Source organism: Humulus lupulus, chromosome 9 (genome assembly GCF_963169125.1).
Source record: "Humulus lupulus chromosome 9, drHumLupu1.1, whole genome shotgun sequence".
NCBI classification, from domain to species: Eukaryota; Viridiplantae; Streptophyta; class Magnoliopsida; order Rosales; family Cannabaceae; genus Humulus; species Humulus lupulus.
The window spans coordinates 36769357-36841445 of NC_084801.1; the positions used below are offsets into that span (position 1 = coordinate 36769357).

The following is a 72089-nucleotide window of genomic DNA, read 5'->3' on the forward strand; positions in this document are numbered from 1 at the left end:
AATCCAGAGGAGCTTTAGGCTGAGATTGTGTACTTGGGGTCTTGATCAGGTTGGGGAAACTAGCTGAGGTTGCTCATCAATTGAGGTAAAATTTTGAGGTTAACATTCAGTTCTTGGTATTGGTGTTGAATTGGTTTTCTAAGCAAAATTCTGTGGGAATTCTAGGGAAATTGAGGCTGAAGCTTTGACGGGTGAAAGCTAAGGAAGAGTGAAGGATAGCCTAAGGTGGAACTTCTCTATTTAAGGTAAGAAGCTCTGATCTTGGTCACTTGAATTATGTGTTTTCAGTTGTTGTTCTTATTGAGTTTCTGAGCTTTAGGTTAAGCTATGGTGATTTCCTTGATTTAGGGTGAATGCGATTGAGTTTTGTGTGGTTGGGACTTATGGGATGAGTTGAGGATGTTGGGAAGCTTGTTTTGAAGTTTAGTTGAGTTTTGAGAAGGTTTGGCTCGGGAAAGTTCAAAGGAGAAAAAGCTGTGTTGGGCTGTGCTGTGACTAGCGCTAGTCACTGGGCTACAGCGCTTGGTCCAAAAGTTCCAGAGCCTTTTGGCTCTGTTTGTAGCGCTAGAGCGCTCTCTTTAGAGCGTTGTAGTGCTACCCTATTTCCAGAAAGGGGTTTTTGGGTTATTTCTTAGGGTTTTTGCCCGGGGGCTCGGGGTTTGATTCCACCACCCCATTTGGTGGAATTAGGGCTTCCCGAGGGCTCGGGATGGGTCCCGAGGCTAGGTTTTGGATTTGAGGTTTAGTGATGATTATGATCTATGGCTATGACTAGGTGTACGCTAGGGCTCAGACGAGATCATGCTTGAGGATCAAATTGAACAAAGCTAGCGAAATCTAAAGGTAAGAAAACTACACCCGGTTATGTGTTTGTGATGGGACTAAGAGCTCCCTATATCTGTATAATGTTATAGATGGTATTATGCCATGGGACATGTGATAAACGACCTAAGGGTGTCGTAAACAATACTTGTGCACAGGGCGCGGCTCAGCCACTGGTAGCTGAGGACAGCTTAATATTCACTTAGCTTGGTTTAAGCGGGCCGGAGTCAGTGGGATAAATAGAGGGTGCGGCCTAAGGGCGCTAACCCTAGTTTTCATATGTGAATTGATTGATAATATGAGATAATGTACTTGGTATGCTGAATACTTGAACAACATGAATGTCTGGACTGTTGAGTAAATGTTTATACTGTGTGGGTTATCTGGTTGTTTGCTTAATGATTATGCTCTGCTATTGTGTTTTCTTGCTGGGCCTTAGCTCACGGGTGCTATGTTGTGCAGGTAAAGGCAAGTTGGACCAATCCTTAGATGGAGGGCTGCGGGGCTGAATGTACATAACCAGCTGTTCGGCCGCCATGGCCGAGGAGTGATATAGGACGAGAAAGGCTCATTTGTCTGTTTTGCCTTAGAGTGGCTAATAACTGTATTTTAATCTCTAAATTTTGTAGACTGATTTTTAACTTTACTACTTTGGGATCCCATGTAAGGAAAAATGTTGTTTATAAGTAACGAAGCTTTTGAGACCAAAATCTTTTAACCCTAGCTCAACTGTAGTTTCAGTGACACTTTTCAAATTAAATGACTTGATTAGCAAGTCTTGCACCTTTATAAACACACAGAATAACGGTCTTGGCTATCCAGGGCGTTACAATTTTTGTTTAAATTTTAAGCATTGTGTTTAAATTTTAAAGAGTCGTAGTTTAAATTTTAAAGAGTCATGGTTTAAATTTTAAGTCTTGTAGTTTAAATTTTAAATATTAGTGATTTAAATTTTAAAGAGTCATGGTTTAGATTTTTAAGGATCATGGTTTATATTTTATACGATCGTGGTTTAGATTTTAAGCCTAGTGGTTTAACTTTTAAGCATTGTGGTTTAAATTTTAAAAAGTCGTAGTTTAAATTTTAAAGAGTCGTGATTTAAATTTTAAAGACTAGTTATTTATATTTTAAAGAGTCGTGATTTAGATTTTAAATGATCATGATTTGTATTTTATATGGTCGTGGTTTAGATTTTAAGCCAAGTAGTTTAACTTTTAAGCATCGTGAATTTAAACTCTTGTATTTTAAATTTTAAAGATAGGTTGAGGTTAAAGTAGTTTAAATTTTATGAGATCAAATATTGGTAATTTGGGATGTCTAATGATATATCATGTCTTATTTTAGTTTACTATTTTTGCACTCACTCTGATCTGTTCTCTTCACCGCTTCATCCTCACTCTCCACCCTCTTTATCCCTCTTTATCCGCACCCACAAATTCAGTTCCTCGTCTTACCCACCATTCTTTACCTTCGCTTTTCGCTTATACTTATCAATGAATAGCACAACTGAGCTCCAATTGAAACTTCCGCGGTCGAGTGGTGGCCTGTAATGGCAGTGAGCTTTGTTACACTTCCAGTGACTTTGAGTCTTGTTTTGTCGTTTAAAGCGCCTTTCAGGTCTGTCGTTTGAACTTATATTGCATTTGTTTCACTTAGTTTTGTATTTGCTGGTTCGCTGCTACTTCAACTAGAAGCTCTTTTGAGCGAGTTTGTGGGAATGTTCTTTGGAACTTAGGTGGTGAATTGTGAAAATGGTGGGAATGATTGTGACATATGGACAACTGGGTATCTCTAGTTTTGAAGGAATCGGGGCTTTTGGTTTTAATTCTCGGCGGAATTCGTTTTCTCCATCTGGGTTCCCTCTTCGCTGGAGACCCAGTTTGGGAATTTATTTGAACGTGAATAATCGGAGGCTTAACTTTGGAACAATTTGTAAAGCTTTGTCTAAAGGAGAGTCTAATGGCAAATTAATTGGTGTGTCGCTTCTTGAAAAGGATGCTGAGTTTAGGCCGTCATTTAATGACTACTTGAAGGTTATGGAGTCTGTTAAAACTGTTAGAGATAAGAGACAATCTAATGGTTTCCAAAAACAAAAATTGATTGATAAGTCGAGGGAAACAGGTTCATCTGATGGGAATGAAGAAGGTGTGAAACTGGAGGATTTGGAAGAGCATTCGAACCAAGAAAAGGACTTGAAAGGTTTTAAAAGAGACGAGTCACTCAACAGTAGAGATTCTTTTACAGACAAAAATGGAAAAAGGAGAAATATAACAGATCCCAAGAGCAGGATTGGCAGAAAAGAAGGCAATGTGATTGGAAAGGAAACAAGGAAGTCAGATGGCAGGGATTCAATGGATAGAAATTGGCCAAAATATCAGACTGGTAGGGAAGAGGCGGAGTTAGATGAGAACCGCTTAGGGAGAAATGTTACTTATCGGGAGGGATATAAGAGTACTGGGAATCGAATCCCATCTCAAGTTAATGACAATAATATGGACATGAGAAGGGGATATGAAGACAAAGCAAATTCATCACAGATGTGGGATAAGAAGAGGACCAGTGATCACAGATTGAATTATAAATCAAAGGGTAATGTCAGAGAGAGAGAGAAGAATGGCATTGGGTTTAACAAGTTACATGAGAAAGTTGGGGGGAATTATGTTCAAGATGACAGTAAGGGGATTGTGCCAAGGCATGATAGACAAACTAAGAGAACTATGGATTTCGGTGAAAATTTTGATGACAATAATTTGAATATGGAAAGAGCTGCCTTCAGGAATCTTGATGAATTTGGTGACATCATGGAAATTCCACGACTTCCACGAAATGTAATGGAGGAGAGGATTCAGAAGCTGGCAAATTCGTAAGAAAGTTCAAACCTTCTTTACCCTTTTAATGTAAATATTTGAACTGTTTTTTGATAGCTGATGTATCTTTGCATGTCTTTCTAGTAACAGCTTAAAATAAAATAATAATAATAATAATTAAAAAAAAAGATGCATCCAAAAGCATATTGTATGCTAACAAAGTGAAGTTCTGATACGAAAATGGTCTAAAGGTAATTTTAGAATTTGGAGACAGATTTCAAGAACTTGGTTTTAAATGGTATAAGGAGGAAGTTATTAAGATATTTTATTCATTTATAGTTGTTTGGACGGGTTCTTTCTATATTCTTATGATATTACTTTGGATTTTGTTGTTTTTGTTTCCTTTTTTCCCTTGTTTTCCATTGCCTGCTATTTGTTTTTTCCTACAATAAGAGGGAGGATTGCTGATTCTCTATTCAAATTTTATGTTTTATAATGTAGCTATTAATTTCTTTAAAAGAAAAGGTTTGGTCTTACTCTTCTCTTTCAGGGAAAAAAAAAAGCCCAAAGAGCAACCTTTTTGGTCGAATGAGAGCTATATTTTTTGTAAGTTATGGAAATGAAAATCATGTACTAAATGCAACAATGGCTAATGTTGAAATTATTGTGTGTATTCTATGCATTGATTGGGAGTCCTAGACATATGTACATGTAAAGTATCTAGGACTTAGGAATCGCCTCAACATTGAATAATGCATCACCATAATCTTTAGAAATCTCTACACAAAAAATGAGAGACATTGAGATTGCAAAATTACAATATCCTGATAAACCTCCTATACGGTACACCTATGCGAGGAGGCAGCACAATTAATGATTAGATTTGGGGATTGGATTCTTTAGGAAAGTTTAGTGATTTGGTTTAATCTAGTTTGCTGGCTGTTCTTGTTTGGGGTCAAACGTGTTTGAGTAAGTCAGGGCAATAAAAAGGGATGAGAATGAAGAGTTAGGCATGTTTGATTTTGTGTAATTGAGCGCTAGCTCTTGGAGAGAAACTAGGTCTCGAATAGCCTGGATTGTTCTTTGTTATTTCAATAAAATGTTCTCCCTTATTCCTTATTGTTGTTCTATGTTTTCATGATATACTTAGTGTATCAAGTGGCGCCGTCTGTGATTCAAATTCATGGTGCTTACTAAGATCGAAACTCGTATGTAAACGGTGGAGGAGTTGATAGCCACAGTATAAGGGGAAATGGCAGCGGTAACATAAAAGCTGAAGGTGTTACCTAGGTTGGAACAAGGGATGGCTACAATGGTCAGTCGCCTGGACTAGCTGATGCGACACCAAGAAGCCCATCAACCAGAGACACTTGTGGACGGACGCGAGCAGTCTTTGACTCCAAGGAAGGTGTCGGGGGTTGCCGAAACGACACGAATGCTACCTGGGGATAAGTTCGTCGAGATTGAAGGTAGCAATTGGGATTCCAGTGGACAGCGAACGACTCCGACAACCCCGAGATGGGATATTCGACCACGATGGATTGAGCTTTCATCCTTTGACGGTGATAATCCTGACAGATGGCTTCTCAAGGCAGAGAGATATTTTTCTCTCCATCGTATGACAGATGTCGAGAGGCTAAAGACAGCCGTGATTATATGCTTAAATGTTTAAATGAAATATAAATGCTTTATCTGCATGATTAATAGAGAGCGTGAGATATACTAATAGGGCTTGGCCCTTGACTGCTATGTGAATATGTTAGGGCGTGCTTATTAACATTGCTACTGTATGTAAATAATTGTTTAAATGCTTGTTTGCATCATGATTGTGCTTTGTGGCCTGGATATTGGCGTTGAACCATGGAACGAATATGAGCCTATTATCATTTCCTGACCAGCCAAGTCGTTGATTGCAGATAAACTTGGATAGTTATGCGTCCAAGGCGATCAATACGACTAGCCGGCATCAGGGTCGAGGCTAGAGATGATGAGCAGGGCCAGAATCCTCCACCAGTCCCTGAGAACTGGCAATAGTGGCTTGCTGATATGCAAGCCAGACTTCCAAGTCAAGAAAAGCAGATTCACCTTCTGAGTTCAGCATGCAGGCGCTAATCTGGTTTCAATGGGAGAATCGACGTAGACCATTCACGTCTTGGAACGAATTGAAGACCCAGATGATACGACGATTCTGACTTCTTCCCGCCGGTTCAATGTATTGTGAGTTTCTTGCTCTTAAACAAAGTGGCTCCATTCGTGAATATCGTAAACAATTTGAATTGCTCGCATCATCGCTTGAGGGAGTTTCATAATAGATTTTGGAATCCACCTTTATTAATGGACTGCAATCTGACATAGGGTATGAAGTTACTCTTTTAGGGCCCAATGGGCTTGAGCAAGCTATGAATTAGCCCAAAAAGTGGAAACAAAATTGCTGGCCCAACGTCCCAAGTATTCATGCAATCTAGGTCAGCCGTTTGGGATTTCTTTATCGCAATCGTACAAGTCATTTTCTCCACGTACGACCTCGGCTAAGGAGGATTTTGGTTTTCGTCGACTTTCAGAGGCAGAATTACAAAACAAACAAGTCAAGGGCTTATGCTACAAGTGCGACAAGAAGTATTCTCTTGGTCATCGTTGCAAGAAAAGGGAGTTGCAAGTGATTTTGCTGCAAGATGATGTTCCTGGTGAGATTGAAGAAAACAGAGGTGAACCTGTTCTGGACGATGAGAATTCAGTGCCAGATGGGCTTGAGAATCAAGAGGTGGAGGTCTCTATTAATTCTGTGGTGGGTCTTACGACACCAAAATCTTTCAAATTGGTTGGGCAGGTGGGCACTCAGCCGATAGTAGTCCTCATAGACAGTGGAGTTACCCACAATTTCATCTCAACTGTCCTCATTCGTACCTTTCAGCTACCGGTTACGGAGACAACACCATACGGGGTTGTGTTGGGCATTGGACAAGCTACTACAACCTAAGGAATTTGCAAAGGAGTGGCTGTGACTTTACAGGGAGTAGAAATAATTGAGGATTTTCTTCCTTTAGCATTGGGCAGTATTGATATGATATTGGGTATTCAGTGGTTAGAAACTTTAGGAGTCACCCATGTTAATTGGAAGTCTCATTCTATAAAGTTTACAGTTGGGAATACATTAGTAAGTTTGCAAGGTGACCCAACGCTGCACAAGACGCTAGTTTCACTCAAGACCATGGTGCGCACAATCCAACATGAAGATCAGGGGTTGATTATTGAACTTGGGGCTGCTTCAATTTCTGAGGCTAAGGATGTAGACATACCTGCTGGCATCGCTATGGTTTTGCAAGTTGCTTAGGCTGTTTTTGAGATGTTATTGGAACTACCACCATTGAGGGGTTGAGAACACTCTATTACCCTGCGAGAGGGCTCATCACCGATTAGCGTACGACCTTATCTTTACCCTCAAGTGCAGAAGGATGCAATTGAACAATTAGTGAATGAAATGTTGGCAGTTGGTATTATACAACCCAGTATCAGTCCTTTCTCGAGCCCTGTGTTGTTGGTTCGTAAAAAGGACGGGAGTTGGCAATTTTGTGTCGACTACAGGGCTTTGAATCGTGCAACAGTCCCTGATAAATTCCCTATCCCTGTCATTGATGAGCTGTTGGATGAACTTCACAGAGCTACAATCTTTTCGAAACTTGATTTGAAATTTGGCTATCATCAAATCCGCGTTCAATCTTCTGACGTGCATAAAATAACTTTTCGCACTCATGACAAACATTATGAATTTCTTGCGATGCCATTTGGCCTCACCAATACTCCAGCGACTTTTCAGTCTTTGATGAACGAGGTATTTCGCCCTTATCTTCGTCAATTTGTCTTAGTTTTTTTCAAGATATTTTGGTGTATAGTCGCAGTCTCGACGACCATGTTCGCCATTTATCCACAGTCCTACAACTACTTTCTCGACACAAACTCTATGCCAATCATAAGAAGTGTTCTTTTGCCCGTGAACAGTTGGATTACTTGGGCCATATTATTTCAAGGGAAGGGGTCGCGGTGGACCAGTCTAAGGTGCAAGCCATGTTAGATTGGCCTAAACCTAAGAATATCAAGGCCTTGTGAGGCTTTTTGGGTCTCACAGGATATTACCGCAAGTTCGTTAAAGAGTACAGTGAGATTGCGTGGGCGTTGACGGAATAGTTAAAGAAAGATAAGTTTGGGTGGAATGAGGCAACGGCATGAGCATTTGAGGCTCTTAAAAGGTCAATGACCCACGTTCCGGTACTTGCACTTCCAGATTTTAACCAACCTTTTGTGGTAGAAACCGATGCTTTTGGGTATGGGTTGGGGGCTGTTTTGATGCAAGGTCAGTGTCCAATAGCTTTTTACAGTCAAGTTTTGGGTCAACAAGCGCGGCTAAAGCCTATTTATGAGGAGTTGATGGAAATTGTCTTTGCTGTCCAGAAATGGCGCCCTTATTTATTGGGACGATGCTTTGAGGTGCGTACGGATCAACAAAGTTTGAAGTTTTTGTTAGAACAACGAATTGTCGCTTCAGAGTACCAACGTTGGATGGCGAAGCTCATGGGCTACAATTTTGATATTCAGTACAAACTAAGGGCTGGTAATAGGGCTGCAGATGCACTTTCGCGGGTCAGCTCACCAACGAAATGTAACAATCTGCTTCTTTTTCAAGGCATTGATTGGGATGCTTTGCAACAAGAGCTTCAACAAGACTCGTTTTTGGCTACAATTACTTCTAATTTGCAGCAAGGACGATAGCGAGCTACTGGATTTTCTTTGGACCACGGCAGATTGTTGTATATAGGGCGGTTGATGTTGTTGAAGGAATGTTCTCTTATTTCCACCATTTTACGAGTGTACCACAATTCTCCGGTTGGCGGCCACTTAGGAGAGGACAAGACTTTCAAAAGAATCTTTGCTGAATTTTATTGTGTGGGGATGCAGAAATCAGTGGCAGACTGGGTTCGTGAGTGTGATATCTGTCAAAAGAATAAGACTTTGAATCTGTCCCCTGTTGGGTTGCTACAGCCTATAGCTTTGCCTTCGCTGGTTTGGGACGCTTTGACTATGGATTTTATAGAGGGGCTGCCGTGATCACATGGTATGGATACAATTTTGGTAGTGGTGGATAGGTTCAGCAAGTACGCTCATTTTCTCTCGCTAAAACATCCTTTCATTGCTCGTACAATGGCTGAACTGTTCTTGAAGGAAGTAGTACGCTTTCATGGGATCCCTTTGTCTATCATCTCAGATCGAGACAAGGTATTTATGAGTCACTTTTGTCAAAAGTTATTCAAGTTACAAGGTACGGAACTCTACCATAGCACTGCCTATCATCCCCAAACAGATGGGCAATCAGAAGTTGTGAATCGTTGCTTGGAAACGTACTTACAATGTTATGCTTTTGAACAGGTGCGTTCTTGGTGGCGCTGGCTGCTGTGGGCAGAGTACTGGTATAATACTTCCTTTCATACGGCATCCCAACACACTCCATTTAAAATTTTGTATGGTCGTGATCCTCCCACCCTTATCCGCTATAAACATGGAACCACTTCAGTCTCTTCAGTGGATGAGTTGTTGGAAGAAAGAAAGGGATGCGTAGCTAGACGATCTTGCTATGCATTTGCTTCGTGCTCAGCAGAAAATGAAGGACTCGGCGGATAAGAAGCGAAGAGATGAGCAGTTTGTGGTTGGGGAAAGGGTATTTGTTAAGCTCAAACGTTACCGTCAGAAATCCCTTTCCGCTAGGTGCAATGAGAAACATTCTCCTTGTTTTTATGGACCATTTGAAGTGTTGGCTCGTGTTGGGTAGGTGGCCTACAAGTTGAAATTGCCTGCTACTTCCGCAGTTCACCCCGTCTTCCACATTTCACAACTTCGTCGGGCTCATGGGGTCACTCACTCTTCACCATTGCTTCCTCCACAACTCAGTCCAGATCTAGAATTACTGGTGGAACCAGCTGAAGTGTTGGGTGTTCGCCAGAACAAAGAACTGGAGGTGTGAATCCGGTGGAAGGACTTGCCATTATTTGAGGCAACCTGGGAGAACTACAACAACTTGCTGCAACAATTTCCTCAGTTTCACCTTGAGGACAAGGTGAAAGTTTGGGCGGCGAGTAAATGATAAACCTCCTATACAGTACACCTACGCTAGGAGGCAGCGCAAGTAATGATTAGATTTGGGGATTAGATTCTTTAGGATAGTTTAGTGATTTGGTTTAATCTGGTTTGCTGGCTGTTTCTATTTTTGTTGTTTCTGTTTTGGTTTGTTACTTGTTTGGGGTCAAACGTGTTTGGGTAAGTCAGGGGAATAAAAAGGGATGAGAATGAAGAGTTAGGCGTGTCTGATTTTGTGTAATTGAGCACTAGCTCTTGGAGAGAATCCAGGTCTCTCGAATATCCTGGATTGTTCTTTGTTATTTCAATAAATTTTTCTTCCTTATTCCTTATTCTTGTTCTATATTTTCATGATATACTATCTTAGTGTATCATATCCTTTCAGCCATTTTTAGATTTTTCTAATTTATTTTTTAATATTACTTTATTTGTTAAAGTGTTCTATAGAGAACATTAGTTCTTATTATGTTCATTCAAAGCCACACTACTATTCCTAGGAAAAGCATCAATGATAATCCATTCAATAGGCACTCAGAAGGAAAGACATGGTTTGTTAATTTTTGTGAATAGCTTTTGCATCTAAAAAGATGGTTTCAGAAGGATGTGATGAAATTTATATGGTATTTCTTCACTTAGAACTACTTGAAAATGTTTTTGTCCATAAAATGATTGTCTTACACCTCTGTTGGCAAGCTTCTTGTCTTGATTTAATTCCTTAATCTTCGTGATCTCTTCATTTTTAGTACTTTATTTTATCAGGCTGAATGGTGCAGACGTTGACATGCCCGAATGGATGTTTTCGAAGATGATGCGTAGTGCAAGAATTAGATTCACAGATCATTCTATCTTAAGGGTTATTCAGATCCTGGGAAAATTTGGAAATTGGAGACGAGTGCTACAAGTCATTGAGTGGCTTCAAATCCGTGAACGCTTCAAATCTCATAAAACAAGGTATTTCCTTATTCTCTGATTTAATGAACTTGAAACCAAATTAGAAATGTAGCACATAGGAAATTTCACAAATGCTAAACAAATTGGAGATTCAGTTAGATTATTTGGCAAGCCATCTTCTTTAGAAGTTGATTCTTTGGTTCTTAGTATGTTCTGTCCTCATAAAAGTCCCATTTTTCTTAAACCAGAAGAATTTTTATATGGATAAGGGATTACCTTCAAAACGGATCTCCTACCCTCAAAGGATAAAACCATATACGAGTCTGCCACCTCTAAGATATGTATGCTACACTTGACCTGTACTGAACACTGATATTGTCCCTAGTTCTAAGCAGCAAAACGCTGGGGGGTCAACTATTTCAAATTCCTCCTGTTAACCTCCTAATGTGCCTATAACATTCTTTTCAGCCCATCATTTGTATCATAAACATTATGATTTTTTTCATGAGGGTTACACTTCTCCACTATGCCACTCAAGTAGAAACAGAGCAGCCAAAGCCTTTTCTCACAACATATGCAAACCAGAGGCACAATAAATTTTGCTGACCACAAACCAAAGCATATTTCATGCTAGGCTGCTTGACACAGTATTAAAAGCACTTTCTGATCAGAGTGGGAGAGTAAAATGGTCTTTCCATAGATGACTTACCTACCTTTTACTATTCTGTTGTAAGGATTATGCCAAATAAAATACCTTACTGGCCTTTTTTTTAAAAATAAATTATTAAACTAACTATGTTAAGATTGGCTGGACGATGTAACATCTACTGAGGGTGGTAGTTTAGATTGTATGGCCTCTGAATGATGGAAGATGATCATGGTTATCATATTTTATATACACATTTTTTTTATAAACTGTTTTCTATATTTATTATTTGACAAGTATCATTTTACAATCTAGATTTATATACACGACTGCACTTAATGTTCTTGGAAAGGTAAGGAGACCTGTGGAGGCGCTCAATGTGTTTAACGCAATGCAGGTAATATGTTCTTGCTTGTTTTTGGCACTAAGAATGGAGAAGAAAAAGCTGACAGATCTGTAACTCTTTTTCTTCTTTGTTTTCTTGCTACAGCAACAAATTTCCTCTTATCCTGATTTAGTTGCTTATCATTCTATTGCTGTTACTCTTGGACAAGCGGGACACATGAAAGAACTTTTTGATGTCATTGATGCCATGCGTTCTCCTCCCAAGAAGAAGTTCAAAACAGGGGCTCTTGGTGAGTGGGATCCACGGGTGGAACCAGATATCGTTGTCTACAATGCGGTGTGTAAAAATTAATGTTAATTCTTCTAAGACTCAGTACATATCTTACATTCATTTTCAATCTATGTGCCTTGAATAGGTATCTAAATCAGTTTAGAAATATTTTAATGGCTCCTGTTTGGATAACGTTAGAGCCTCATAAACTATTTATTAAAAGAAGAGTAAATACCAATTTGGACCCGGTGTTTTGCAAAAGTTACCGACCGGATCTTGTATTTTGTAAATGACAATTTAAACCCTGCGTTTTGCAAAATGAAACAAAAGAGTACCATCGACAAGATTTTGGTTATTTTTTTTTAAATATAACCAAAATACCCCAAGTTTTATTAATTAATAAATTAAATAAATGATGAAAATTATATTTTAAAATAAAAAATAAGTTAAAAAAATATTTTAAATAATAAAAAATTAACATCTCTAATTAAAATCATTGAAACCCTAAATCTAAACTAAACTAAATTAAACAATTTTTTCCTTCTTCCTTCTTATTCTACTTCTCGATTAAATAAAAAAAATAAAGATTTAAGCAACATTTATGTAAAAAAAATTAAAACTTGAACAAAATCAAATTTAAAATCAATATCTACCCTAAATAAAAATACAAAATCAATTAAACTTTTTTTTGTTTATCTTAATCTCTTGTTCTTCATCACCATCAAAACCAGAAATCATCCATACAAAATGACACAGTTTCTCCTTTATTTGTTCATCATCATCACAAATTACAATAAACAAACCCACAATTATTAATCTGAAGAAATAGATTTGAAAATACCAAAAGAAAATCTCAAAAATACCCAAATGACAGTGGCTTTTGGCTTCCATGGTCGACAATCCGTCCCTGTCTGTTCCCATCAAATTGGAAGTCCCAGCCACCTTGAGAATTGAAGCTCTATCGCACGGATCTAGGCCCTTTTTTTTTTTTTTTTTTTTTTTCTGTTCTAAGTTTTGTTCCTTCTCCGGCCATGGTGGGGTTTCCTCCCTCCATCTCAGATGTAGTATTCAAACGATGATGGGGCTGGGTCGCAGTGGGGCTTCCTCTTCCTCGGATGTGGGTCATGGTGGGGCTTAGAACAGAGGTCACGGTGTCGCGAGGCTCAGATCTGGGGAGAAAAGCTCTTCGCACGGTTAGATCGGCGAACGACAGGATCAGCGAGGTTGGGTTGATGAGTCCATCCCCGTCAGATATGGAGCCCGGGCACGAGAGCTTCCATGGCCAACGAGATTCATCTCCGACGACCTAGATGAAGATGATGAAGATCCCTCGCCTCCAACGAGATCTGCTCTGCTCCGTGCAAATTGTCGGCAATGTTGGGAGAAAGAAAGAGGGGGGAGAGAGATAAACACGGGAGGGAGAGAGAGAGATGAAGATCTATGAAAATTATTGGGAGAAAGAAAGAGGGGAGAGAGAGAGATGAACATGAGAGAAGATATGATAATTTTATTTGATTTAAATTTTAACTTTTTTATTTTGTTTTTCTGAAATTATTTATTAAATTGCTTTTATTTATTACTGTAAGAATGTCTGAATAATTCTTATTGATTGTATTTTATAGTAATTACAAACCTATTGTTATATATAGAAGGAAAGAAGCTCGTTTCCTTATTCTGTTGTGAACAGAATATCCTATAATCTAGGACAATAAAGTTGAGAATACCTATACAAGGAAAGAATAAATAAAAAAATAAACTTTACAATAATATCGGATCCTAACAAATAAATGAATAAAAAATAATTCTAATATTTCTACACTTTCCCTCAAGCTAAGTTGTATATGTTATACAATCTTAGCTTGGAATTGAATTCTTCAAAGGTTGTTCTAGGTAGAGCCTTTGTTAGGATATCGACAATCTGCTTCCTTGTAGAAATGTAGTTGAGTTTAATGATTTTTTAATTTAGCTTCTCAAAAATGAAGTGCCTATCTATTTCAATGTGCTTTGTTCTGTCATGATGAACTAGATTCTTAGCAATCTTGATAGCAGCTTGACTATCACTGAACATTTTGAAAGAAGCAGGAGTCTCAATTTTTAACTCATTCAACATTCTTTTAATCCACATTCCTACACATATTCCTAAGGCTAATGCACGATATTCTGATTCTGCACCACTCCAAGAAACCACTGATTGTTTTTTGTTGCGCCAAGTGACTCGATTTCCCCATACATAGGTACAATAACCACTTGTTGATCGTCTATCAGTCAATTCTCCTGCCCAACTAGAATCTGTGTAAACTTCCAAGTCTCGGTTTTCATGTTTTCTGAAGTACAACCCAAGACTTGGTGTCATTTTGAGGTACCTTAGAATGCAAAGAACAACTTCCAAATACTCCTCAGTCGGACTATGCATATGTTGACTCACAACATGACAGGAAAAGCAATATCAGGTCTGGTACGAGAGAGATAGATTAGTTTTCCAACTAATCTTTGATAACTCCCCCTCTCTACTGGATTTGATTCACCAATTCGGCTTGTTTTCAAGTTGGGGTCCATTGGAGTATTTGCTGGCTTACTCCCTAGCATTCCAGTTTCGTTAAGAAGATCTAGGATATACTTTCATTGAGATATGATGATCCCTTCTTTAGATCGGGCTACCTCCATCCCAAAAAAGTATTTGAGTGATCGTAGATCTTTGATCTCAAATTCAGATGCTAGAAATTTCTTGAGGTTTGAAATTTCACTCAAAATCATCTCCAGTTAGGGTTATGTCATCTACGTATACAATTAGAATCGCGAGCTTCCTTGTTGAAGAGATCTTCACTAACAAGGTGTGATCAGCCTGGCATTGAGTGTGCCCAATTCTGACAACTGACTTTGCAAACCTATCAAATCATGTTCGCGGTGACTGTTTCAAGGCATAGAGAGATTTTTGTAGTTTGCATACCAATTGACCATTGGAGTTTTTCTTCAGACCTGGGGGAGTTTCCATATAGACTTCTTCTAATTCTCCATTCAAGAATGCATTTTTGACATCCAACTGATGTAAAGGCCAATTGCAATTCACAGCAATTGATAACAAAACTCTTACTGTATTGAGTTTGGCAACAGGAGAAAAGGTCTCATGATAGTCAACACCATATGATTGAGTGAATCCCTTGGCAACCAACCGTGCTTTGAATCTGTTGATGCTCCCATCTGAGTTGTTCTTAATAGGGAAAATCCACTTACATCTAACTACCTGCTTTCCGTGAGGCAACTCAGCAAGAACCCATGTTTCATTTTCTCAAGAGCATTGATTTCCTCATCGACAGCAATCGTGCCTCGTGAATGTTTGTGGGAATTTGAACAAGATCAAGAGAGAGACAAAGGCTCGATACATAGGAGTTAGTTTCCCATGGGGCGACTAGTGCATTTTCTAACACCCTTCTGATGAGCAATAGGCAAATTCAAATCATCATTAGCAGTAGGTGTCAGCTTATGGTGTCAGCTTATGAGTAATTGAATCCTTTCCTTCATGATTTTCAAGGTTGAGGGAGCTCGGATGTGTGTTTGAACAATCCTTGCTTTGTATGTCAGCCTCTATATTTCCAAGTTTTCCCCTTTTGTAACACGAAGTTCTTTGTTTTCTTTTTCAAGTTGTGTATGAGGAGGTACTTGAGAAGGGGAGTTTGGAGGTGAATTTTTTAGAGTGTTTGCTGAGGATGGGTGGCTGGCTATTGGAGGTGAGGAGGACGGAAGGTTGGCTGTTGGAGGTGAGGAAGACAGAAGGTTGGCTGTTGGAGGTGAGGAAGACGGAAGGTTGGTTGTTGGAGTTGTGGAGGACGGAAGGTTGGCTGTGTTTTCTTGATACACATCTGGTTGAGAGGGTAATAGAGAACCAGATGATGTAGATGAGGAAACATTGGGCGAAATGGAAGCAATCTGAGTGTCTTGAAGTGTTACCCAAAGTTGGTATTCCCTGGAAGTCTCCCCCTGAATACTAGATTTGGGAAAGAATTATTCATGTTAAAAAAATGTAACATCTAGAGTATGATACTCTTTTAAATATTGGAGAGTAACATTTGTACCCCTTTTGAGTACTAGAATACCCAAGAAAGATGCATTTATGCAATTTGGGGTCAAGTTTTGTTCATTTGTGATCATAGATATGGGCAAAAGCAACACATCCGAATATTTTGAGTGTCAAATCTGAGGAGAAAGTTGAGAGTTGAGGGAATGCTTGAAGTAGCAGATTTTGTGGGTTTTTGAACCTTAAAACAGGACTAGGCATACGGTTTATAGGATAAGTGGCAGTCAATAAGGCTTCCCCCCCCAAAAGTGTTTAGGCTCATGATTTGAAAACATGAGAGATCGAGAGACTTCAAGAAGGTGCCTGTTCGTTCTCTCAGCCACTCCATTTTGTTGAGGGGTGTCAACACAGGAGCTAATATGGGCAGTTCATTGATCTAACAAGTATGGGCCAAGGATGGAGTTGAAATAATCCTTCCCATTATCTGTTTTTAAAACCTGAATTTTTTGTTTGAATTGATTTTGAATTATGGAATGAAATTTCTTAAAAATAGATGCAGTTTCAGATTTTTTTTCATGAGGAAGGTCCATGTGGTGTTCTAGAATGATCATCAATAAAAGAGACAAACCATTTGGAACCATTAACATTTTTTACCCTTGAAGGTCCCCAAATGTCACTATGTATCAATGAAAAAGGTTGGGAAGGTTTTTAAGAGCGGCTAGAGTAAATACTTCGAGTATGTTTGTAGGAAAATCTATTCTATTTTAAGTTTCATTCTGTGTAAAGCTGTCTAGCTATTATTTAGGAAAGTAGTTATTAGGGAATATTTCCGTAATTTTATTCTTTGATTTATTTCCCTAAATAGGGATCCTTGTAATATCTTTGTAATCCTTTATATACACGGTTTGTGGACAGTGAATATATCAAAAAACCTAAAACCATTTCATTTAACTTGGTATCACAGCTAGCCAATTCCTAGCCCTAATTGTTCTTTTCTGCATTGTGTTTCCCTTCTCCTTCTTCACCATGTCTGATGCCTCAAATGAATCCACAAACCTTCCAGCTATATCCACCACTGTTCCGCAAACTATTCCAGCCAAAACCATTTCATCTGACTCCCACTCTGTCCAAATAACCACTATCTAACTGAATGGGGATAACTTTTTGAGATGGTCCCAATCTGTTCGGATATCCATGAGAGGTCGTGGGAAGATGGGATATCTAACAGGTGAGAAAAAGGCTCCTGCAAAGGAGGACTCGACCTATGAAGCCTGGGATGCTGAAAACTCTATGATCATGGCGTGGCTGGTGAATTCTATGGAGGAGGAAATCAGCTCAAACTACATGTGCTACCCCACGACAAAGGAGCTTTGGGAGAATGTTGTTCAGATGTATTCTGATCTTGAAAATCAGTCCCAGATATTTTAGTTGAATCTCAAACTAGGTGAGATACGACGAGGAGAGGACACTGTTACAAAGAATTTTAATTCGCTGAAACGAATATGGCAAGACCTGGATCTCTGACGCATATAAATGGACATCTGCAGAGGATGGCAAACATCACAAGAAAACTATTGAGAACACTCAAATCTACAAGTTCTTGGCTGGACTTAATGTTGAGTTTGATGAGGTAAGGGGGAGAATCATTGGAAGACAGTCTTTACCTCCTCTTGGTGAGGTGTTCTCGGAAGTCAGAAGAGAGGAGAGTCGAAGGAGTGTTATGTTGGGAAAGAAAGGACTTGGATCTGCTATTGAGGGTTCAGCCTTGGCCACCATGGGAGCAGGATATACTAGGAACATCCCATACTCACAAAAGACTGAAGAAAAACCACGAGTTTGGTGTGATTTCTGTAATAAACCTCGCCATACTCGAGAGACCTGTTGGAAAATACACTGCAAGCCAGCAAACTGGAAGAGCAAAGCAGAGAGAGAAAGGTTTGGTCGCATTCCTACTGCACATGAAGCCGAGTCCAGCCCCTTCACTAAAGCGCAGATGGATCACCTTCATGCACTGCTGAACACTACCTCGTCCTCATTTGGTATTCCTACTGCTTCTATTGCACATACAGGTAACGAAATATTAGACATAAATGCTCTAAATTGTTTTCAGAACTCTTCTACTCCATGGATAATAGATTCCGGAGCATCTGACCATATGACAAACTCTTCTAAATTTTTTGAATCTTATATACCTTGTCCAGGAAATCAAAAAGTTAGAATAGCTGATGGTAATTTCTCACCTATTACAGGAAAAGGTTTAATTAAAATCTCTGAGGGGATAGATCTTAAATTTGTCCTCCATGTTCCTAAACTTACCTGCAGTCTCTTATTTGTCAGCAAATTATCTAGAGATTCTAATTGTTGTGTGATTTTCTATGAATCTCATTGTCTCTTTCAAGATCAGAGTTCGGGGAAGGCGATTGGCAATGCTAGGATGATTAATGACCTTTATTATTTCGAAGATAAGACATCTAATAATAAAATTGCTCAAGGGTTAAGTAGCTTTAGTTCTCTTTCTGTTCATGATCAAATAATGGTTTGGCATTATAGATTGGGCTATCCTAGTTTTTCTTATTTAAAACATTTGTTTCCAGCACTATTTAAAAGGTTAAATCCTTTATCTTTTTAGTGTGAAAGTTGTTTAATGAGAGAGCCAACGAAAATCTTATGTTAAAACTCTATCATTCTTCAAAACAATTTTATCTATTTCATAGTGATGTTTGGGGACCTTCAAAGGTTACCACCAATTCTGGAAAAAAATGGTTTGTTACTTTTATAGATGACCATACTCATCTTTGTTGGGTTTATTTAATGAGGGAAAAATCTGAAGTTGAACAGATATTTACAAATTTTTACAAAATGAATGAAAATCAATTTCAAACAAATATCAGTATTTTAAGAACTAATAATAGAACAGAGTATTTCAATAACACCTTGAGAAATTTTTAAAAGACAAAGGTATTTTGCATCAATCTACATGTCCAGATACTCCTGAACAAAATGGAATAGTTGAAAGAAAAAATAAACACTTAGAGGTAGCTCGTGCCACGATGTTTTATATGAACATTCCAAAATATTTATGGGGGGTGCTGTTCTTACTGCTCCTTCTTTAATAATAGAATGCCCACTAAAGTCTTACAATACACTACTCCATTGGCATGTTTGAAAAAGTTTTTTCCAGCATCTAGAATTCATTCATAATTATCATTAAAGATTCTTGGTTGTATTGTTTATATTCATCTTCCAAAAAGGTCTAAGTCTAAGTTAGATCCTAGAGCTGAAAAATGTATTTTCTTGGGCTATCCCCCTAATAAAAAAGGATACAAGTGTTTTTATCCTATCACTAAGCGTATCTATACTACTATGGATGTCTCCTTTCTAGAAAATACTCCTTATTTCTCCAAAAATTTAATTCAGGGGGAGAATTCAACAAAAGAACGAAATTTTTTGGAAATTGTTGAACCTTTACCTAGGATTATTCTTGATGTTTCTCTTAAAAAAACTCAGTCCACATCTATTGAAACCAAACCTAACCTTGGTTTGTCAGAAACAGAATTGCTACGATTGATTAAAAATCGTAACAACCTTGAGCCTGTGGTTTATTCCAGGAAGAACATCTCTGAAAGAGGTAAAGACCATTTATTCATCCCTGCACAAGACCAAACGGAAGCCCTGAATCATGGTCCTTCAAGTACTCCAGGTAATCCTTCTTCTCCTTCATCTCCAAATAATATTGTGCCTTCACAACCTGATTTGAGTCATAAACCTATACCCAAAACACTAGATCTTCCCATTGCCCTTAGAAAAGGAACTCGTGCACATCCAATTGCCAAATACATTTCTTACAATCACCTATTTGATACCTATAAAGCATTTATTACTAATATTTCAGAACTTGTTGTGCCTAGAAGTATACAGGAAGCATTGGGTGAAACGAGTTGGAAGTTGGCAGTATTTGAAGAGATGGATGCTTTAAAAAAAATGGGACATGGGAGATTGTAGAGTTACCAAGGGAGAAGAAAATTGTAGGTTGTAAATGGGTGTTCACAATTAAGAGCAAAGCTAATGGAAGTATTGAGAGGTATAAAGCTAGGCTTGTGGCTAAAGGTTTCACCCAAACCTACGGAATAGATTATCAAGAGACATTTGCTCCTGTTGCAAAAATTAACTCTATTCGGGTTCTACTGTCTCTAGCAATATATTTTAATTGGCCTTTGCACCAGTTAGATGTGAAAAGTGCCTTTCTTAATGGAGATCTGGAGGAGGAAGTGTATATGAGTCTCCCACCTGGTGTCGAAGAAAGCTTTGGAGTTGGGAAAGTTTGTAAACTGAAGAAATCCTTGTATGGACTTACGCAATCTCCTAGAGCTTGGTTTGAACGATTTGGTAAGGTATTTAAGCTTTTTGGCTACACTCAAAGTCAAGCTGATCACACTATGTTCTACAAACATTCAGAGGAAGGAAAGATGGCGGTCCTGATTGTGTATGTGGATGACATTGTGCTAACTGGGGATGATTCTAGATGATTCTTGTGAAATAGAGAAGCTGAAAAGAAAAATTGGTGAAGAATTTGAAATCAAAGACTTGGGAGCATTAAAATACTTCCTTGGAATGGAATTTGCAAGATCCAAGGCAGGTATTTTTGTAAGCCAACGTAAGTATGTGCTTGATTTACTGAATGAGACAGGAATGATGGGATGCAAACCTGCTGAAACACCTACTGAACCTAATGTCAAATTGCGACCTACAGGAGTAGAAAATGTGAAAGGTCGTGAACGTTATTAGAGGTTAGTTGGGAGACTGATTTATCTTTCACATACACGACTTGACAATGCATTCTCGGTAAGTATGGTAAGTCAGTTTATGCATTCACCTAGTCCAAAACACTTTGAAGCCGTCTATAGAATTCTACAGTATTTGAAAGGAACACCAAGGAAAGGACTTGTTTAAATCACAAGGACATCTAAAAGTTGAAGCCTACACTGATGTTGATTGGGCTGGGTGCATAGAAGACCGAAGGTCTACTTCTGGCTATTGTACTTTTGTAGGTGGTAACTTAGTTACATGGCGAAGCAAGAAGCAAAATGTAGTGGCCAGAAGTAGTGTTGAAGCTGAGTTCACGGCTGAGGCTCACGACATATGTGAAATCTTATGGATAAGAAGATTAGTTGAAGAACTAAAATCCTTACAACCGTCTCCTATGAATTTATATTGTGACAGCAAGGCTGCAATTGCTATTACTCACAATCCGGTGTTACATGACCGTACTAAGCATATTGAAGTGGATAAGCACTTCATTAAGGAGAAAATAGAAACTGGACTAGTGTGCATGATTTACATTCCTACTGGAGAGCAAGTGGCAGACATCTTCACAAAAGGACGGCTCAAAAAGCAGTTTGAATTTCTTAACTGCAAGCTGGCCATGGAGAATATCTTTCGACCAACTTGAGGGGAGTGTAGGAAAATCTATTCTATTTTAAGTTTTATTCTGTGTAAAGCTGTCTAGTTATTATTTAGGAAAGTAGTTATTAGGGAATATTTCCCTAACTTTATTCTTTGAATTATTTCCCTAAATAAGGATCCTTGTAATATCTTTGTAATCCTTTATATACACGGTTTGTGTACAGTGAATATATCAAAAAAACTAAATCCATTTCATTTAACTATGTTTGGCAAGTTGTCACACTTTACAATGAAAAAACTTGGACATTTTATTAATAAATAAATGAGGGAACATGCGTTCAAGATAATTAAAATTTGGGTGTCCAAGGTGAAAATGCCATAACATAACTAAACTTTCATTGGACATAGAAACATAATTGAAACTAGTATCGAAAACAGAATTGAAAACACAACTTGACTTGTGAACTTGTTTATTTGTGGGAGTGTTCTTGAGAATATAGAGACCACCACGCATTTCAGCATTGTCTATCACCTTCCCCGAGCCCACAACCTGAAATTCACAAAGATTACGATTTTAGTCACATAATTCAAATCTCTAGTGAGTTTGTTGATGGAAAGCAGGTTACAGTTTAGTTTGGGAACAAAAAGAACAGATGAAAGATGAAGTTCATCTGTGAGGTGAATAGATCCTGTTCCCATCACGTTGGAGAGTGATCCATCAACAATTTTGATTGTAGTGAGTTTAATGCACGGTGTGAAAGTATGAAAAGCCTTTAAATCACCTGACATATGGTCGGATGCCCCAGAATCCACTATCCAAGGACTAGTGTTGTTGTAATTTGTAGCACAAGCGTGGGAGGTGGTACCTTGAGTACTCATCGTACTAGCATGTGCTTTGGAGGAAGATGGTTTTGATTGTTGTGCCACTAAGTTCTGCCCAAAAAACTTCTGCAGGGCCGCAAGCTGATCTTGTGAAAAGGGACTGACTTTGTTGGATGAATCTTTAGAGGTGGCAGCCACATTAGCCCGTCCTTGATCACCACGGGGTTTTGGTTTCCAGTCAACGGGCTTGCGTGAATCTTCCAGCAAGTTTCACGGAAATGTCCAGGCTTTTTACCGTGGTCACACCATGGTCTGCCCCCCTTCTGAGGCCTGTTATCCTGAGAGGAAGCATGAGTGAGCATCGCAGATCTGTTTGAGTGTGAATTTGCATCAGGCATCATCAATTTTTGTCTGCTTTCCTCCCTTATACCTCACGAATAGGAGGAAATGGTTTGACACTCATGATTCTTCCCGTGACATGATTGAGATCCTTGTTCAGACCCAATAAGAATCTAAAAGTTCTCTTTTGCTCGACAATGTGCTTGTACAATTTAGAGTCGATGGGACACTTTCAAGAATACACTTCAAATAGATCAAGTTGTTGCCAGTACCTTGTGATGGTGTTGTAATAGTGTGACTGTGGAGTCCCCTTGCTTTAACTCGAAGAGTTTTGCTTCTGTTTCAAAAAGTTCTAAAGTATTTTCAGAACTGGAATATGTGTCACGGGCTGCATCCCATATTTCTTGGGCTGTACGATAGAGGAGAAAATTTTCCTTAATTTCAGGAAGCATGGAGTTGATTAACCAGGACATTACCGTATGATTCTCAGAATTCCATTGGCGATAAGAAGCATCCGTTTCTTTAGGTTCCACAATTGCACCAGTCAGATATTCGTCTTTCCCTCTGCCTGAGATGTATATGAGGACTGACTGCGACCATTGAAGATAATTATGGCCACTGAGTTTATGGCAGGTGATTGGGAGAGGAGAGCCATCAAGGACTTGAGGAGAATTGGTGGGAGGAAGGTTAGTCAACTGAGAAGGAGGATTTGAATTGGACAAATCATTGGTGGGAAATTGACTAGGAGATTTTCTTTGAGGTCAGACATGGCGACTGGATTATTTTTTGTGAGGGAAGGCAGAGAAAATTTAGGTTTAGAATCTTGCTCTGATACCATGTAAGAATTTCTAAATAATTCTTATTAATTGTATTTTAAAATAATTACAAACATTTTGTTATATACAGAAGGAAAGAAGCTCGTTTCCTTATTCTGTTGTGAACAGAATGTTCTAGGACAAAAACTGAGAATAACTATACAAGGAAAGAATAAATAAAAAATAAATTTTACAATAATATCGGATCCAAACAAATAAATGAATAAAAAATAATTCTAATATTTCTACAATTACAAATAAAGAATACACATTTATGATTTAGAAAATTCAATTAAAATTAAAATTTGAGGGTATTTTGGTCATATTTAAAAAAAGTTTGACTAAAATCTAGTCTAGGGTACTCTTTTGTTCCATTTTGCAAAAAACAGGGTCTAAATTGTCATTTAAAAGAATTATTGAATTTTTGTCATAATTCGTATGCATGCATGTGTCTGCAGACTTTGGTAACATGCTATTTCTATAGGATTAGTTTGTCTTTTAAGTTTCTTTTCTCTGTCTACATCAATTGATATTATAATTTATTGTTGCAAATACTGACATATACGCGAATTGTTAACCATATCCGCCTAGAATTAAACATTATTTATTCTGATAAAATCTTTAATCTTTACATTTTCAAGGCCGTGTTACTGGGTAATTATTAGGTCGTGTAATTATTAGGGTAGTAATTACATATCTTAGTAATTACAATATATTTTAAAATACAAGGTGTGTTTGGATGTCAAGTATCAATTTCTTCTGAAAACCTATTGCCAAGTTTGGTAAAACATTACATAGAAAAATAATATTATGTAATAAATACTATTTAAAACGGATAGTATTTGATAATTACACTCAATTCTCATGGGACTATGAGAATTAGAGAGTGTAATTAGGACCCATCAGTTATCTCCAATTACATGGTAACTTTGTAATTACATAGTCGGACAGGAAAGCAACACATTATATTGATGATTCATGTTTCCTTACATGTTCCTAGAATACTGTGTTGATTGACCTAGATTCTTTGTAAGAGTGAGCTTGTCAATTTTTGACTCCATAGATATTTTTTATATCCAATGCAAGCTTATTTATATCTATATGTAAACAAAAGTTATTGTCTTTTCAGGTTTTAAATGCTTGTGCTCAGAGGAAACAATGGGAAGGAGCATTTTGGGTTTTGCAGCAATTAAAGGAAAAAAGTGTACAACCTACAGCCACAACTTACGGACTAATTATGGAGGTTATAGATGCTTTGAGATTCTTTCTTCCTGGCTGTTGTTTTTGTTTGTTAATAATCAGTTCCAATAATTAGTAGTTTTTTTTAAGTAACTTATCTGAACATATTTCTTATTCAGTTTTGTTACAGTGCTTTTATCTGCTTTGTTGGTGCTTATGATACAAATTTTTGTCTTGGTTTCATTGACATGATTACCGTATAACCAAGCTTTACTTGCTTTTTCATGTTAATTTTGACATTAATTCATAATTTGCTGTCATTTCCTTTAAAAGGGAAAAGTTTATTCGGTCTTACTAGTTAGAAAAATAAACAGCTCTCTTGAAGTTAGATTGTTTCTAGGTCTCAGGGAATCCTCAAATATTGTCATCCAGGGAAATGTCTGATCTTTAAGAAATAGCAAATGGAAAGGATCTTTTTGGTCCAAGAAGATGATAGGTATAGAAATGGAATATCTGTATTGGAATAATCAGGAATTCGAGAGCCTGAATTATCTCCAAAAGGTTTACAACCACATTCTCCCTACCCGAAATATCTACTACTCTCCTACCTATTCTATTACTCAGAGGTACATCTCAGTTCCATGCACCTTACTGATACACAAGTCACTCTCCTCTAACTAATTCTTTGTTGTGTCCCCTTCAGCTATTGACTTGACATTCTTCTCACTCTTACCTTTTCTTGTGTACACATACGTGAGAGGAGGTCTATCAATACCTCTTGCCCAAAGTCTCACCTTGTCCTCAAGGTTAAAGTGAGGATATTGCTCCAGAATGGTGTTGAAGTCCTCCCAAGTGGCTTCAAAAGCAGGTAAGTTCGTCCATTGGATTAAAGCTTGTGGTGGCGTTTTCTAAGTCCCTGGTTGTATATATGGCACACACTCTGGCTCTAAAGTCTATTCAAGCTCAGTGATCAGACCTGCTGGTGCAGTAGCCTGTTGATGTGGCCCCAATGTAGTACGCAAAACGGAGACAGAGAATACGGGATGCAACATCGAACTTGGTGGCAATTGGAGTCTATTGGCAGCAGCCCCAATCCGCTTGATGACTGAAAAAGGTCCAAAAAACCTGGGAGACAACTTCTAATTGCGACGTTTAGCCAAAAACCGTTGATGGTAAGGCCTCATCTTGACTTGCACTAAGTCACCAACCTCAAATTGGTCATTTCTACGTTTCTTATTAGCTTGCAACTTCATCTTTTGTTGAGCTCGATGCAAATTCATTTTGAGTGTGTCCAATATTTCATCCCGAGCCTTGAGTTGCTCTTCCACCGTTGAAACGGATAAAGGGCGGTGGTTCTCTGTGATATACAACCAAGAAAGATTTCTAAATTTGTGAGAAGAAAAAAATATTTCTGTGTGTTTTTACAAAATAGAAACATGGTTTATGTACAGTATTTCATCTCAGACCCTCTTTAATACAAAATAAATACAATAAAGAGGAATTCCTATATACTAGGAAACTGAAACCATTATGGGAAACGTTTGATATTTGGTAATGTTTATTTCCTGGCATTCAACACTCCCCCTCAAGTTGGACTGTAGATATTTATGAGTCCAAGCTTGTTTACTAGGAAATTGAATACTTGATCGAATAACCCCTCTGTGAGAATGTCAGCCAACTGTTGATCTGTATGAATATATCTCATGCTGATAATTCCTCCAACGTTCTTCTCTTTAATAAAGTGACGATCCACTTCCACGTGTTTAGTTCCGTCATGATGTATAGGGTTATGTGCAATACTGATGGTAAACTGATTTTCACAGTAAAACTAAATGGAAGTTTCATATTCAATCTTCAACTCCCCTACGAGGCGTTTGATCCATATTGCTTCGCACACTCCATGGGCCATGGCTCTATACTCTGCTTTCGCATTGCTTCTAGCAACCATTGTTTGCTTTTTACTTCAACATGTTACCACATTGCCCCATACAATTGTACAATACCCAGATGTAGACTTTCTATCATCAACTGACCCAACCCAGTCTGCATCTGTGAATACTTCAACCTTCCTCTCAGTCGTCTTTTTGGAGAAAAGACACTTTCTTGGTGTTTGCTTTAGATATCTCAGAATTCTACATACTGCATTAAGATGTCTTTGACATGGGTCATGCATATATTGACTGACCAGACTTATTGCAAATGCAATATCTGGTTTGGTATGTGAGAGGTAGATAAGCTTCCCTACTAGTTGCTAGTACCTCCCTTTGTCAACTAGGCTTCCTTCAAATATTTTTCTCGTCTCCGAGCTCGATTGGAGTTTGCTAGGTTTACTGCCTAGCATTCCTATCTCATTTAAGAGATCAAGAGTGTATTTTCTTTGGGAAACAGAAATCCCCTTTTTGCTCCTAGCAAATTCCATTCCCAGAAAATACCTAAGACCACCGAGATCCTTGACTTCGAACTCCTTTGCCAACATTTCTTTAATTCGAATCATCTCTTCAGTATGGTTGCCAGTGACAATGATATCATCAACATACACAATTAGAATCTTTCTAAGTGTTTGATGAAGAGAGTATGGTCAGTTTGACCTTGTATGTATCTGAGTCCCTTAATTACTTTTAGGAACTGGTTGAACCATGCTCGAGGAGATTGTTTTAGGCTGTAGAGTGATTTTTTTAGCTTGCAAACTTTGGTTGTATAGGGAGATTCTTCAAAACCCGGAGGCTAACTCATGTACACTTCTTCTTTCAAATCACCATTTAAGAATGCATTTTTTACATCAAGTTGATGCAATTCCCAATTCAAGTTGACTGCAAGCGAGAGCAATACTCTGATGATATTGAGTTTGGTAACTGGAGCGAAGGTTTCAATGTAGTCAATTCCGTAGGTTTGAGTAAAACCCTTGGCAACTAACCGTGCTTTGTACCTCTCAGTAGATCCATTTGCATCCTATTACTTTCTTGTTTGGTGGTAACTCCACTAATCTTCAATTTACATTCTGCTCAAATGTTTTCATCTCTTCGAGAACTGCTGCTTCCATCGAGTACCAAGTGCTTCATTGATGTTCCTGGGAATCACAACATCTGATAGATTAGTGGTTAAAACTTTAAATGAAGATGATAATTTTGCATTAGAGATAAATTTTGAAATAGGGTGTTGGGTATCTAGTTCCCTTTCTTAATGTAGTAGGAACTTCTAGATCTGATTGAGTGTTTGAGGGTAAAGTACCTGAATCTTTTGGGAGAGGTGGTTCTATCACTGGAACAACCTCTTGACTGTGATGAGAATTCGATACTTGTTTATTTCTTTCTCGTTTGGTATACACTCGAATTTCTTTCAGCATGTTTTGATCTTGAGGATGAGAAGATGAATCTGGTTTAGGAATGTGCTCTGGAGGAAAGGACATGTCTAGGGATGATTCTAAACCCCACGACTACTAAGCTTCTTGCTCGTGATGGATGTGCTCCCCTTGAAGCAAGGTGAGAGTGAAATATGAAGAATTTTCGAAAAAGGTGACATCACTGGAGATGTAGAATTTCTTGGTGAGGGGATAGTAACAACAATAGCCTTTTTGTGCTGGAGAATATCCTAGGAAAATTGTTTTTATGGCTCTAGGATCAAGTTTACTTCGGTGTTGGGAGGGCACGTGGACAAAGGTGGTAAAGACAATGTTATGGTGCAGGCAAATCACCAACGATGTACCCAAGTTTCCCACACCCACAAATGACAAGTTTGACCGATTGAGCCCATTGAAGATAATTTTTTCCATAAAGTTTGTGGGTTGTGATAGGAAGAGAGCTATTATCATGGCTATACAGAGAGCCTATGGAACCACCGGATTGGATTTGAGCTGAAGGGGTAGCTCCACTATTATGAGAAGAAACATCTTCATTGGTCAACATTGTAGGAGACAATTGGCTGAACAATATCAGGGAAAAAAATGGGCCAAAGATGGATAAAAAAAATGAACGGTGGAACACAAAAAAAATTGAATCAACTGAACAAAGATTCAAAGTTGGGCCTAGGACAGCAGTTTGGGCTACTAGGCTTTGACTTGGGACAGAGACAAAGATTGAGGAAAAAACTTGGGCCTGGAACAGCAGTGGGCTTTAGTCTGACAGAGACAAAAGGAGACCTGGGAAAGGTGGCGAACGACAGAGACAAAAGGAAACCTAGCTGCTTGGGAAAAACGAAGGGGCAGGTGCCTGGAAGTGTGCCGGACTGTTGACAGGAACTGGTTCGAGAACTTGGGACGTCGCTTGAGAAGATGGGATGTCGTTGGATTGAGAGGAGAACCTTGGGACGTCGCCTGAGAAGATGGGATACCACCAGAAAGAGAGGATTCGTCACCTCTGATACCATCTAAATTTGTGAGAAAAAAAAGTATTTCTTATTTCTTTGTATTTTTACAATATAGAAACAAGGTTTATATACATTATTTCATCTCAGACCCTCTTAATACAAAATAAATACAATGAAGAGGAATTCCTATAGACTAGGAAACTGAAATCATTATGGGAAACGTTTATTTCCTAGCTGTCAAAGGATGTCATCCCCACAGATGAATTATATGAAGTATTGTACCAATATTCCGCCCAAGGTAACCACTCAGCCCACTTGCTTGGTTTGGAACTCACGAAGCAACGAAGATAGGTCTCTAAGCAGCGATTTACGACCTCCGCTTGACCATCAGATTGAGGATGGTATGTCGTGTTGTGTTTGAGTACCGTGCTTTGAAGACGGAACAACTCCTTCCAAAAACAACTCAGAAAGATTTTGTCACGATCCAACACTATTGAACACAGAATGTCGTGGAATTTGACGACCTCCCTAACAAAAATTGTTGCCACCATAAGAGCGGAGAAGGGATGTCGGAGTGGGATGAAGTGACTTTACTTGCTTAAACGGTCCACCACCATAAAAATAGAATCGAACCCATTAGAGATAGGCAACCCCCTATAAAATCCATAGATACATCCTCCCAAACCTGCTCGGAAATCGAAAGAGGTTGTAATCTTGCTGGTGATTGTGCCAAATACTTGTTTTGTTGGCACGTAACACATTCAGCCACATATCTTTGAGCGTCCTTACGCATTCCCTGCCAATATAAATCAGCTGCCAGCCACTAAAATGTCTTGATGACTCTGGAATGACCCCCCACATGGCTGCTATGACACTCTTGCAGCAATATCGGAATGGAAGGAGAAGAATAAGGCAGCACCAAACGTCCATGAAATTTCAAACAGCCCTGATGCATAGAGTAATCTCCACCATCTTGACCCAAACTCAAGTCATGAATAATCTTGGACAAATGATGAAATGAGGGTTAGTCGCTACATGAGCTTGCAAATCTGGTATAGACATCAGACTAGAAACTGAAATCGCAGCCAAAGATGCCTCCTAGTGCATATGAGATAAAGCATCAACAACTTTGTTTTCGAGTCCCGGTCTATACTGAATATCGAAGTCATATCCAAGTATCTTTGTAAGCCACTGCTGATGTTTGGTAGCGACGAGCCGCTGTTCCAAGAGGTACTTCAAACTACGTTGGTCTGTCCTCACTAAAAACTTTCGGCCTAACAAGTATGGTCTTCATTTTTGAATAGCCAACACAATGGCCATTAGTTCAAGCTCATAGACTGACTTGGTACGCGCTATGAGTGATAAAACCTTACTGAAAAAATCTATGGGGCGTTGATTTTGCATAAGTTTAGCCCCCAAACTAGACACTGACGCATCAGCCTCAACAACAAATGGACTAGAAAAATCTGGTAGAGCCAAAACCAAAACAGAACACATTGCCTTCTTGAGATGGATAAAAGATTCTTGAGCCTCTGGAGACCATTTAAAAGTGTCTTTTCGCTGCTGATCAGTGAGTGGGCATGCGATACTCCCATATCCTTTAACAAACTTTCTATAATAACGTGTAAGTCCAAGAAATCCCTTTCGCTTTGTCTTCGGAACATGCCATTCTGCCATTGCAGACAACTTAGTAGGGTCAGCCGCCACCCTTCTGCTAATATAAGATGGCCCAAGTATTCCACTCTGCTAGGCAAATAAGCACTTCTTTCTATTGGCATATAGCTGATGTTGGTGTAACCTTGCTAACACCAATTCTAAGTGGTCTACGTGAGCTTCCTAAGATGGGCTATACACCAAAATGTCATCAAAAAATACCAACACAAATGTGAAAATCGGTGAAGAAAAAAATTGTATTTCACTCCTGTATATATAATTTACAACCATTACAACCTATGAACGGTATTATATAGGGTTATATCGAATAATACCCTTTATGACAGAATAAAAATAAGAAAAAAAAAATCCTTACAAGTAAGCCTACAAATTAGGAAACTAACAAATAACCAAATCAATAGGAATTGATTTCCTATCTGTCAACACTCCCCCTCAAGTTGGACTAAAGATATTGATGAGTCCAAGCTTGATTACTAGGAAATCAAATGCTCGTTCAGATAATCCCTTTGTGAGAATATCAGCCAATTGTTGATCTGTGTGAACATATTTAATGCTAATAATTCCTCCATCAATCTTCTCTTTAATAAAGTAACGATCTACCTATACGTGTTTAGTTCTGTCATGATCTATAGGGTTATGTGCAATATTGATGGTAGACTGATTATCACAGTAAAGCTGAATGGGGGCTTCATACTCAATCTTTAATTCCTCTAATAGGCGTTTGATCCATATTGCTTCACATACTCCATGGGCCATGGCTCTATACTCTGCTTCTGCACTGCTTCTTGCAACAACTGTTTGCTTTTTGCTTCGCCATGTTACTACATTGCCCCATACAATTGTACAATACCTAGATTTAGACTTTCTATCGTCAACTGACCCAGCCCAGCCTGCATCTGTGAACACTTCAACTTTTCTTTCGGTTTTCTTTCCGAAGAAAAGGCCTTTTCCTAGTGTTTGCTTGAGATACCTCAGAAGTCTATATAATGCATTTAGGTGTCCCTGGGACGGATCATGCATATATTGACTGACCAGACTTACTGCAAAGGCCATGTCGGGCCTAGTATGTGAGAGGTAGATAAGCTTCCCTGCTAGCTGTTGGTACCGCCCTTTTTCAACCGAACTTCCTTCAAACATCTTGTCTCCGAGCTCGATTGGAGTCCTACTAGGCTTGCTACCGAGCATACTTGTTTCCTTTAACAGATCAAGATTGTATTTTCTTTGGGACACAGAAATACCTCTTTTGCTTCTAGCAAATTCCATTCCCAGAAAATACTTGAGTGCACCGAGGTTCTTGACTTTGAACTCCTTTGTCAACATTTCTTTAATTGGATTTATCTCTTCAGTGTCGTTACTAGTGACAATTATGTCATCAACATACACAATCAGCACTGACATTTTCCCTTTTCCTGAGTGTTTAACAAAGAGAGTGTGATCGGTCTGACCTTGCACGTATCCAAGACCCTTGACAACTTTCAAAAAGCGATTGAACCATGCTCGAGGAGATTGTTTCAAGCCATAGAGTGATTTGTTCAGTTTGCAGACTTTGGTTGTATCGAGAGATTCTTCAAACCTCGAAGGCTGACTCATGTACACTTCTTCTTCCAGTTCACCATTCAAGAATGCATTTTTTACATCAAGTTGATCCAACTCCCAATCCAGGTTAACTGCTAGCGAAAGTAACACTTTGATAGTGTTAAGTTTGGCAACCAGAGCAAATGTTTCAGTGTAGTCAATCCTGTAAGTTTGAGTAAAACCCTTGGCAACTAACCGAGCTTTGTACATCTCAATAGATCAATTTCCGTTGTATTTGATCGTGAACACCCATTTGCATCCTATTACCTTCTTATCTAGTGGTAACTCCACTAATCTCCAAGGTCCATTTTGTTTAAGCACTATAAGAACTGCTATTTTCGATTGAGTAGCAAGTGCTTCGTTGATATCCCGGGGAATCACATCTGATAAACTAGAGGTAAATGCTTTAAATGGAGATGACAATTTTGAATAAGAAATTAACTTTGAAATCGAGTGTTGAGTGCAGGATCTAGTTCCTTTCCTTAATGCAATAGGAATATCTCGATCTGACTGAGTGTTTGATGGGAGAATACCTGGATCTTTTGAGGGAAGTGACTCTATCACCGGATTGGCCTCTTGCCTGTGTTGAAGATTCGTAACTTTTTTATTTCTTCTTGAATACACTAGTATCTCTTTCTGCATGTTTTGGTTTTGAGTATCTCCTTCTGTTTCAATGATTTCCTCCGAAGATGGATGTTTAGGAGATTGATCAGTTTCAGACTCAGGAGACGGAGAGTTTTTTTTTATCTAGAGAAGAGGAAGGGATAATTTCTAGCCCATCAGAGAAATGAGTGGTTAGGGGTAATTCTAACCCTCATGACCACTGAGCTTCTTGCTCGTGATAGATGTGCTCACCTTGAAACGAGGTGGGAGTGAGTAAGGAGTATTTTTTAAAAAAAGTGACATCAATTGAGATATATGTTTTTTTGGTGAGGGGACAATAACACCGACAACCTTTTTGAGTAGGAGAATAGCCTAGAAAGACTGTCTTAATGGCTTTAGGATTCAGTTTACTTCGATTTGACTGGTAGAGTATTAGTAGGAATGTGAGGATAAAGAAAGTGAAGAATAGAATATGGTGTTCTGAATTGAAGAGGCTGACTGGGAAGGCGGTTAATGAGATAAGTAGCAGTGAGGAGAGCATTGCCCCAAAGATATTTTGGAACATGCATAGTGAACATGAGAGCATGAGATACTTCCAAGAGATGATTTTTTCTCTCGGTGACCCCATTCTGTTGTGGAGTATCTACACACGAGCTTTGATAAACAATCCCATTCTATAGAAGATAGGGATCGAGGGTGTTATTGAAATATTCAGTACCATTGTTTGTACGCAGAGTTCTAATAGTTGTTTGGTATTGTGTTTGGATGATATGAAGGAAGTTTTGAAAAACCTGACATGCCTTAGACTTTTGCCTAAGCAGATAGACCCAAGTGATATGTGTGTGATCATCAATGAATGTAATAAACCAATGCTTACCATTAGAAGTGGTGGCCTTTGAGAGCCCCATATGTCACTATGAACAAGAGAGAAAGGACTGGAAGGTGTATACATCTTTTGAGGAAACGAAACCCGTATATATTTTGCAAATTGACAAATATCACATTGGAAATCAGCAACCTTTTTATTGATAAAAAAATATGGAAACAAATGTTTTAAATATAAAAAACTTGGATGCCCAAGACGACAATGTCATAACATAATTGTTTTAGAATTTGAATTAGAAACAGAATTTGAAACTTATTGTGAACTAGAATTAGAAATAGAACTCGAAACCAAACGAAGCAGAGAAGAATGCTCTTTTATTTGATGTTTTCTTTCAAAGAAATAAAGTCCGTTACAAATCCTAGCACTGCCAATCATCCTCCCTGATGGTAGATCCTGATATTGACACGAATTTAACATGAATTTAGCTAGACAATGATTACCACCAGTCAATTTGTGGACAAAGATTAGATTGCATTGTAAAGACGGAACATAAAGTACTGATTTAAGAAGTAAATCAATAGACAATTTAATAGTGCCAATTCATGCAATAGGTGAATGAGTGTCATCTACAATCTTGACACTAGATTTAGTAGAACATGAACAATAAGAATCAAACAAATAAGGTAAACCTGTCATGTAGTCAGATGCGCCTAAATCTTTTATCCATGTTTGGACAGTGGAAGAGAAATTACCAAAATGTGCAATTGAGGCACTATGAGACTTGGGACTAGACTTGGGTTTCATGGAAGATTGACTCAGAAGTGTGTATAGATGTTCGAGTTGTTCCTTACTAAAGGAAGGGGCAGCAGTGCTACTCTGATCAATATTATTTTCACTCTGAGTTTGGTAGGCCTTTTTGTCATTCTGGCGACAAGGAGTCCAATTTGATGGTTTGTCATGAATTTCCTAACAAGTGGATCGAGTGTGGTCGTGACATTGGCAATGATCACACCAAGGTCTATCTCCTTTACGATTATGCCTAGGGCCAGGATTGGATCTGCCATGTGGTGGTGGACCTGATTTTGAGACTATAGCAGAGCTTTCTATGGGCGGTAATTCAAGAGTAGTGAGCATGGCACGACGACGTGCTTCTTCACGTCTAACCTCAGAGAAAGCTTCTTCAGTGTTAGGAAATGGAGAGCGACTAACCAAACGACCTCTTACTTCATTGAGATTGCTATTTAACCCAGTAAGAAACTCAAAAACTCGTTCTTTCTCTAACTGCTGCCGCTGTATTGTAGTGCAATTAGCGCACAATGGTGTGGTATAAAGATACAAATCGAGTTCCTGCCACAGGTCTTGTATGTCCGAAAAATATTGGGTAACAGTTCCTTGCTTTATGTCTTTGAGCTTGGTGCGGATTTCAAAAATCTGAGAAGAGTTACCAAGATCAAAGTACATCTTTTTGGCAGCATCCCATACCTCCTTAGTAGTTTTGAAAAATAAATACCTGCGGCTGATTTTTGGATCCATCAAATTAATAAGCCAAGCAAGGACAATAGAATTCTCAGCCTGCATACCTTGTAGGTGGAGTCAGTCAAAGGAGGTGCAAGAAGGTCACTGGTGATGTACCCAAGTTTTCCATGCCCACAGATAACCAATTTTACAGACTGCCCACTGCAGATAATTCTTACCATCGAGTTTGTGGGCAGTGATGTGAAGCAAACTGATGTCATGACTATAGAGGGAACCCATGGAGCCACTGGACTGAGTTGGGAGGTTGCTGACCGAAGTCTAACTTGAACTAATAGACCTTACTGGTCTAAGAAGAGACCTCCTCGCTGGTTGACATAGCTAGAGAAGAGGCAGAGGGACTAGTTTGAATCTGGGATGACTAAAGTGTGCAACTAGACCTGGGGCTATAAAAAACATGCAACTGAACCTGGGGTATTTAAAACATGTGACTGAAAAAAAAAAAAAAAGAAGTGTGCGACTTCGACTGAGGAGAAAAAAAAAGGAACGACGGAAAAAAAAAACGGAGAGAGATGAGGGTGCGACTGGGAGAGAGCACCGGATAGAGAATTGATCCTAAATCTTTGATACCATGTGAAAATTGGTGAAGAAAAAAATTGTATTTCACTTTTGTATATAATTTACAACCTATGAACAGTATTATATAGGGTTATACTGAATAATACCCTTTATGACTGAATAAAAATAAGAACAAAATTCCCTACAAGTTAGCCTACAAATTAGGAAACTAATAAATAACCAAATCAATAGGAATTGATTTCCTATCTGTCAACAACAAACTTGCGCAAAAAATCTCAAAATACCTCATTGATGAGAGCTTGAAAGGTGGCTGGTGCATTAGTACGGCCAAAAGGCATAACAAGGAATTGATATTGTCCTTTGTGTGTACGAAACGCTGTCTTCTCCACATCCCCAGTGGCTATACAAATCTGATGATACCCGGATTTCAAATCAAGCCTAGAAAAAATAGTGGCTCCATGTAGTTCATTCAACAACTCATCAATGACCAGAATGGGAAACTTATCAGCCACTGTTTCGCGATTGATAGCCCAGCAATCCACTCAAAAACGCCAGCTCCCATCTTTCTACTTGACCAATAACGTGGCTCGAAAATGGGCTTGTACTCGGCTGACTATACCCGCTCTTATCATCTCAGTCATCAAACGCTCTATTTCGTCCTTCTGCACTTGAGCATATCGATAGGGCCGAACTGTCAATGACCCCGCACCTTCACAAAGTGTAATGGTATGCTCTCTAGCTCTTGTTGGCGGAAGCCCCGGAGGCATATGAAATACATTATCAAATTTCTGCAATAGCGAATTGATCGTTGGGGTATGTAGCACCCATCCTCATTCTTTTCTATTGCCAAAGTCTCTAACTGAACCCAAAACCCTTGACCTTCATGTTGCACAGTATGGATCATAGCTTTCAACAATATTTGAGATTTACGAAGGCTGGGGTTGCCGTGCAAGGTCACCCAAGTGCCTTCCATCTCAAATTTGATCACCAACGTATGCCAATTTACTTGCATATTGCCCAATGTTTCCAACCCCTTAATCCCCAATATGACATCTACCCCACCCAATTCCAAAAGCAAAAAATCAATGACCCCACGAAGTGCCCCTAAATCCAATTTGACTTGGCGACAGATTTCTTCCGTTCTTTTCCACCTATGCCCAAAAGAACTCTAGCACGATGTGGCTGCAATCTGTATTTTAGTTGCCGAGACGATGCCCGTAGAAATGAAATTATGAGTCGCTCCGCTATCGAACAACACAGTCACGGGCTGCTGTCCAATGTGACCGGCCAATTTTATGGTATGTGCCGAAGTAATGCCTACCAATGAATTCAAGGAATAGGTGGCCAAAGTCTCCTCTCCAATACTTTCGTTGGAGGAGTCAAGTGTGGGTGGTGGAGAATCCATAGGAGATGGCAGTTCCTCATCATCCATCATCAACATGACTTGTAAGACCTTCTGTTCGTACTCAGCCTCTTCATGGGCGGAGCTTTAGTGGTAGGAACCAAATTGGAAGAAGCCACAACCGGTGCCGTAGAAGATACACTTGTAGCTGATTTGGCTGAAAACAGAGTGGAAGTTGGTCGAGGTGGAATGATAGGGCTAATCGTGGATTTCAAACCTGCTATTGGTGTGGGTTGGCCCGTTGACACTAACTGATGTCTTTCTTCAATCCGTTTGGCTGTCTCCATGATTTGGGCTAGGCCCATGGGCAGTAAAATATGTTGAGCACCCTTAATATCTTCTTTCAGTCCTTTGACATAGCTACCCTCCAGGATATGCTTCGACACCCCGGGAACATGAGAAGCCAAAGCCTCCCACTTAATTTGATATTCTTTCACCGTGGAATCTTGATGTACAGACAACAACTCCTCCAACAAGGAGCCTACCGGAACAAATCGAAACCTCAGCAGGAGCAAATTCTTGAGAGTTGCCCACAATTAAATTTGGTGATGCTGATTTTCCCATTGAAACCAGGTTAGAGCATCACCTTCCAGCCCAATTATTGTCGTCTCTAATATGTGAGCTTCAAATAATTGATTTAGCAAGAAGTAACGTTCAGCTTTGAAAATTCATCCAGCTGGATTGTCGCCAGAGAATAGTGGTAAATCCATCTGAGGGGGTCGATAATCACGACCAAAGGTGTGAGCAAACCCAAAAGGATCAGACTGAACTTGTGGTGGTGGATTTGATTGGACCTCCGATGAAATTGCAGGGGTCGACGACCCCGTTTCGTCAATAGCGCGGCATTGGCAATCATTATTGGCGGCAGTGACGTCAACTACCAGACAATCGGTTGCCTGAAGCAGCTGCACAAGGTGCCCCACATGAAGTCAACCTTCTTCATCAGTGCTGGAATGCGTTGAACATCATATTTGAGCAAGTCGAGCTCCCTTGGAAATTGCTAGAGATCTGAGCGAACCTCCGTCACTTCTCGGCGCAACTCCGACTGTAGAGATTCGAACTTCTCCTCCAAAACTTCAATCTGATTATCCTTTTTTGAGCCCATGTAGGATCAGAGTGTCTCTAATACCAATTGATAAGAATATCCTGCAATGGGTTAGAGAAAACAAGAACCAAGCAGTAGCAAGAAGAAGAAATGGAATATCTGTATTGGAATAATCAGGAATTTGAGAGCCTGAATTCTCTTCAAAAGATTTACAACCTACCAAATTCTCCCTACCCGAAATATCTACTACTCTCCTACTTATTCTATTACTCAGAGGTACATCTCAGTTCCATGCACCTTACTCATACACAAGTCACTCTCCTCTAACTAATTCTCTGCCGTGTCCCCTTCAGCTGCTGACTTGACATTCTTCTCACTCGTACCTCTTCTTGTGTGCACATACGTGAGAGGAGGTCTACCAGAGGAATGGTTAATGACGCTTTATAAGTTTAATGGTACAACGTTGGTAACAACTGGTCAATGACGCTTTATAAGTTTAGGGTGTTTGTATTTATTTATTTTGTTTCAAATTAAACTAACAAATGGCTTTTCAAGAATAAGGAATTCAAAGAGTTATCTTTTTCAATGCTTTTGTGTGAGTGGCAGCTGTGGCTGTAATAGGATTTGGTCTTATATATATGGTGGCCTTGTACTATATGTTTTTCTAGTTTGCAGTAATTTACACTGGCTTTCACGATGTAATCTAGATGATTTCCAACCTTATTTTATCAATACATCCTAGTTTCTTATCAAAAAATAAATAAATAAGCTAACATATTAATTTTTTCCAACATTTTTTCTGCAGGTGATGCTTGCATGTGGCAAGTACAACTTAGTTCACGACTTCTTCAGAAAAATACAAAAGTCTTCTACACCAAATGCTTTAACATATAGAGGTATTATACTGGGCGACCATTTTTATCTGCTGCATATCATGATCTCATTATAATAATGGCTTCTTAAATGTACAGTGCTTGTGAATACCCTATGGAAAGAAGGTAAGCTAGATGAGGCTGTATTGGCTGTTCAAAACATGGAGAATCGAGGAATAGTAGGTTCTGCTTCTCTTTATTATGACTTTGCTCGATGTCTTTGTAGCGCTGGAAGGTGTCAAGAGGCATTAGCTCAGGTACTTCTGGTTATGCTTTCTTACAATTTTGCTCATCCAAGTTTTTATGTATTACAATAGTGAATACCAGGTTTTAGTAAGTGAGAATAGTTGCAAAAATCATTAATGACTAAAAGACGTCATATCCAAAATGGGTAACATTGTTCCCATCTTGTCAATGTTGCTAAAGGGTAAGATCATTTATAATACCGTCTTTTCTTTTTCACAGGTTGAGAAGATATGTAAGGTTGCAAATAAACCTCTGGTTGTAACTTACACTGGATTAATTCAAGCCTGTCTCGACTCTGGCAATGTCGAAGATGGGGCATACATGTTCAATCATATGAAGAAGTTCTGCTCCCCAAATCTTGTTACTTGTAACATAATGCTGAAAGCTTATCTAAAACATGGGATGTTCAAAGAAGGAAAAGAGCTGTTCCAGATGATGTTAGAAGATGGAAGTGGTTTCAGGAGCAAAGCTAATCATAATGTTTTGGTGGCACCGGATATATACACATTCAATACTCTGTTAGATGCATGTGTCTCTGAGAAAAGGTGGGATGATTTTGAGTACTTTTACAAAAAGATGCTGCACCGTGGTTATCACTTCAATTCTAAGCGCCATCTTCAGATGATACTAGAGGCTTCCAGAGCTGGAAAGGTAACTTTTTATGTTTTGCACATCTTTCGTAATTCCCAACAAATGGAACCTTGTCAAGCTTATGCATTGTCAACTTCGGATATTTGATTTATGTTTTCTAACTGTAGATACTCTTAGGCAGTGCGTTTATAATTTACTATATATTTTTAAGCGGAAATTCACTTTGTTCCAGACATAACTAAACTAGCTCATGAATCGCTTTATAAATTTGTTCAGAAGGGCAATGATATGAACTTGGGGATATGTGTGCATGTGGTTTTGGGTTTGAGGTGTACATTTTGGTGGCATCTGCAATTGAATTCGATGTGTTCTTCAGTTTCAGGACCCTTAAAAGCTGATAAATTTATAAAATTTTATGTTATTTAGAATTACTGTGAATCATTTCATATTTTCAGGGAGAATTGCTGGACATAACATGGAATTACTTGGTCGAGGCGGATCGAACTCCACCAGCATCTCTAATCAAAGAAAGGCTTTGCATGAAGCTGGAGAAAGAAGACTACGTTGCTGCCCTTTCCTGCATTCAGAATCAAGGTCTATTAACCGCATTGCCAGACTTCTCTGGGAAGGCTTGGTCGAGATTATTCGAGGGGAACTCCAAAAAATTTCAGAAAGGTACGCTTGTTAGGTTTGTCCATGAGGTTAGCAATATCGTTGCCAGAAGTGATCAACCAAATCCTGCCTTAGACAATCTTTTAGAATCTTGCAAGGAACTTACTAGAACCTATGCAGAAGGTTGTGTTGGACCAACACAAACTTATTCTAGACTTCAAACTGACCCAGCTTTGACAATTTAATAAACCAAACACGTAAAAATTTTGCTAATATTTTTTGTGTATAAATAAGTTGAATTGTTATATAAGTTACATGATAGAATATGGAAATGTGTTTGACTATGCATATATGATATTTTCTCAAAGCTGTGACACGAGTAATCATTGGCTACATAAAGACCTCTTTTTTCATGATTTGGATTTGTACTGAGAGACACTAAACAGCTTAATGAGGGTGAAAGTGAAGACACTACTTTCATGTTTCAAAAACTATAATAATAGCATTCCTTTTTCCAAGTCTCTCCCTCTCATTAGATTACATTTCTAGGATGCTTCTTGTTTGTTTGAGGTGTGATGAAAACAATATATTTGTATTTTTCTGGAAATAAATATGGGCAAAAAGAGCATTGGTGGATGAATGCTACAAAATTAAGGGCTTGGCTGGTTGGGTTTTTGAAAGTCAATTTTGGGTTTTAAAGCTTAAAAGGCATTTTAAGACTTGATTGAATATAGGGGAAATTACATTTTATATGGGATTTTTAACAGATAGTGCAAAAATATGGCTTTTTTTTTTCAAAAAAAGTTGATTTATGGCTTTTTTTTAAGATTTTTCACTTTTATGGGTTTATTTTCCATATTTTTGTATAAAAGTTGGTTTATGCCATAGTTTTTCTCTTAATCAAGTTTTATTAATTTGGAAAGGTATGTTTGTAATTTGATTATTTTTTTTAGCTTATTTGCTTCTTTTTTTTTGTATTATTTTTATATAACTAATTTTATATTAATTTTTTTTTTGGTTGATTTGCAAATTTTTTTTTTTTTGTGATATGAATTGTGTTTATTATTTTTTTATTTATTATAAACATTTTTTCCTTAATTTTATATTGCATGTTTCTTTTTTCAAATCCTGTGTAAGGCAACCAGTTACTTGAATGATCTTTGACAATTATGTAAAAAATAATAATCATAAAGCTAAGTTAAATAACATGTACCAAGAAGAGTAACCAATTACCCTGAGAAGAGTAACTTTCTACCATAAGAGGGGTACCGGATTACTCATTAAATATGAAAAGAAATATCAAATCTGAATGAAAAAAAAGGAAGAACACTTCATTAAAAAAAAGAAAAAGTAACTATGATTTTAGTAACATAGGTAACTAGTTACTATAAAGAACCCAGAAATATCCACAAATCATAACGTGAAGGTAATCAGTTACTCCCATAAATATACACACAAATAACAGGAAGGTAACCAATTTTCACAAATTTGAATATAGAAAAAAAAAAAAATCAAATCCATTCCCTTTCCCTTCTCTACCATCTTCTTCATATAATTTTTTTCTAGAGTTGAATGTTCCCATCAGGGTATCGGTTACTCATTCACGTTTTCATATTTCTATTAGTTTTCTTTCTAAATTTTGGTATTCCTCCTATAAGAGTTACAGCAAAAAAAAAAAAATGCTGAAAAAAAATTGATTTGAATTTTTTTACATGTAGTAGAAAAAACTATAAAAAATTACAATAATAAAAGATAATAAATAAAAAAAATAGTAAAATAATTATGTAATGTTGAAATATGTGTGAAAAAAAGGAAAAAAACTGGAATGAGAAAAGAATAAGTACAAACAAAAAAGGAAAGAAAACTAAAAAAAATATGAAAAAAAACAAAACAAAATAAATGATGAAGGAAAAAAAATAGATGAATGAATAAAAATGAAAAGAAGAAGAAGAAAATAAATGGAAAAATGGAAAGAAAAAAATGAATGATAAAATTGGTATAAAAAAATGAAAAGAAAAAATAAAAATGGAAGAAAAAAAAGAAAGAAAGAAAAAACTCATATGTGTGAAAAAAAATTGGGAGGAGAAAATAATAAATACAAAAATGAAGGAAAAAAATGAAAAAAGGAAAAAAAAAACTGAAAAAAAACAAAACAATATAAATGAAATAAAAAAAAATAGATGAATTAATAAAGAAGAAGAAGAATGGAAAAATAAATGAAAAAAAAAAGATAAAGGAAAAAGTTGGTAGGAAAAAAAATGAAAAATGAAAAAATTGAAGAAAAAATAAGTAAGGAAAAAAAAAAGAAAAAATAACTAAAAAATAAAGGAAAAAATAAAAAATTGAAAAAAATAAAATAAAAGCACATTCAAAATTAAAGAAAATATAATTATGATAAAAAATGCGGTATTTCTGTATTTTAGTTAGCTATTAATTGTGTTTCTTATATTTTAATTTTGTCTTTAATAAATTTTTTCATACAAATTAAAAAAAGTATAATTCTCATATTTTTGTACTAGTCGCATAAAGTCATTTTTTTTTTAAATTTCCTTGAATATATGTGTGCTTGCACTTTTTACACTTCTTGGAAAAGTATTTTTCTTTTAGTTTTTTTTTTTTTTTTTTTTTTGAGAAAAGTTACAGAGAAAAGAAAAACAAACAAGACTCAGCACGCCTATAGGCCTTTGTCATCTGCAAGAGCAAGTGAAGCCATCGGTGGGACACAGCCTTCCCAACAGTAAGTCTCTTGAGATATCCAGGCAAATTTGGCAATCATGTGTGCCACACCATTCGACGATCTGGGACCAAACCGAACAGACCGAATGCTTTGCTTTGCTGCCACCCTCCTAATATCGGCCACCAGTAAGTCCAAGTCACCTCCCTCTTCCGGTGGTCTATTGAGCATACCAACTGCAAGGCTACAATCCGAGACTAACAATCCTTCTTTAATGTTGAACCTCTTACTGAGGTTGATACCCTGTTGGATGGCCAGTAATTCAGCAACTAGAGGGTCATAAGCATAGTTGATAAACTTACAGCTTGAAGCTATCACATCTCCCAAACTATCCCTGATAACAACTCCATTGCTGCAGCATCCTTGGTTCTTGTTCACTGCAGCATCCACATTGATTATGAACTCTCCCTCCATAGGGGCAGTCCACCTTTGCTGAGCAGAAACGGTCTTGTCTGGAGCGGTAACATGGCTTTGAGCAAACTCTTCCAGATATGTGGCCGCCCAATCCACCACAGCTGTAGCCTCCGGGTTCCATTTTCTGAAAGTATCATTGTTACGGCAGTTCCAACATTGCCAGGCCAAGATAGAGAAGAAACTGAATTTGTCTTTGGGAAGTTGAAGGGAAATTCTGGACAGGAAGGATATTGGGTCCTCAAGATTCCTTCTTTTCATAATCTTGCTGAAACCCGCCACCTTCCAGATTTGGCGATTTCTTGGGCAATGCCATATTGCGTGATACCAGTCCTCCCTCTGGTGAGAATCCCCACACCTACAGCACCCCTGCTCCTTCCTAAGTTTCCTACAAAATAGAACACTGTTAGTGGGAAGCCACTTGTTGCTTAGCTTCAAAAGGAAGAGTTTGATTTTGGGAGGGACACGCAAGCTCCACACTGTTTTCCACCATCTCTCCGTTTCCCTCATATCTGATCCTTCGGCCCTTTCTTTCTCACGAATAGCCACTTGGTAACCACTGCGCACCGAATATTCACCGTTCCGGTTATAATGCCAAATTTTCTTATCTCTAGCCTCCAGTGGTCCTGGAATGATGCTTAAGATACTATCCGCATCCTCCTTCGTAAATATGTTTCGGATGAAGCTCTCATCCCACTCCCCATCAGCTTTCCTCAGGTCTACCACTCTAATGCCAGCTGGCAGCTCCGGTTTTTCCAGGAAGGTGAAATTGAACGACCTTGGTATCCATTTGTCCTCAACAATTCTAACCTCCTCTCCCGACCCGATTCTCCATCAGGATCTCGCTTCAATAATTTTCCTTCCCCAAAGAAGACTCCGCCAAATGAAGGAAGGGGCTGAACCCATCTTCGCTTGATGAAAAGTCACAGTCACTGTGATAGCTGAATTTGAGGACTTTAGCAACCAGGGAGTCCGGAAATCTCTCTAACCTCCAGCATTGTTTAGCGAGCATAGCTTTGTTGAAGAGCTCCATATCTTTGAACCCTAAGCCTCCTCGAAACTTCCTTTTGCACAACTCTTCCCATTTGCACCAATGGATTCTCCTTTTCTTCTCGGAGGAGCCCCACCAGAATTTGGCAGCAATGCTATGAATATTATTTATCAAATTCAGAGGGAGTCTAAAACAATTCATGGCATAATTAGGCATTGCTTGCACCACCGCCTTAATCAGAACTTCCTTTCCCGCTGCCGAGAACAGGGATCTCTTCCAGCCTTTTATCTTATTCCAGATTCTGCCTTTTATAGAAATAAAGGTTTCCCTCTTCGACCTGCCAACCAATCCGGGGATACCCAATTACTTCTCAAAATGCTCCGTGATTTTAACTTCAAACAGTCCTGCTATTTCTTTCTTTGTATCTTCATTAACTCTGCTTCCGAAGCAAACTTCTGACTTGCCGAAATTAATCACCTGTCCCGAGGCGTCAGTGTACCAGCGGAGAATGTTTCTCAGAGCTCTACACCCACTCTCATCTGCATCAAGAAACATGATACTATCATCGACGAAGAATAAGTGAGAAACTGTCACCCCTCTTCTTCCAAAGCATATGCCCTCTATAGTATTACTTTGTTCAGCTTCCAAAATCAAACCAGAGAGAGCTTCAGCGCAGAGCACGAAGATGAAGGGGGAGAGGGGGTCACCCTGGCGGAGACCACGCTCTGGAGTTACATTACCTCTAACTTCCCCGTTAATCAGAAAGGAAAAGGAAGCTGAGGTAATGCACCCCATGATTTTCTTCACCCACTCCTCATGATAGCCCATTTTTAACATCAGTCTCTCAACAAATCTCCATTCAATTCTGTCATAAGCTTTGGACATATCCAGCTTTAATGCCATTTTCTTTCCGTTCCCAAAACAATCCTTTCTCATGCAGTGTAATCCTTCGTAGCCAATAATTGCATTATCATGGATCACTCTTCCCGCAACAAACGCACTTTGGGAATTCGAAACAGCCATCGCCAAAGAACTTTTCATACGTTCCACCAAGCATTTTGAGATAATTTTATAGACCACCTTGCATAGGCTAATAGGGCGGTAATCCTCTATCATCTTTGCTTTCGGCACCTTTGGTATGAGTGTAATCAGAGTCTCGTTTAGTTGATGTAGAGGGAGATTCTCATTTAAAACTTTCAGGCAAACACTGACTACATCGCCCGGAACCGAGTTCCAGAATTTCTGGAAGAAGAGGGCGGGGAGCCCGTCAATACCTGGGGCTTTGATAGGATTCATACCCTTGATCGCTGAGCGAATATCCTCTTCAGAGAACTGCCCCAGTAAGGTCTCATTCATGGCCTCCGAAATTTTTGGTTTAATCCCACTTAAGGCGGTGTCAATTGTATTGTCGGAGGGGTTAGTTGATCTGAACAAGGTTTTGAAATAATCAACCACGATTTCCTCGACTTTCTCAGCCTCGGTTTGGAACGTCCCTGCCTTATTAAACAGTCCTTCAATTCTATTCTTCTTCTTTCTCAACGAAGCTTTATGATGGAAATAACGAGAGTTGCGATCACCACACTTTAACCACACCGCCCTGCTTCTTTGTCTCCAGTAAACTTATTTTTTCTCCAGCAGGTAATTCAGATGTTTTTCCTCCTTCTTGAGGCGTTGCCAACTATTGGAATCCATGGTGGTAGACAGGTCTTTAATTCTTTGGTTGGCTTCGTCTATACTAGCATTCATTTGCTTTCTCATCTCCTGGTTCCATCGCCTCAACTTCTTCTTGCACTCCTCTGTCTTCACATTGAATTCGGAAGGGTTGTTACTAACTTCACCGTTGTTCCACTTTTCCTCTATAATTTGACTACACACCGATTCCTCGCACCAGGCCTCCTCGAAGTGGAAACGAGATCTGAGATTTCCCTTGGTTTCCCTGACTGGTCGCTCCTCACCAAAGCACGTGACAATGGCCTTATGGTCAAAGCCCAACCAGTACAGATACTGAATTCCACTCCACGTTAGCCAGAAAACGATCCAATTTCTCCATAATAAAGTTCGACTTCTGGCCATTGCACCAAGAGAAGACCTTTTCTCGTCTAGTAATATCATCCAAGGCGCAGTAGTCCAGGGCACTCTGGAACCTGCTCATGGCCTCTCCACTTCGATTATTTCCTCCACTCTTTTCCTCAGTCGCCAGTATTTCATTAAAATCCCCTCCCAGGATCCAAGGTCCCTGTATAGAGTCGACAATGCGACAAAGGAGCTCTCAGGTGTGACAACGTTCTGCCGTGACAGGATGCCCATAAATTCCAGTAAAATGGAGGCCCCCTACCTTTGCTTCATGTATCATAGTATCAATGTGATGTTTTGAAAAGCTTCGAACACTCACCTTCAGATTGTAATTCCACATTAACAGCAGACCCCCACTAAGTCCGGCTCTATCTACTGAAAAGAAATTGTCAAACCTGCACTTGAGAGTAACACTTTCCGCTTGATTCCGAGTTAACTTGCTTTCCATGATGAAAACGATATCCGGTTTCAGATGAACACAGTGGGATTTTAGGATGTTAAATGTACAAGGGTTCCCCAACCCCTGCACATTCCAGCAAAAAAGTTTCATTGTGATCGGCGGCCTTGACCCCCAAGGCTCGCCGAATCATCCTTCGTGATAGGAGCCGAGGAATCCTCAATTATGGGAAACCTCTCCCCCGGTGTCTCCTCTCCTCCTTCCATTCTCACTCGTATCCCTTCCTCATTAGCCTCCAGCTTCTCAGTTGAATTAGTGACTTCATGCCGTGTCGATTTGGAACGAGCCTCTTCCTTGATCAATCTCTTCTTCTTTCCCCTTCCTTGATTCTGACCCGAGTGGAAACTTGAGCTTCCCACCTCGAACTTTCCCAGTCCCAGCAGGTGCAAAGGCGCTGGGACGAACTCGAGCCCATCGATCTTCTTCTCCCCCACCTCTTGTTTTTTGCAGACTCGCCCTAGCTGCTCTGCACTTCCATCCTTCTCACCTCTTCTCTTCCTGTTATTTCCCGAAATCTCGTAACGTTCCCTGGTTGAGGACTGGCCAAAGCAATCTTTCCTACTAATTCTTTTCCACCTTTTCTTTTGACCCTTCTCGTTGTCCAACTCGGCAAGGGGCACGTGCTCATTAACGTTGTCACATGGCCCTCCCTGTCCTTGTGTCGGACCCCCCGAATCACTAACAAGTTCCTTGTGGGGCCCCAGGCCCGACCCAATCGAGTGGGCCTCTTTGACTTCCTGATCAAGATAGTCTAACCCCATAGGCACTTTCTCCATCGCTTTCTGTCCCTCATGTTGTCTAATCAGCCGTAACCCTCTCTGGCCACCTGCGACAGGCACTTTTCCCATGGATAGCTCTTTCCTGGTCTCCATTTCCACTCTCCCGCCTATGTGATCTTCTTTCCCGTGGTCCGAGGCATAAACCGCCGTCTAGGACTGAGGAGGCTCTTTCCCCAAAGCGCGTTGAGGCGCTCCATGCATTACGGCCTCAGACACGATCCCCTCAACTTCCTTCACCCCATGAACTTCCCCTTCCTGCCTAGCTCCTCCGGCCACCATTGATTCCGATCTCCAAACTCCCGCAGTAAGTTTATGTTTCTCCGAGTTGGTGAAGCAGTTCTTTCTGTCGTCATCTGTATTTAGCCAACTGCCATATAGGGGCACCATGTTTCCTTTCAGGTCTTGCACCAAGACTTGCTCTCTACTACATGAATTTTTATGGTGGCCCCATCGACCACAGGTGAAACATAGGAGGGGGAGATTATCGAACTTAAACTGCACCCAAAATTTCCTTCCGTCAACTGGCAGGTACCTTCCCACAAAAGCAGCCTTATTGATGTGGTATCTGATCTTCACCCTTGCCTCCTGCTTCATCATAATTATCCTGGGGTCGTCCCATTTTATGTCAACTACAGTCCTCGCCATACCTCCCAGCTTGTTGATATTATTCTTGGTTAAAGCCTTCGGGGGAAGACCTGTCATTCTAACCCAGCACTCAAAGTGCTCCAGACGAGCCTCTTCCCAAATGCCAGATGCTGGCCATGAATCGACAATCAGAATTCCCCCTTTAAAGGACCAGGGGGATCTGCTAATGACCCTCTTCTTTAGCCGTTCCTCCTCGAAGGTGAACCCCACCATCGAGCTCTCTTCTCCCTGTTCCAGGATTTTCACATTCCATCCCACCTTTGTCTCCCATATTCTTCCGAAGGTAGTTCTCAAAAAGCTTTCCTTGCACTTTCTTCGTGCTATCACTCTCCCCACCACTAACATATTCCCCATGAGATCCCCAGGATCAATAGTTTCCCAATCCTCTTCGTCATCTACGACCGACAATGAGACTGTTTTATTGAGGATATCTTCCAGGTCCACTGTTGAACCCTCGTGTGATTCCATCCGACCAGGAAACCAGCAACAACCTCTGCATGCCAAGGCACAGGAGGGTCACGTAAAGACCACCTAGAGAGAAAGGCACGGGAGGGTCACGTAAAGACCACCTAGAGAGAAGGGTCACGTGAGCCAGCTATTTTTCTTTTAGTTAAAAGCCCAAAATCAAAGACTAGCCAACTAAGTTCTAAATACAATACTACTATAGACCCCAGTTGAGTAACCTATTTAGCTATCTATATACTTACTTTTTTATTTTTTTTATTTTTTGCCATGAAATACTGAATTATTATTAAGATAGAATGGGGAGAAAATTACACATAAGGAGAGAGTTTTCTTACAAATAGGCCTAGACTTGAATAACCCAATGTTGGCTATTTTATTTCGGTTATCTTAGCAAAATGGCCAAATTTTTCCATTCATTAATTAATTAGGCTTCCATTTATCAAATTTTAAATGTTGAACTTTAATTAATACATGAATTTAAATAGGACTTTAACACCGTATAAAAAATTAAATGTAAAATAATGTTGAATTTAAAAATAATGGTGGCTTAATTTTAAAGTTATGACATATGTATTCAAATATGTATTTATTTTTATTATTTTTTAATTATCATGTAAATTTTAAATAAATAAATAATATCATAAAAATAAATAAAATATGTTTAATATAATGTATTAACAAATTATGGCAAAATATTGTCTATAATTTTAATAAAATCTGGTTCATTTTTTTTAATATATAATAGAATGCATTAAAGTTTTATAGTATATATAAATATTTATATCAATAATCTCTACATATATGACATATAAACACAACATTGACATAAATATATATTTACATGGATACATGACATATATATAAATTACAATAATATTTAAAAATAAATTAATAATATAATAAAATAAAAATAGAAAAAGTTATAGTGTAGAGTAGTATATATGCATCAACTATTTTTAGTTTCTAATGTAACTGACAATTTCATTTGGTAAATTTGATGAAGAAAAAGAACTTCAATCATATTAATATTATACATAAATTTTAAATTTAAGTTTGTTGCTAGTTTTTTTTTTTAAAGAAGTTTGTTTCTAGTTGATAGTAGATTATATTATGATATATGTATAATATGATATTATTCTAATACGTGGAGTTTAAGTTTAATTAAATTTTATTTAAGTTATAAAACGTATGGTTTTAGTATTTTTAAATAATTGTCATTGTCAAATATCTCAAAAATATCATATTTTAATTTATTTAATTTGATTTAAGTTTAAATCATATTTATAATTTACCTTTAAATATAACAACATTCTGTTATATATATAAGAATATTCTGTTAAAGTTAACGAAAAAAATAAAAAACCGTTAAAACTAAAAAAATTCGTTATTGTAACGACCCAACTGTTCTAGACCTTGGACCATTAAAAACTACTATACACAGACACTAATCTTAAGAAAACATACATATGAAATAACCATAACTTTATTATAAACTGTAAAGCAAAAGTTAAATACATAAAAATACGGTTAGGATATGGGATCTCATTGTTTTGAAAATATTAAAATAACATAACTTTAAATCTTAAAATTCGTTACAAAACAAAGTGCGGAAAATACATATAAAGCATAATTTTAAAAGACTAGAAAACACTTCATCCTCGAATCGTTTACGCAGTCCACTGATTCCATTCTCCCTCAATACACATTCCCAAGCTGCCAAGAACCTTCCCGCCGCCATAACTATTTTCCTGCACATATAAAACATAAAGGAATGAGTCTAATGCCCAGCAAGGAAAATCTACTACAAGCATGAACATAATCATACATATAAACTATGAATATATATCATATATTATAACACATATATCATAATTCTAACCCATGTACATGGTGACTATTGAGGTTTGCTAACTAAGAAATTAGAAGTCTCAGACTACAATGAGGTTTGCTAGTTAAGCAACTATAAACCCCAAAAACATATAACTATTAGGGTTTGCTATATAGCAACTATAAGCCCCAAAACATAAATGTGATAGGGTTTGCTATATAACAACTATAAGCCCCAAACATACATATATCATAACACATAAAGTCATACTATAGCTGTAACGCCCTACTACCTTAGAGTCGTTACTAAGTGAGTTTAAAAACGTGCAATCACTCGCTAATCGAGGCTTTTAAAGCAAAAGTGTAATTAAATCATAAACAGAGTAGAAACTTTAGAAATAACTCGATTTCATTGAAAATCATAAAAGTTTAACACTTGGGATCCCAAAATACTGTTTAGAAATATTTACAACGTATAAGTACAGTCAAGTCGGCTAAACGACAAAATCTAGGTTTTAATACAATCATCTCCCAAAATCCACTGGTTGTGGCAGCCAGGCAGGCCAAACATGTACACGCCGCCTCATGCTTGCTATACTCATGGTTGGTTGGCTTTCTCTTTGCCCTTACCTGCACCACAGAGCACCCGTGAGCCGAAGCCCAGCTAGAAACCCACAAGCAGATAACATATGCAAAACAAACACATAGCATATAAACATGCCATCAATTGGCTAAACACATACGATCAAGCCGTCCCAGGCGCTTTACCAGGCCCTGGGTTCGCAGTCCACACCGTGAGGATATCCCAGGTATCCTTTAGAGTCTCGCCCTGGCAACTCGCACTCCACGTGCTCAACGTTGCTCCTGGCCCCTTGCCGTACTCGGCCTCGCACTCAACGTGCCCAACGCCGTTCCCGGCCCCTGCCGACCTCGGCCTGCGCCGTTCCTGGCTCTTGCCGAACACTTACACATTTACATTCTTAACATAATAAACATACTCTTAACATTAACAAACTCAAACAAAGGGCTACGCCCTGTAATTCAAACATATTGGGCTCAACCCTGCATACAAGCTCTATGGGAACAGGGGTTTTCTTACCTGCGTCCCGAGCTCTCCGAGCACCAATATCCCGAGCACAGTCCTCTAATTTGAGCCTCGCCGAAACCCTAGTCACAACATATTAACAATATTCATCCATCAAGTTCTAATCCATTAAATAACTTTGATCCATATCTCTAATCTCCGGAACCTTGAATTCTATCAATCCGGGTGATAAAATCCGTCCCGAGCCTTAACCATCGAGTTCCCGAGCCTAACACCCCTCTAGAACCCAAAAATACCTTAAGCGTCGCGGCCCTAGAGACCCATGTCGTGGCCCCCAGCTCAACCTGAGGCTTTGCCTCAAGATAGCCTACACGCGCCGTGACCCTTGCTGAAGGGCGCCGCGGCGCGCCTTCAAATCCTGACGCACCAACTTCAAAGGGGCTGCGGCTCAGCAAGAACAGAGCCGCGGCCCTACCCCTCGAGCCCAGAAAATCACCCTGTTTCTACCTCAAAAATCAATCCAATTATACCCAAAATCAAGCTAGCAATTCCAGATAATCATCACAAAGGTTCTAGCCCAGTCTCAACATCAAAACCTATCAAAACCAGCACCCAAAACTCAGCCTAACAATCAAAACCCAATTCAAACTTAGCTAACATGCAAACTCCAATATACAACCTTAAAACCAGCTGTAAAATTGACACAATTCAACATATTAAGAGCTTACCTTGATGAGTTATGCTTCTGTGCATATTCTCTAAGTTCCAAGCTTTAATCTCCCCAAAATCCCAACTGAATTCCCTTAGCTTCTAGCTAACTTCACCATGATTTTCCTTAAGCTTCCAAAGGAGAGAAAACCACTTCAAGAGAGAGAGAGAGAGAAGGAGTGGGTCGGTTTCTGAGAGTTCTATGTAATTCTAAGTTTTGTTTTATTCAACTTAAGTCTATAGGGTTACCTTAAGGCTCGGGGTACCGGAAACGTCCCCGAGGGCAAAATGGTAAATTTCCTCAATATTCCCTCCTAGACTAACTAACCTCAAATATATCTCCGAATATTTATTCCCATAACCCGATAACCCCATAGTACATCTAATACCCAAAATACCCCTCGACCCGCCCCGAGTCGGATTCTCAACCCCGTTGTGACTTTCTGGCTAACTGCTCTCTAGAACTGTCTCGGATCGTGCTACACAGATATATATATATCACATGCATATCATACTTATCACTTTCACGCCCTCAACGGGCTTGTACGTCCTGGTTTTCCCACGAGCTGTTAGCAAGCTGAGATACGGCCTAATAATGAGATTCGGCCTAATCATGTCTACCACGTGGGCATCCCCAAGACCAGAGCTGCCATCGATAGATCCTACCTCCTCAGCTCGAGGTAACCTAAGGGTTCACCAGGATCAGGCTGAGTTTGGACTCTGAAGGCCATAGGTCGAGGGAAGCATCCAGCTCATGGTACGAGCTAGGGTTGGAGGCTGTGACCTTTTATAAAGTCAACCACGCAAGGTAAACGTGCATATATCATACATCACGTGTCTGATATATCCCTGACTTCTCGGACACGCAGCATGAACGTGCGCATTCTGGCACCCACGACTGGGTTGGGCCGTGCGGCCCATTATCCCCCTTACCTATTGATTAGACCACACTTCATGTGTCAGGTTTTATGAATTAATCATGAATGTCACAGAGTTGACATGATAGGTAAGAAGGTCACGGGATGACCTTCTTACCAACTCCCAGGTGCCTTCTCCTATAAATATGGAGACCCTGGGAGTTACAAAAGGTTGGCTCTATCATGTAAGAAATACCCTGTAAAAGAATACCAAGCATATAGCAATAATATTGACTGGTGGAGTAGAAGGATTTTAACCTTTGAACCACCTAAAAACGTAATTGTGTCACCAGCCCATTCCTAAAAAGATCATCCATCTATTTCGGTTCAACATAAGCACTAATCTCTTCCTCTTATTTTCTTAATTACTTGTTGGCGAAGAACCGCGTCAACAGGGCTAAAATCACAAACACACCCCTAATATCCAAACGGGGCCCACATGCATATTTAATTCAACTAACACATGCATTTCTATCACATATTCACATAAATTCACATATTAACATATTAAATCACTTATTGCCCTCCAGGCACACTAATCAAGGCCCTAAGCCCTATTAGCAAATTTGGGTTGTTACAATAGCATAATCATAATACTTTTATATAAACATAGCATATATCACATAAGAACTATCTTATTTTCCTTACCAAAATACCGGGTTGATGAGAACAAGGTCGGGATTTTGGAACACTCCTAAAAACCATTAATAGAGAGGTGAGTATTCTAAAAGAAAACAGATGAAAAGAATGAACTAAACCATCGAGAAGATACTTACCAGCGAGAACTTCAAGTTCAAAGAACTTAGATTCCTAACCAAGAATAAAGAATACTGAGTTAGGATTTGAGTAGAGAAAAAAAAAACTATAAAAACTAATGAAACAATAATGAAAGGAACTAAGAATAGGAATACCTTTGAAATTGCTATGACCGAACCACACCTCGAAACCGAAATACACTATAAATCTTATTCCCAAGTGTTTGGTAAGCTTATAATGATAAAGCTTATGACCCCAACCCAAGTGTTTAACACTCCAAAGTAAACCTAGGAGCTTGAAGGCTCTGAACTCAACTTGAAGAATGAAGAAATGGCTGGGTACTAGGTCTTACTTATAGAGTTCAAGAATGAAAATATCTTTATTTAGCTTGAATAAAATAATGACTTTTTAATTGAAAAACATTTAAAAAATCGTTTAGCAGAGACTGAAGACTCGGTCAAAAAGATTATGGACTTATCACGAGGTTAAAGATTAAAATGAGTTCGGTTTCAAAATCATGCACTGCAGCCGATATATCGCCCATGCTAGGCGATATATCGCCTGGACTGATATTCCTGAGGCTCGTCGAAGTTGTCGTGCAAAGTTACGTGTTTTTCGTATCCTCGTGTGACGATATATCGCCCCCTAGAGCTGCGATATATCGGCATACGCTGAAATATTATACACGTAATAACACTTTTTCAGCCTAATTTGAATTGAGTAAACAGTCTTGACTAAGTCCTTTAACGATTTCAAAACTGCTGGCAGACTCTGGGATTTTTTAAATATTACTCTTAATAAACTATTCCTCAAAAATACTTAATTTCTCATTAAACATGTACATGACAAATGTCATTATCTTATTGGGTCTATCTAAACCTTATAGAATAATAAATATCATCTCCATAATTAGTCATATTAATCAAACCTTAGGTTATAATTAATATTCTTAAACTATAGGTTAAACTTATAAAATCTACAAGTGTTGCTACGAGTGTCCAACTAAGTCCCGGCTTGGACCAAAATCCACAGTAAAAAACATATTATAACTATTATTAGTTATTATTATTACTACTACTACTACCATCTAACTAGCTAAGTAAAGTTCTTGGACTCTACAATTATCTACACACTTATTAATATAAAAAATGATAGAAAAAATTATATAAAAAAATGATGATAGTTATCTACACTTATTATAGTTGATTTCATTAATATAAAAAATGATGGGATATAAAAGTTATGCTAATCATAGAAACACTGTGTGTTGTGCTATGTCATTGATTTATAATTTTTTTTTTTGTATAATATTGTTTATGTTCACTATAAATAATGGCACATTAAACCAAATACAATACTCATTTATACACATTACACTATTTAGTACATCTAAATCTAAATTAATCACATATCTTACTTCCTATAGTATTTTTTTTTTGTGGGGTACTTTCTATGCTTCAAAATCTTCATCTCCGTATTATATCCGTCCAATCAAAATCATCCTACGTCAAAAAAAAAAAAATCATCCTACTTTATTACTAAATTACACAAAAAATATCCAATTGATATATTTTTCATGACCCCAAGGGCCAATGATGGTGTTAATATACATTCATTCATGTATGTAACTCTATGCCATTTTGGATTTTTCTTTCCATTTTCCATAATATATTGGTTTAAATTGCCAACCTTTTTTGACTTGGTTCAAAAAAGTCAATTAAAATATCCATAAAATATTTAATATTTCTTTAGGGTATTATGATTATCTTCATGATATGTCATTATCACTATTAAGGAGTTTTCAAGAGAAAGTCTCTTTTTTCAAATTATTCTTTGGACTATTTCTTATTCCTTTTTCAATGTGCACTAAACTGTGAACTGTCAAAGTTCTCATTTTCACGAGAACGAGAATCGTAGTGGAAAAAAAAACTAAGAATATATCATTCTTCATATGCATACATATTATTTGTATATAGGTAAGATATATAGGGTAAGATTACAGCAAGAAGGTTGTTTTGTCCATATGGAAAGGGACATTTTTTTGTCCATTCATTATTCATCCAATGGTTATCAAAGCTTAGGTAATATGTTATGATTGTGGAGATTAATACAAAGTATTTTTATTTTCTATTTTGCTTTTTCATTAATATTTAGAATAAATTACGACAAAAATGTCTAATATTTTTAAAATGTTATATTTTTATATTTAATTATTTTGGTGGTAAATATACTCAATATTTTTAAAATATTGCATTTTTATATTAAAACTTTTTTATAATAAATATATCTTATATTTTTATACTTATTTTTTATTATTTTGATAAATAATAAGAAAATTAACAAAAAATAAAAGTTGTGTTTGGTAAGATTTTAGTTTTTGAACATTTTAAACACAAAAATAGAAATATTATTTTTTATTTTTGTCTTTTTATTTTTAAAAATAAAAATATGTTTGTTAACTATTTTTATTTAGTATTTTTAAAAACAAAAAATAATAAATGTGTTTAATAATTTTTATTTTTATTTTTTGTTTAACAATATAAAATAAGGTGTTGATTTTAATAATAGAATAAATTAAAAAACGAAAAGTCGAAAACAGTTTAAAAATATTTTAAAAGTGAAAAGATTTTATTTTTAAAAATAATAAATAAAAATAGAATTATTAAACACTAATTTATATTTAATTTTTAAATTTTTAATTAATTAAATAAAAAATATTTTTTTTAAGTGGTACCTAAACACTATAATAATTACATTTAAATATAATAAAATTATATTTTTATTTAAATGAATGTCTTTACATAGACCTTTAATCTTAACGGTCACGGCATCGTATTCGTGATTGCTCCGACGAGATGTTTGCCCGGAGCTCTTCCAAGCCAGTACCTTGGCCTTTTTAACGAATCCAACAATGGCAACTCAACCAATAGAGTCGTCGGCGTCGAGCTCGATACGATTGAAAGCACAGCGAGTTCAAGTGAGGACCCAAAGATTTAGAGAGAGAATCCTTTTAAAAATAAAACAAAGTTTTAGAGAGAGAAAAGCATTTATGGCACAAGGGACACTTCATATATAATACTTCCCCTGTTTGTATTCTAATCCAAGAGTCACAAAAGTGTCCGTATACTGTGCCCGTATATACCCGTATATATATTTTTTTTTAATGTCACAAATTTATTCCTTTACTACTTTTACTTTTTCTTTATAAGAGTGTAGGTCCGAAGATTGGATGTTCAACTCTTATCTAAAATAAAATGTTCCAAATGTCCCTTCGTTTTGCACTTCTATTTATAGTTTAATAATTTATTTATTTTTTGATAATTTTTCTTATATGTAATCACACTCATCAAGGTAATAATCATGATCTCGTTATATTGTATATATTTCACAAAATATTTTTTTTTATCTGTATATATTATATGTACACATTAATAAAAATTGGTCAAAGTTTAAAATTATCATCTGATAAACTTACTAATATATACACATTAGGTAATAATATATACCATTGCAAAAATAGTATCCATGCATTAAATAATAAAGATATTTGCAATTTTTTTTAAATGAGTCGTTTGTTTGTTATACTTTATTTTTGCCACAATAATACCCAAGGTTTCGTTAGTTTCTGTCATTAGAGCATTAATATTAAGCATATGGCTAGCACTTATTATTTTCTTAATGATTCAACTATTAATTTTTTAAAAAAATAATTAAACAAATTTTGGTTATTTAAAAAAATATATATTTGTTAACTGTTTTTTTTTGCTATTAACTTAATAATATGTGTCCAATGATGAAATTACGGACAATAATATTATTTAAATTAAATAAAATATTTTATATGTACTTTCCACGTTTGAAAATTCAAATTGAATAATTAACTCAAATTCCAGACAAGAACAAATTTTAAATTCAAATTAGAATTTATTTCCTCATCTATTTACAATTTTAAACCAGATGATAAACGAGTTTTAGACTCGTTTTAGTGTGTCTTTTTAGAGAGTGTTTTAGTTAATTATGATTATTTTGTTTTATTTTATACTTGTGTTTGGTGTGTTTTTAGGTTTTGAAGGACTTGAGATGGTTTGGAGCGAAAAGGGGCGAAAAATCGACAAAAAGACGAAAATCTATCAAAAATGGCGTTTCGAAGCATGTAGCGCGACCGTGCTTGGTATCTAGAATTGCATTTTTCTGGAAATTTTAATTAAAGGCAATTTGGTCTTTTCACTTAGGGAAATCGCATGGTTTAGTACATAATCACGATTTTCATCAGATTAACACATTTTTCAAAGCCCTAGACTTGGAGAGGTTGGCTGGAATATCATTTGAGGAGATTGGATCACTTTTAGAGTTTTTTCTTTCTTCTTTTATCTTTAGTTATGTTTGATTTTAGTTTAATGGATGTTAACATTATGATTATGAACTTAATTTATAGGGTTTTAATGTAGTCTCTTGAACATTTATTAGTAGTTAATGCAATTTCTATGTTTTTTTTTCTTTATTGTGATCTATTTAATTTGTGATTAATGAATGTGAATAAATTGATGTTGTTATTTGCATTATTAATTAATTCAATTCAAAATCTGAAAAGTGAGAGTTAAATATGCTATAGTTGAATAGATACGAATTTCGATATAGGACGAGAGTTCCTGTATGATTTTTGTAACTTTTAGGATTTTTATTCTTAATGTTTGTCTTATGTTTGAAATTTATCACAGAGAAGTATAAAGTTCACATATAGATTGAGAGATTTATATATTCTGATACCAATATAAATTGTTTTTGCAAATCCACTATCACAATAAGAAAAAGAATAATGAGAACTGTATTGATGAAATAATAAAATGGATAAATGATGAAATTAAATATTGTTAATTTTGTTAATTCTTGATTTTGTTCTTGATATTATTGAATCTAAGTTTTATTAACCAAATAGAATTAGTAAATTAATTATTGGTAGTTAATAAACAATTTATGTGGGACGATACTCTACTTAACTCTATTATTATTTGTCTACGATTATGTATACTTGCACATTAAAATTATCGCAGCACTAGCTAATGAAACAAATCTCCTCATAGCGGCAAGAGAATAAGATATTATTACCATAAAAAAAATAAGAACAAGAAGAGGATTTAAATATAACAAATGGTAAACTTTAAAAAATTCCACCACAATTATCTTATTATTTAATGTTTGGATCAATCAAAGTCATGAGTTACTCATATATGTGTACTAACAGTTAATTTTTCAAAATTATGCAAGTAGTTGGGCATGTGAGCCTTGCTTCAAATGATTTGTTCTGAGTATAATCCTTTCTCTCTTTTGGACATGTTATTGAAACTAGTACTATAATCAATATTATAATGTCTTGGGTGTATTATGACAATCCAACAAGTAATAAATAAATAAAATATTTATTTATTTAAATACTTAATTATTCATTTGCTTCCCCTCTCTCTAATAATATGGGAATATGTTGAAAATTCTCACTTTTTTGTTTTTATAAGCAACAAGTTGATCAACTATCTTTTTTTTTTTAAAAAAAACGAAATAACTTGTTTTGGGCTCTTAAGAGTTAAGAGGCTTTGAGTATACTTGAAAAGTCCAACCATATTTTTGCTATATATATTTATTAAAAAAAACTCACTTGAATGTTTTTCAAGCTAAATATTGGATCATTGTCTACACACCAAAAAGTCAACACCAAGTTAGGTAAAGCACATCTAGACCTGACCTTTTTTTTAGAAGAACAAAATTTGGCTATTTACTCATCATCTTCCTAGATTGAGACTTTTTGCCTTTCATAAACAATAATGGTTTCCTTTAATGCAACCCAAGGATTTTTTCTTTTTTTAATAATTATAGGACCATGTAATAAGGGTACTTAGATCTCTTTAAGGGTAAATACCATGTGTACTCGTTTCTTCTTGTTCATGCTTGTTTAAGACTAATTCTAAATATATGTATATAAATAGCTTCCAAGTGCAACAACGGATACTCCCTCTAAAGATTAAAATACTAGAAGTGACAATCTAATTGCTTGTTATAAGCATGTATTAAATTAAATTGCACAAATGTATGGTTTTATTTTCAAAACCACAAACCTTGCTTATTATGTTTTCATGTGTAATTAAATAAATTATTCTTGGATTCACACTTGTTTTTGCCTAAATAAATCTCTTATATGGGTAAATTACAGTCTAAACCTTGACATATGTGAGCTTTTATTGGTTTCAATGGATTTGTGGCCCTGTCTCGTATAAATAGGGCTCACTTCAGCAAAAAAAACCCTTGAAAAGTCGAAATCAAGAGTAAGGATAATAAGTTAAATTTGGATATGGTATATTTATTTTAGGACCCTACTCTAAATCTTATTAGATCAGATATTAACCTATTGTAGCAAATAAGGTACCCTTAGGTAAAAGAGAATTTGGATGCTTTAAAAAAATAATTTTTCATTCTAATATAGTATATTTTCACTTTTTATAAAGAAAGTTTGAATGATATTCAAGTAAAGAAATAAAATAGCCCCTAACAACTTACGAATAATTATTAGTTCATTCCATGATGTGAGATTAGATATGCTCATAGAACTATCCAACAAAATGGTTGATGAGATTGATTAAAAGACAAAATAGAAAAAGCTATAGAAAAAAATATAGAAAAAATTAATCGTGTATTTAGGAAATAAAAATATAATAAATAACATTTTTTTTAGAAATAAAATTAATTAAAAAATATTAAAATAATAGGTAATGAATTAGGCTTGGAATAACTTATTGAAAACAAAATTAGGTATGAAAAAGATAATAAAGTTATAATATTAAATGTTGGAAGAAATTTTAATTAGGAAAGTCATTTACACCTTAAAATATTACAAAGACAACCTATTTTTTTAAAAAAATTATTACATGTTTATTATTAAGTAAAATGACAAAAATATAACTTTTCAAATCATCAATTCTATTTATAAAATTTTAGGTTTAGTAAGTACACCCAATTTTAATTAAGTTAATTCTCTATTAAATTAAGTATTTCTAATCTTTTAAAATTATATTAATTTTTACAATCACACAATAATAAAAATTTCTTATGAACAAAACCTTATAATATAAAAATAAATTTATTGTATTTTTTATAATTATATTTTCATAAATTTTTATTTGACATTGTATTAAAAAAATATTTTTTAATTAAAGAAAACTCATTTTTTTTTATAAAAAGGGGAACAATTTCATTGATCAAGATGCAAAAACCTCCAATACCCAGAGGGTGAAACATCCACTACAAGAAATTCATCCTATAGCGATGACTTCTATTGCGGCGACAATGATGTTGTCGCAATAGAACACATAAAACCACGAAAATTGGATTTTTTATTTTATTTTTTATTAAAGACCTACAGGGAGGACATGTCGTCGCAATAGATGTCGTCGCGAGACACGTCGTCGTCGCAATAGATGTCGTCGTGACCTATAGAGACGACATGTCGTTGCTATAGGTCTCTAAATTTTTTGGAGGGGATATACAGCGCCCAATTTATTTATTATTTTTTATTTTTTTCTCAAATAACCTATAGCGACGACATGTCTTCGCTATAGGTCTATAATTTTTTTTTAGGGAGTATACAACGTCCAAATTATTTATTATTAATGTTTTATTCTTTTATCAAATAACCTATAGCGACAACATGTCGTCGTTGTAGAGGTTCGAAAAAAATGGTGGAAAAATTTTCCCCCAAAAATTTAGCACTGATACTTGATTTTGGAACCTCTCTGTCGTCGCTGTAGGTTATTTTCATTAATGAAAACTGCACATTTCATCTACTGATACGATATTTTTATGCCCTACAGCGACGACATGGGTATATATTAGAAAAACCTGATCCTTTCTATTCCCCTTTCTCATTTTCTCATTAAATGTTTCATATAGGGTCTCGGTTTCTCTCCACCTCCAACACGCCTCAACTCTTTAGGTAAGGTTTTTCTCATTAAATGTTAGATTTGTTTGGTTTCTTTCTATTTTGATGAGTTTTCCCCATTGTTGATGATGTTTATGAGGATTTTAGGGATGATGTTTATGAGGATTTTAGGGATGATGTTTATGTTTTATGAGTTTTCTAAGATATGCATACTTTTAACTTTGGGTTAGTGATTTTTAATGTTATTCTACGAAAATGTTAGATTTATTATAGAGATTATTGATGAATTTTTAATTTTTAATTTATTTTTTGTTTTTTTCTTCTTCTTAAATATTGGTTTTATAGATTGGTTTTGGCTTGGAGGCTTGATTATTATGGACTTGGACAACTCTTGGAGGTTGGTTTTAATTTTAGTTTTCGTATATTTAATGTTATTATAGTTTTTTGAAATATATATGTAAATGTGATTTGATTAATATATTGTATGAATATGATTAGTTTATTTTTTAGTGTAAAACTATATGAATATGTATATGTATTTTAGATAAACTTTTAATTTTAGATAATTAAGTTTAAATTTAGGTTAAAGTGTGTGTGTGTGTGTTATATGATTAATATTGAGCATATATTGATTAAATTGGTTTGTTTTTGTTTTGTTTTCAAGTATGTGTGGACTTATATATATGTGTGTTAGTATATACTATATGTTTGAATGTTAGTATTAAAAGTTTATTTAGAATTATATATGTGTTGGTATATATGGTGAACTTTGTTTTATGTTAGAAAGTAATTTATGTTTTATTTCCTAATTATTTATGAGTGTTGAAAAAATTAAGTTATTAAGTATATGTTTTAATGATATGAGTTGGTTAGAATTGTAATTTTTTTTTATAATTTTTCTCAAAAATTTACTATTTTTTTTTAATTTATTATTTTTTTATTTCGAAAAAAGACCTACAGGGATGACATGTCGTCGCTGTAGGGTCCAAAATTCAAAAAAAAAATTATTCTGAAAAACACCTACAAAGATGACATGTCGTCGCTGTAGGTCCCAAAATTCAAATTTTTTTATTTTGAAAAAGACCTGCAGAGACGACATGCCGTCGCAATAGGGCCAAATTTTAAAAAAAATGGATTTTGCGAGTGTCCTACTGCGATGATCAAGTCGTCGCAGTAGGTCCCTACACATACGGGCCTACTGCGAGACATGTCGTCTTTAAAAGCCTACAGAGACGACTTCGTGACCTACAGAGACGACTTTTGTCGTTGCTATAGGCATATTTTCTTGTAGTAATCATACATTTAGTATTCCCAAACAGCGTGTAGAAAAGCAATCTCAACCTGAAGCATAACGCATCTCGGATCCTAACTTTATCACAGTATTGGATCACTTGAACTAGTGACATGTACCAAACGTGATAAAGAGAATGAATCACCATATTATCGAAGATAGATGGTACCTACCTGTTGGGAATAGTGCCCTTAAAGCAATTGTAGTTGACAAATGTTTTAAATGAGATAAATAATTGAATTGAATTATTATATATAGACTATGTCTGATATTATATGATAATATTAAGTGAATATCATAAAATTCCAAAGTTTATCTATGTGGTCTTAATCTCATATTAGTATGAGATGATTGAGATTAAGATAATAAACTTAAAACAGTTCGCAGTAAAAATAAAGTTATGGAATCTTTAGATTAATTACTGCTAATACGGTCCACTAGTATTATGAATACATGTGACCTAGATCTGGGTTACTAGTGTAGTATGATACTTTAGTGGAGGTACTTTGCATGCTGAGAGTATGTAGAACTGGACCAGATGTGTTTTAATAATACTTGTTTAAATATCGTTTCGTAGTATTATAAAACACATCAAACGATGATCATATACACGATGATCTTAATCCTGGGGTTGTTATGAACTCATATATTTGTCATCTGATCCTTTGATTCATGCATTAAGGTTTGTCAAAATGATCAGGCTAAGAACAATTATTTTGGGGACTCAATGATGTATATGATTGGGGACGTAGTTTAACAGATATGGAATCTATACATTCTTATAAATTGAATAATGGTTCCCTATTGGGTTGGCTTTTGGAACAGAAAAGGTTATGAGCGCTCATGTCGCAAACTTGTTGTGACACAACCTTCATTAGTAAAGTCAATGGTACTCTAGGAACAAGATATAGCTAAAAGGGCAAAACGATAATTTTATTCTCTTTTAATTATGAACCATTAATATAGGATTAACATTGTATGTAATGATTATATCAATTGACACTTTATTCTTTAATAAAGTTGTTGACGCGGTTCTTCGCCAACAGGTAATTAAGAAAATAAGAGGAAGGGATTAATGCTTATGTTGAACCGAAATAGATGAATGATCTTTTGAAAATGGGCTGGTGACACAATTACGTTTTTAGGTGGTTCAAAGGTTAAAATCATTCTACTCCACCAGTCAGTATTATTGCTATATGCTTGGTATTCTTTTACAGGGTATTTCTTACACAATAGAGTCCAACCCTTTGTAACTCCCAGGTCTCCATATTTATAGGAGAAGGCATCTGGGAGTTGGTAAGAAGGTCATCCCGTGACCTTCTTACCTATCATGTCAATTATGTGACATTCATGATTAATTCCTAAAACCTGACACATGAAGTGTGGTCTAATTAATAGGTAAGGGGGATAATGGGCCGCACGGCCCAACCCGGTCGTGGGTGCCAGAATGCGCACGTTCATGCTGCGTGTCCGAGAAGTCAGGGATATATTAGACACGTGATGTTTGATATATGCACGTTTACCTTGCGTGGTTGACTTTATAAAAGGTCACAGCCTCCTACCCTAGCTCGTACCACGAGCTGGATGCTTCCCTCGACCTGTGGCCTTCAGAGTCCAAACTCAGCCTAATCCTGGCGAACCCTTAGGTTACCTCGAGCTGAGGAGGTAGGATCTTTCGAGTGGCAGCTCCGGTCTTGGGGACGTCCACGTGGTAGACATGATTAGGCCGAATCTCATGATTAGGCCGTATCTCAGCTTACTAACAACTCGTGGGAAAACCAGGGCGTACATTTGCCCCCCAAGCCCCTACTCGTGGTACACGAAGTCACATAGGGCCACAGTAGGGGCTTTTAGGCTTCCCCATGAACTCTTCATAATCCACATTCTACGTAGGCGCCGAATACGTGGAACATCGTGGTTGGTAACGGTACGTCTTCCGAGAATCGCATTTAATGGCCTAGCCTATACTCAGCCGCCGTTTCGTCTTTCGAGTGGAGAGCCTTGGATCCCAAATCAGGGCAATCCAACAGTCCTCCTCACGTGGCCCTTCACGTATATAAAAGGGGTGGCCACCTTACGCATGGGCCACCCGTTCATTTGAAATTTTTCAGAAATTTTCTTCTTCTTCTCTCTTCATTTTCAAAAGAAAAAACCCTCTTCTTTCCGGCTGCCATTCCCAGCACTCAACTACTCCGACGAAGCCCCAACCTAGGCGATCCCTTCATCCTCTTCTCAACCAGAACACTCAGTAAGTCTCCTGACCATGCATGTTTTGAAATTATTTTTCACTGTAGCTTAGGTAAATATTTACTGTAGCCACATGCAGGGTTTTGTTGGTTTTTTGTGGGCATGAAGGGTAAAAGCCTTTTAGGTTAGGGTATCGTTTGCAGTAGAAAACCATTTAGGAGCCTTGGTGCATTTTTTGGGGAAACTTTCTAGGTAGGATTTTAGGTATGCCTGTTTAAAATACCCAGTATTTTGGGTGCAAAACCGGGTAGCTTAGGGGACACACTTCACAGGCGGTTTTGCACCTCTCGCCTACCGAAACTTTCCTTCCAAGGAAAATTTCTATCCTGACCCCCCTAACACACGAATTCCGAGTAATCGGGGATCTATTGGGAGCACAGGCGCATGTTCATAGAACCGCGTTGTAATGCCCCGGATTCCCTATTATTGTTAATGGCTGGATTAGTAGGCCGGGAGGGCCATAATTGTTTAATTATGCTATTAAATGTGTTTATGCATGTTTATGAGAATTATATTATAATATAATGTTAAATGCATGCATGTGAGTCCACATTTGTTTACAGGGGTGTTTTGGTAATTTGGCCCGTTGAGGGTATAGTTGAATATCTGTTAGCATGTTAATGATATATTGTGAGACCACATTATAATGTGGATTGGTTCGAGTATTTCGACATGAGACGATCTTTAAACATGATTTACCGGTTTGGTCATAACAGGTTTGAGCTCGGGGCTCGGGGTGAGTCTCAGGGTGATATTAATGGTTATAGCGTTACCGGGGATTTTAGGGTAATGGGATATGAATTATTGGTGTTTGAGGATATTGAGATTAGCAAAAATTGGGAAGCGTTAATTATGATTAACGGGATAAGCGGAAAGTACCAATTTTACCCTTGAAATGGTTTTAGAGGCTTTAGGTGGCTTAAGGGTAATTTGGTCATTTAAGGGTGGATATATGTGACTTAAGTGGCTGTTGGCTGTAGAAAGTGGTAGACTTAAACAGAACAAAAACAGAGACTTGCTTCCTCTTCCTTCCCATGCATCACCTATCTCTTCTTCCTTCATTGGGGTTTTGAGTTCTAAGTGGGGATTCAACCAAAGAAACTTAAAAGCTGGGTTGGTGGTTTGATTCAGCTTGTAGGGGAGGTCCAAAACCGGTTTCAAGGTGAGTTTTAGCCTTTGGTTTCAGGTGTTGCTCTGTTTTCGTTTTAGTTTTCAATTCATGGTTTTTGATGTGGGAAGTGAGAATCAAAGGGGGTTTTTGTGTTGTTTTGATTGGGGTTTGATGAGGGTGAGCTATGGGTATTATTTGGGGGTTTAATTGAGTGTTTGGAGGAGGTTTGGATTTGGTTTGAAGGGTTAGTTCCAAGGGAAAACGCAGGGGAGAGTTGGCTGGTGCGTGCTGGTTTCTTGGCTGGTTTGCGAAATGAGCCGCGGCTTGTCTATGGTGTGCCGTGGCCTGTGATGGCTTTAAAGATGAAAATGGCTCTGTCAGGAGGGTGAGCAGCGGCCCATCAGGGAAAATGCCCCCAAAAACATGTTTTTAGCTTGGGGATTCAAACCTTAGGCCTCGGGGTTGAACCTAGTACCTAGTTGGGTTATGTTTGATGTCCCGGAGGCTAGATCTTGGTTTGGGAACCCTCTGTTATCATTTTTATTGATGAATCCTATATTTTGGTTATGACCAGGTGACCGTCAAGGAATTTAAAGATTGATCGTTCTCAGGGGTCATTCATATAATAATTCTCACTCGAACCAGAGGTAAGAAAACAGTGTATGAATACAGTTGCACCCTATATAGGTATATGACATGCATGGTTTGATATTGAAGCATGTTGGTTGATATATGTGGACGTGGATTGCATATTAAATGCTAATGAACGCTGATTACCTGTTTATGACACTGACTAGTCAGGGACCGACTCTAAAGTCGATGATCACGCATTGAATAGCTCAATGGCATTAATGCGGGACTGACCCTAAGGTCGAAGAACTTATAAGCGCTTGCCAGGTCTACGACCAGATGACTATAGCCAAGGTATATGACCCCGGTGACCGTTTGTCACATGGCTAGGGGACGTTGTCCATAGCTTCGACTCTAGGGTCGAGAGGAAGGTTATGTTGGTGACCAATCACCATGCACCTGTCCTGATCAAACTTAGGAAAGAATCACTTATCAGTTAAGCCCTGGTGACCCTATCGTCACATGGCTAGAGGGAGCTATGCTCAATATTGTGACTTTTGGCTATTGTCACCTATTTGTTGGACTGATAGTCCTGAATGGTTATTATGATCGTTGTTGATATTATATTATGCTTTATTGTGTTTTCTTCCTAGGCCTTGGCTCATGGGTGCTTTGTGGTGCAGGTAAAGGGAAATGCTTAACCAACCCTGAGTGGAGAGCTTGGGCGATGTGGTGTACATATTGGGCCGCTTGACCGCCACGGTCAAGGAGTTCTCAGAGGGACTAGGGGTTTACCCTATTTTTGCCGCTTAGGCCGGCGGGGATTGTAAATTTGAAACTGTAGCGACTCTTTTGTATTATGGACATCTTGTAAACATTTTAAAAGGCTCATGAGCAGTTTATTTACGTAATGAAATGTACCCTTCCCTTTTTAATGGTTTTCACCTTAACCTGATAATAGTACTTAGATCACGTTTTTAACCAAAGGACTCGGGTAGCGAGTCAAATTTCCGGTTCACTGTTCACCGTTACTGTTTTGGGGTAACCAAGGCGTTACAACTTGGTATCAGAGCAATGCCAAGGTTAGGGTTCCTGTAGACTGGCTGGGTATGTACACACATCACCAAAGTCAAGCTCGACTCATGGTTTGGTAATTGTCTATGTGGTTACATGTATAATTGTTTAAATGTGATATATATGCTTTACCTGTGTGCATGAGATACCATGTTGAGCCTGTGCCCTAAAATATTATATCTTCAGCAAATGTGTGCTAAGTAGTACTGAGATTGCTGACACCTGCTTATTAGTATGGTTGTTTATAAGTTATTATGTGATACATGTTGAGTGCTGAATGCCATAAACATGTATCTGGTTGTGAATACTGAATGACTGTGGAATGTGATTATTGTCTGTTTGTTCTTGGACCGTGAGGCGGCAAGAGGTTTAGTTATTACTACCTGACTGACCGTATTGATTATTGTTTCAGTAAGGTATCAGTGACAGAATGAACCCAGAGCATACAGACACTGCAGCTGGCCAGAGTGGTCAGGGTCAGAATAATGACAACAGTCAAGGTCAAGAGAATGACCAATCTCGGGTTCCACAGCCAGCACCTGCAAACTGGCAGCAATTGTTTAATGATTTGCAGGCTATAGTGCTTAAATAGGGAGAGGAGCTTCGTCTCCTAAGACAACAGCAAGTGCCTGTCGTGGCCAGTGTTGCAGAGGCACCTTCTGTGTTGGTGCCAGTTATTGGGCAGCTGCCTGAGGTTGAAAACAGATTGGAACCTCTCTATGAGCGGTTCAGGAAACAACAACCTCCTGTGTTTGAAGGCAGTGCCGATCCTACCAAAGCTGAACAATGGATGAGCATGATTACTAATATTCTTGACTTTATGAGGGTAGTTGGTACTGAGAGGGTGGCCTGTGCTGCCTATATGTTTCGGGATGATGCCCGGATTTGGTGGGAAGTGGTTGGCCAGACCAAGGATGTTAATCTCCTGAGCTGGGAGGAATTTTAGACCTAGCTTTTCACCTTGGGGTGCGCCAGTTCTGTTTGTAAAGAAGAAAGATGGTTCTCTGAGGATGTGTATAGATTACAGAGAACTGAATAAGCTGACAATTAAGAACAGGTATCCTTTGCCAAGGATAGACGATCTGTTTGATCAGTTGCAGGGTAAGACGGTATTCTCTAAGATCGACCTTCGTTCTGGTTATCATCAGTTGAGGGTCAAGGAGGGAGACATACCGAAGACCGCTTTTCGTACTAGGTATGGGCATTATGAGTTTCTAGTTATGTCATTTGGGTTGACTAATGCCCCTGCTGCTTTCATGGATATGATGAACAGGGTGTTCAAGGATTATTTATACCATTTTGTGATCATCTTCATCGATGATATTCTGGTATATTCTCATATTGAGTCAGAGCATGAACATCATCTGAGGTTGGTTCTGCAGAGATTGAGAGAACACAGATTGTTTGCAAAGTTCAAGAAGTGTGAATTCTGGTTGTCTCAGGTGTCCTTCCTTGGGCACATTGTCAGTAAGGAGGGGATTAAAGTAGATCCATCAAAGATTGAAGCGGTCAGAGATTGGCCAAGGCCAAAGAGTGCTTCTGAGGTTAGAAGTTTCCTTGGATTGGCAGGGTATTATAGGCGTTTTGTGGAGGGGTTCTCAAAGATTACTACTTCGTTGACTGAGCTCACACGCAAGGGTCAGAAGTTTGTGTGGTCAGATAAGTGTGAGAACAGCTTCCAAGAGTTGAAACAGAGATTGATTACAGCTCCATTTCTGAGTCTTCCAACAGACCAGGAGAAGTTTGTGATATACTGCGATGCTTCTCATCAGGGTTTGGGCTGTGTTCTGATGCAATCAGAGAGAGTTATAGCTTATGCTTCTCGTCAGTTGAAGGAGTACGAGAAGAGGTATCCTACTCATGACTTAGAGTTGGCAGCGGTGGTTTTTGCCTTAAAGATATGGAGGCACTATCTCTATGGAGAGAAGTGTGAGATTGCCTAAAGTACTTCTTCACCCAGAAGGACTTGAACATGAGGCAAAGGCGTTGGCTGGAATTAGTAAAAGATTATGATTGTGAGATTCTGTATCACCCAGGGAAAGCCAACGTGGTAGCTGATGCTTTAAGCCGGAAGGGTCCGGGACAGATTCATGGTATTAGGCTGATAGCCAGAGAGTTAGCTGATGATATGACCAAAGCTGGTATAGAGTTGCTGGTGGGCCAGTTGGCCAATATTACGCTACAGTTTACGCTGCTAGAGAGAATCAAGGAGGGTCAGTTGGGTGATCCACAGCTGATCAAGATTAGAGAGGATGTCTTGGCTGGAGCATCCAGGGATTATACAGTGTCTGACTTGGGGTTGTTGAGATACAAGGGATGGATATGTGTTCCGTTAGACACTGCATTGAGGCGGGAGATTCTGGATGAATCTCATACTACACCTTACTCTTTGCATCCAGGCACCACGAAGATGTATCAGGATGTGAGATCATTGTATTGGTGGCCAGGGATGAAGAGAGATGTAGTAGAGTATGTGGCTAAGTGCTTGACATGTCAACAGGTCAAGGCTGAGCATCAGAGGCCGGCAGGGTTACTGCAGCCTCTAGATATCCCAGAGTGGAAGTGGGAAGACATCACAATGGACTTTGTGGTAGGCTTGCCTAGAACAGTTGGTCAGCATGATTCCATTTGGGTAATAGTGGATCGCGATACCAAGTCAGCTCACTTTCTGCCAGTGAGGACTACCTATACTGTTGACCAATATGCAGATCTCTATGTGAGAGAGATCGTGCGCCTCCATGGAGCTCCTAGGTCGATCGTGTCAGATCGGGACCCTACATTCACTTCCAAGTTCTGGAAGAGTTTACAGACAGCCATGGGTACACGACTGAAGTTCAGTACAGCTTATCATCCTCAGACAGATGGGCAATCTGAGAGGACGATCCAGATATTGGAGGACATGCTGCGGGCATGTGTGCTGGACTTTGGTGGATCATGGAGTAAGCATCTGCCTTTGATAGAGTTCTCCTACAATAACAGTTATCAGTCTACCATTGGTGTTGCACCTTATGAGATGCTGTATGGTAGGAAGTGTAGATCTCCCATTCATTAGGATGAGACAGGTGAAAGGAGATACTTAGGTCCTGAGGCGGTTCAGAGGACCAGTGAGGCTATTGACAAGATTAGAGCTCGGATGCTTACTTCTCAGAGTAGACAGAAGAGCTATGCAGATTCCAAACGCAGGAACGTGGAGTTCCAGGTAGGAGACTATGTCTTCCTTAGAGTCTTGCCATGGAAAGGGGTGAGAAGGTTTGGGAAGAAGGGCAAGCTGAGTCCTAGGTTTGTAGGTCCATTTGAGATCCTGGAGAGGATTGGTCAAGTGGCTTACAGGCTAGCTTTGCCTCCGGCGTTGTCGGCCGTGCATAATGTGTTCCATGTATCTGCTCTTCGGAGGTATGTATCTGATGAGAAACATATTTTGAGTTATGAAGATCTGGAGCTTGAGCCAGATCTCTCCTTTGAGAAGCAGCCTGTTCAGATACTTGATCAGAAAGATAAAGTCCTCAGGAACAAAACAATACCTTTGGTTAAGGTATTGTGGAGGAACAGCAAGGTCGAGGAGGCGACCTGGGAGCTGGAGTCAGATATGCAGAGTCAGTATCCCGAGCTATTCAGGTAAATTTTGAGGACGAAATTTCTGTAAGGAGGGGATAGTTGTAATGCCCCAGATTCCCTATTATTGTTAATGGCTGGATTAGTAGGCCGGGAGGGCCATAATTGTTTAATTATGCTATAAAATGTGTTTATGCATGTTTATGAGAATTATATTATAATATAATGTTAAATGCA

General features: G+C 37.8%; 1 protein-coding gene across 1 annotated transcript; it reads left to right on the top strand.

Annotated features, from left to right (window-relative positions):
• The first annotated feature begins 2178 nt into the window (after positions 1-2178).
• Positions 2179-40691, top strand: LOC133800585 (pentatricopeptide repeat-containing protein At1g30610, chloroplastic). Its single transcript, XM_062238585.1, has 10 exons — positions 2179-2439; positions 2558-3685; positions 10512-10703; positions 11605-11686; positions 11780-11971; positions 24426-24539; positions 38760-38850; positions 38926-39083; positions 39292-39723; positions 40119-40691. Exons 2-10 carry the CDS (start codon positions 2574-2576, stop codon positions 40518-40520), a joined length of 2775 nt encoding a protein of 924 aa, XP_062094569.1. The 5' UTR covers positions 2179-2439; positions 2558-2573; the 3' UTR covers positions 40521-40691.
• Positions 40692-72089: the final 31398 nt, after the last annotated feature.

What these genes read in the sequence shown, in the direction of transcription:
- LOC133800585 (XM_062238585.1), top strand. Translation starts at nt 2,574, where the DNA reads ATGGTGGGAATGATTGTGACATATGGACAACTGGGTATCTCTAGTTTT. An exon ending in TTCAAATCTCATAAAACAAG is followed by an intron (nt 10,704 to 11,604) that starts GTATTTCCTTAT and finishes TTTACAATCTAG; the next exon opens with ATTTATATACACGACTGCAC. An exon ending in GTCAAGAGGCATTAGCTCAG is followed by an intron (nt 39,084 to 39,291) that starts GTACTTCTGGTT and finishes TCTTTTTCACAG; the next exon opens with GTTGAGAAGATATGTAAGGT.